The sequence below is a fragment of the Daphnia carinata genome, chromosome 7, assembly GCF_022539665.2.
Source record: "Daphnia carinata strain CSIRO-1 chromosome 7, CSIRO_AGI_Dcar_HiC_V3, whole genome shotgun sequence".
Taxonomy (NCBI): Eukaryota; Metazoa; Arthropoda; class Branchiopoda; order Diplostraca; family Daphniidae; genus Daphnia; species Daphnia carinata.
The window spans coordinates 11,075,358-11,144,903 of record NC_081337.1 but is presented as its reverse complement, the minus strand read 5'-3'; the positions used below and the strand labels follow the sequence as shown (position 1 = coordinate 11,144,903).

Sequence of the window (69,546 nt, the reverse complement as noted above, 5' to 3'; positions counted from 1 at the left end):
CCTCCGTTTGTTCCATGGCTGGATGCTCTGCTGGAGTCTCCATACTTGGATCATCCGTTTGTGGGGGATCCACGGAGGTCGTAAGTTCCGCTTGCTTGCGTTTCTTACGCGATATTGGGTGTTTGTAATACAAAGGCCCTGCGAAATCCCCACCCGTGATTTCGAAGGCTTTCGCTTGTTTCAAGCGATTCAATGGTAGAGGTGCAGCTACTTCTGTAAATGGCGGTGAAGTTAGCCGTTGGCACTTGACGCAGGCATGCCAAACTGACTTAGTCTTCTGGCGCCCTTTAATAATCCAAAAACGTTCCCTTAAATCGGAGAGGGTAGTTTTCACTCCGGCGTGTTTCAGTGAGACATGTCTGTCGGCAATGAGCAATTTCACAACTGGATGGTGAGTGGGCAGCAGTATGGCAGGTTCAATGTCCCTGTCTCTTAGTGCCAACTCGACCCTTCCGGTCACTCTGATCACCTTGTCTCTTTCATCCCACACTGGTCGGAGTTTGGCAATTTTCTCCTTGTGGTGTGGTTGCCTTCCCTCTTGTAGGTCTTGAAACATCTTTGGAAATGCTTCTTTTTGGAGCTGCCTGTAGATAAGTAGCTCCGCCCTCGTCAGTTCCTCTACTGTTAGATGGTCTACCAGTATTTCTTTTTCGTCTCCTATCTTAATTGGCGTTTGGATTTGCGTTCTGTTGATGGGGCGATTCTTGGAGATGAACCTAAGCATCCAGGCGGTTCGTCGAAGTAGTCGATTCCATGATGGAATTCGTTCCAGATGCCATTCCATTGGGGTAGCTGGTTCCACGGTAGCCACCGACATGATGACGGTTTTTCCTTTGGCTTCCGCTTCGATCTTTTCGTAGATGCTCGTCTCTCCTGCATCGGGTGTTGAATCCGGCCATTCTGTTTCTTCCTTTAGCCATGGTAGACCATTCCACCATAGCTCCGAGTGTACCAGCGCTGACGCTGGCGCTCCCCGCGAGGCAAGATCCGCAGGATTGTGTATGCCCGGGCAGTGCCGCCACCAACTTACTTCAGACAGCTTTCTGATAGCTTCAACTTGGTTCCTAAAAAATGGTTTCCATCTGTTAAGATCTCCTCTGATCCACCCAGGTGCTACCAAAGAGTCCGCCCAGAATATGGTTCGCCATGACTCTATGTGGAGAAAATTTTTCAATTTTTCTCCTAACCGTGCGGCTAAAAGTGAGCTCAATAACTCCAGTCGTGGTAGGGTAACTTTTTTCTTTGGGAGAGGTGCCACTTTCGTTTTACTGGCTAGAAAGTGAATGCTGGTTTCGTTGTTTTTTGTTTGGAGCCTTGCGTAAGCAACGGCTCCGTACGCCGCCTCAGATGCCTCACCGAAAACGTGAATTTCTGCTGATTTTATGACCCTTTTCGAGTAGCCTATCCAGCGAGGGATTTTCAATTTGGCAAACTCGTTCAACCCAGTCATTGCAGCTATCCATGTTTGGGCGGCGGCGCTTCGACGTCCCAGTCAATTTCTGCTTCCCAAAGCTTCTGGTAGATGATTTTTAGCAGGAGTGTAGTGGGTGCTAAGAACCCAATGGGATCAAACACTCTTGCAGATATCCGTAGGATATTTCTTTTGGTGACAAGGTCCTCCAATTCTGTAGCGGCTTCAATGATAGGGGCGGGGTCGAATTGGAATGTGTCGGATTCGGTGTCCCACCGAATGCCTAGGATCTTTGGTTGGCCCTCTTCCAGTTTCTGAGTGAAGATCTTAACAATGGGGTTGATAAGCCCCTTCTCACTGAGAAATTTGCGAAGTGTTTTGTCGTTTGTCACCCAGCTTCGCATGTTGAGTTTGGCCTCCTGGAAGATTGCCTTTGTTTCCTGAATCCTGTTTTTTGCTGTGGGGATGCTGTCGGCGCCACCTAGGTAGTCGTCGACGTAAATTTGTTCTTTTAGTTGTTTAACTGTAGTGGAGTACAGCGGCTCCATTCCATCCAAATGCTTGTTGAGGGTAACTCTAAGCAAGAATGGGCTGGAACTGAGTCCAAATGGAACTCGTTTCCATTTGTAAGCAACTAAAGGAGAGCCAGGTGTATCTGGCCTTCAGGATGCAGGGCGATGTTTAAAAAAGCTTTTTCGATATCTGCTATCCATGCGATCCGATTTAATCGGAATCGCATTAGAACGGCTAGCAGGTCAGGATTCAGGTTTGGACCGGTTTCTAGGACGTCGTTGAGACTTGGTCCAAATTTGGACTGAGCCGCTCCGTCAAAGACCGGTCGGATCTTTGTGGTTGTTTTATCCTGTCGAATGACAGGATGATGTGGCAGATAAGTGTGGAGTCCATCGTAGTTTAGGTCTGCCTTTTCTACGAAGTTTTGGACTCTTAGTTGGTCGACCTCTTGATTGTAAGCTGTTAGAAGCGCTGGCGTTCTTTTGAGTCTGTTTAAAAGACTCTCCAGTCTTCCTTTAGCCATCAGGAAATTCTTTTCCAGCCTCCACTTATCCGTTTTCCAGGGGATTGGGGTGCAGTATCGCCCATCTTCTTGACGGGTGATTTTGTCTCCAAAGGAGCCTAGAGGATCGTCTGGCTCCACTGCATCGCAATCGTCTAAGATGGCAAAGTGTTCTAGCTTCCAAAACAAGGATAGGTCAAAGTCCGTCTGCCGTTTTAATTCTTCTTTTACAATCTTCTTTTTTTCTTTTTTAATGTTGGAGTTCTCTATGGGAATTTCTTCCATAGAGGTCGGGTGGGGAGATGAAGATTCCTTTTTCTCCTTTACATCCGGCGTTTTCACCTTTTCTTCTGGAAGGTTTGTAAAAGTGTGATTTGAATTAAGGCAGCCGGCTGCATATGAAGCTACTGTTTGGGCTGAGAAGCTACTGCATTGCAGCATTTGCTGGATCAGTGCTTTGCCTTTTTTCGAATTTTTTTCCTTTGAAGGTCCAACTATCATCCGCCCAAGCTTTGTGTTGTAGGCCCTTAGGCCACACGGGCTTTGGAAATCTGCTTCATTGGGGATGATTTCAAACATCTGGTCGACTCCTATTAAAATCCCGACATCTTTTTCCTGGCTGTTTGTCTCGAACCTGTCGTCAGCCATTCTTTCGTTGTCCAGCCACCATTTTCGTGCGAATGTTGTGTGGGCATATGGACCAGTGTCTCCAATGTAGTCCGTTTCTAGTGCTGTAATTTTGACGAGTGGGGCACCCTGCCAAGTGCCCCTAAATGTCAGCTCGACTGAATTGGTCTTCTCCACTGGATTTGGTTTTCGTTGTTTGAAAACTCTGGTGCCAATGTTTTCCACTGCTACCACTTTGAGATCCAGCAATTTTGAAATAGATCTGGTGACCCAAGATCTATGGCTGCCGTCGTCTATAAATAAAATGGCTCTTGTTTGTTTGCCATTTGGGCCTACTACATTTACTGTAGCTGTCTTCACCACGAGATCGCCTGGGGTGTTTGCGCTTGCAGCAGACGCCGTAACATTTGTGATGGCGCTGTTGCCATTAACTGTTTGATGCGCAAAACGTGTCTGCTTTTTGTCGCAGAGAGCCGTGTGATGGATAGCTTGGCAATGTTTGCAAGTGTAGTTTGTGGTGCAGTTCAGAGTTTCGTAATTTCCACTGAAGCATCTGACGCACCTTTTCAGCTTAGCGATGATGGCCTTTTTTTCTCTTAGGTTCACTGTACAAACCGTGGGGTAGTGAACCTCCCCGCAAAAAATGCATGGTCTTGTGCATTCTCGCATGATAAAATTGCCCTGTCTCCTAAAAGATGTGTTTGACGGTGGCACAAATTGTCTGGAGTTTTTGCTGGTGTGTGGAGCTGGTTGTGATCTGGCTCCAATCGCCAGCTGTGATGCTGTGGCAACGTGTAGTGGTTTCGCTGGACTTGGCGGTGTTGACTGCTGTGGCGTTTTCGTGGTTTCCGATTTCCATCGGCTGTACCTTTCTGCTGCGTCAACTTCATCCCTGATGAAATCCAGTAGGGATGAGATGTCTGTAATGTCGTTTTCTTCAGAGCTCGACCACTCTTTCTGCAATTCTGCAGGAAGCAATTTCATTAATTTTGTGCCAAGGAGTCCTCCAAATGATTCTTTTCGAACCCCGAGGGTTTCCAAGGCGTTAATATGCGACTGGACTGTGAGCTGCAATTTTCTTAGCGCCGATACATCTGCCATTGTTTTGACAGGAGCTAAGTTGTCAAACTTGCATAAATGAGTTTGGATGAGAGCCTTTGGCTTTGCGTACACTCTTTTTAGCTCTGCTATGGCAATGTTGTAGTTCGCTGCAGTGAGTTCCAGGTTTTCGACGCACAAGTACCCTTCCCCTTTTAAATATTCTTTTAAGTAGTCGAATTTTTGGACATCCGACATTGTAGACGGGTGAATGGAGGCATTAAAGCTCTCCCAGAATGATGTCCACTCAAGAATATCTCCTTTAAAATGCTTGATTTGTCTTTGGGGAAGACGTGTTGCTTGTTGAGCTGGAGCTACTGCTGCTACTTGAACTGGTGCCTGGTTTTGTGCCATGAGTTGTTGAATCTGTGCGGCGTAGGCTTGTTGTTGTTGGAGGATTTGGGTTGCGAAGAGTTGCTGCTGTTGAGTAAGCAGGTCTTGAAGCAATCGGTTTCTGTCCTCCTCAATTTGGCGCTGTTCTTTTCTTTGCAGCTCTTGAAATTCCAAGTCTTGTCGTCTTTTATACTCGTATCGTTTGTTTTTAACGAAGGCGAGTATACTGCTCATTTCTTCTTCCACTTCGGCTACTTTGGAGTAATCCTGCTCGATTTGCTCATCGGTAGCGTTCGTAGTTTGCAAGGCCCAGCGTACTTGGTCACTTGCTTTAATAAATTTCTGGTAACGTTGCTTCAGGAGTTCTGTGTCCGTGGCAATGTCGTTATCCAGTTCCGCTGTCATCGTGAGATCCTTGTATCCCTTGATCTTCTCCATTGTCCTCGTAAGGTGGCCTTTCAGGCCCGCTCGTGTTGCTGCAACTGATCGTGACATTCTTTGTTTTGCTGGAATTGGAAAGTTGATTCTTTGCAATACTCAGTGGGGTTCACTCCTGGATTTCCCTTGAAGGAGTGAAAAAAAAGAAAAAAGGAAAACTTGGAAAAAAAAGTTTTACTTTTAGTGCTTCCACTAAATTGTGCGTGAATGGAAAGGGAAACCTGTTGTCAGTAAAAATAATAAAAATGTCAAGATTTGATTAGTTGCTAGCACGATGCTCAATGGGTAGGAATGGGAAATGACTATTTTCCGATGAGTTGGAAAATAAATTTGCTTATTTGGCTGTTAGGCTGCATAAGCTTTCAGTTTTAGAAGAAATGAGAAAAAATAGAAAAAGTTTTACCATCCTTTTGGTTTTTGACCGCCAGATGGTGTTTGTGTTCAGTTTCTGAACAAAAATCGAAAGAAAATTAAAATAATAGAGAAGTCTGTTTTTCTGACCGCTAGATGGAGCGGGCCTCCAGTTTCTGAACGAAAAACAAGAAAATTGAAAGCAACAGAAAAGTCTCTTAATTTGACCGCTAGATGGCGCAGGCCTTTAGTTTTTGAGAAAAAAGAAAAAGAATTTTGAATTTTGATAGAGAAGTTTTTAATTTGACCGCTAGATGGCTCAAGCGTTCAGTTTTTTAGAAAAAAGAAAAGAACTTTGGAATTTTTGAACTTTTAGTTTGCTTACGACCGCTAGATGGCGTAGCTTGCAGTTCTGAAAAGAAATAAGTTTTTGAAAAAATAGAAAGTTTGAAATTTTGAGCGCTAGATGGCGCTAGTGTTCTGAAGGAAAGAAAAGAAAATAATTAGTGGGAGTTTAGGTCTAGAGCCAAACTCCAAAAAAATGTAAGAAAGTTTTTTCTTTTGGCGGAGTACGGTTAAGCCGTTTTCTCCTGCTTAAAGTAAGTGAAAAGGGTTAGTGATCAATTATTTTATTGTAACATGGGAAATATTACAACTTCTTATAAAGATCAATAAGATCCCCTGGATCGGCATCAATTTGCAGGATGTCTTCGTCTGCTTCGGCTTCGCGCTCCGCTACTCTGATTGGTGCCAACACCGGGGTAGGGTCTTCTATTTGAGTATCCAGAGGGTGTCCCTTGCTCTGGCTAGTAGATGTTGTAAGGACTTCAGATAAACTTAAAGTTAAAAAATAAATTTAGTTAAGTGTTTTGCATACTTGTCATGTTGTTTTCACCCTCATCGACCTCCTTTGACTCGAGTTTCCCCTTTTATTGCCTTTTTCCGCTTGACCGAGGTGTCAACGACTCCAACCTTATCAGTTGACCTCGCTTCCCCTTGACATACTTTTCTAATTTTCTTTACCCACGCTAAAGTTTAGCGTCCCCACGCTAACCTTAGCGTCCCCACGCCAACGTTAGCATCACCAAGCCAAAGCGTGGTATAAAACCCACGCTTGGGCTCTGCGTTTTTTTTAGTCTTCTTCTAACCTCCGCCGTGTAGTTCCTATAGTTTTGGGTAGCGTCTTAGACGTATTTTGTTAAAGTGTAGTTGCTCGTGTGAAAATACATTTGTGAGTTAGTTGAGTGTCGTGTAAGCCTGATTTGGAAAAGTGAATACACTTGAGTTGTGCACCACGCCACTGTATTCGCTAAAACCCCTTAAATCAACAACCGAGACGCCGCTCTACCCGCGGTCGTGTTCAGACGCCACCGCCGCCGTACCTCCGACGCTGCCGCTGCCGTGCGTCCGACGCTGCCCGCTGCCGTGCTTCCGACGCTGCCCCGCCCGAAGCCGCGTCGTAACATCTCCACCTCCATACGCACCATGGCTCCCCTGTAAGTACTTCCCGCACCCTATCCTTCCTAGCTTTTCTAACCGTAGATCATTTCATATCCGTGCAGCCGACGTGACTGGCTGGCGGATCTTAACCAAACACCATTTGTGTACCACGCACCAAAAACGCTGACCAGAATATTAAGTTAATAAACTAACCTGACCGTTGTCAGTATTGTAATTGTGTGTGCCTTAATCCCCCAGTTGCGTCAGACGTGACTGGGTTCCGATTATTGCATCTGGTGGCAGCGAAGTCGAACCGTGACCTCGCCGCTAAAACCGCCGTGCCGCTACCAACGATCTGCCCTTCTGGAACGTGCCGCGAACGATACGCATTGCACGCGACTCTTAAGACGAAACGTGCGGTGGGTATTGAACGCCAAGCGTGACTGAACGCGCGGGTCGTCCAAATTGAAACCCCCCACCCCCACCTACGCCCCATCGCCCATGCACCCCGCAACGCATCACGAAGACCTCACGCTGACTCCCGAAGAAGAGTCACGCCGACTCACGCCGAATCCCGATAGTCACGCCGACTCACGCTGACTCCCGAGAAAAAAATCACGCCGACTCCCGATAGTCACGCCGACTCACGCTGACTCCCGAGAAGAAAAATCACGCCGACTCCCGATAGTCACGCCGACTCCCGATAGTCACGCCGACTCACGCTGACTCCCGAGAAGAAAAAAATCACGCCGACTCCCGATAGTCACACCGACTCCCGATAGTCACGCCGACTCCCGCTAACTCCCGGAAGCCCCCGCAGACTCACGAAATTTCGCCTACCCCCCGTAGGGACATTCCGTCGAAAGCCAGGAGAACCCTCAACTGCCGAACGACTCCCCTACAACACCCGAAGATATGTCAAAAGGAGAGTCGAGCTTCGAGAAAAGGATTCCACTCTTTAAACGCTGGGGAAAATCCTTTCGCCAAACCTTCCCCTCGTTTAGGAGAACTACAGACCGGAATCAAACCACTACGGACGAACGATACATTGAAGACCAACTTAACGATTTCGTCGCGAGCTGCAAGACTGACACGCCCTCCGAAACAGACTACTTCACATCGCAAGAGATACAAGAGCACGCCAACAACGCTGCGTGGGAACGTTTAGGTGCCCGACCCAAGACCCCACACCCACTGCCGTCTGCGCCCACCCAACAGCAGGACATCCCCGAAGACCGCACCGGGGAAGAGACCTTAAACATTTTAAGACAAAACAGGCTTTTGGACATCGCCCGGCCTCTACTGAAAGACGCGTCGGACACCGAAGAAGAGCGGAGGGAATTGCTACGTCAGGCAATCACTCTCTTACAAGAGGAAGACCCTTCACTACTACCAGGCGACGCCCCGAAGAATTCGTTCCACAGTCGATATTGGAAGACTCCCATAGAAAACATCCCGGAGGAAGAACTTATCTTCGAGCTCCAACACCACTTGGAAGCCAACCATCGGAGACAGTTGGACCCTAAACAGACAAGAGCCGCATTAATAGCCCTACTCGAGCTCCATCCATACCTAGCTACCCCCGCCGAAGTGTTCGATTTTTTAGACCTGCGGACGGGGTATACACCAATTCGACCGGGATCGTACGACAGCAACAGCCTCTCAACAGACTCGGGAAACGAAGCCCCCCCACCCCCTATCAGGACAAGCCCACAACAACCCCCCAACATAGCCGAAGGGAAACTTGTCGACATTTCGGAAGCCGACTCCCCCGGCACCGACCTCCGAGGAACGTTGTACAACAACATCGAACCACTGGCGCGCGGACAAACGAGCCACGTAACGAAACCAACCACCGCCAACCTCGTAGGAGAAAACACCGTCCCCCCAACGTCCACAAGCACCCCTATTTTATCCCCCACTATGCAACACCACCACGCCCTACACCCGACCCCTGTTAACGCCCTGTCCGACCCTTCATCAGTCAAGACACCGTCCAACCGGAAGGTATCATTTACGCCGATATTACCGACATACAGCCCTACAATGGACTCACGTCCGACGGGATGCCTGGAAAGTTTCGTGGACACGTGTGAAAAGGAATTGACCCGACTCCTAGAAGCAGGCGTCGAGATCCACACTGCGGTCAATACCGCTTTATCTCGGACCAGAATGACACAGAGTGATTGCTCCGCACCAGGGAAATTAACATCGAACGAGCAACTGAATTCGCCCGGAGCCACACCACTACCGGTAACACAGACGGGACCCAGTGCCAACTACGCTCGAGTCACGACGGCACACATGACGTCGGCGCTACCCCCCCGAATATGCCACCCCCAGGGCATCGTAACATCAACTCCCCTGAACGCCCAATCGTCGACAGACGGGCCACCTCAACCACACTGGAGAGGCGGTCAAGAATCAACGTACGCACCCCACTCCCACTCGCCCATCGCGCCCAGTATAACCATCGAAGACAAAATCAGGTTAGCTCAGCAAGAACAGGCCATGCAGGCGTTCAGCTCGGTAGCCATCTTTTGCGACAGGCAACGATCCGGTCGGTTCGATGATTGGGTGGCTCACCTCGAGGCCACCCTCGACTTGGGGAATTTCGAAGAGGCGAGGAAACTCCGCCTCATGCGGTCCAAACTCTACGGAGAAGCCGCTGAGGAATTTGACAATTTCAAATTGGACAATCCCATCCGCTCTCAGGATTACGCAGCCGTCAAAGAAAGGCTCTTTAAACTCTTTCACTCCACGGAGACAAGGTCACAGAGGAGTGTAGAGTTTCACAATATGAGGCGAGAACCCGAGGAAAACATGCGACGTTACGCTAATCGCATAAGGAAGGCGTTCTACAAGGCGTACCCTATGGAAGGTATCCTCGATGCTGCCACTGCAGAATCAAGAGAACAAATGATGATGGACAGGTTCATAGAAGGCCTCCAATACGACCTTCAACCTAGACTAAAACACAAGGAGTTCCACTCATTCGAAACACTCATCGACAAAGCCGAGTTGGCAGCAATGGCTATTGAAGAAGGCCAGGCGAGGGTGCGCATTCAGGCTGCGTATGCGTCCCCTAACATCCCAAGCAACCGCAACGCCGAGTTGGCAGGGGTACTGGAGGCTTTAGAAAAGCTCAATACGAAAATCGAAAGAAACGCTTCTGACCAGACCCTAGAGCTTCAACACCGTCTTACCGATCTGCAGCGCCAGCTAACCCACCAAGCACCTAAATCACAAGACCCCATCGCATCGCAGCCCGAAGCGTTCAGGAGGACAGCGGTGTTGTGTGAATTCCACAACACGTACGGAGGTCACACAACGGAGAATTGCATCGCCAGATACCTTCAGCGAAACGACAAATGCAGCCGCTGCAACGAAATGGGGCATCGCCACAGTTTCTGCCCCACGATCAAAAATCCCCCACCCCCACCACCATCGCATACGGCAGGATCGCCCTCAGCTCGACCGGGCATTCTGCGGTCAAAGGCGGAAAACTAGTCGCCACCGATCAGCACGTTGGGCCCCTCGGTGGATACCCTAAGCCCCAACAATTCGTCAAGGCCGTATCCGACACCCCAGCCACCCCAAGACTTAACCTATACGCAGGACACTGCTCATTCCGAGCACTAGTGGATAGCGGAGCAGGAAAGAGTCTCGTCAGCAGTACACTTTTCGACAAACTCCAGAAGCGAGGAACCAATATGGAGCATTCAAAGGAGGTAGCCGTCGACCTCTTTGACATTAACAACAGGCCCCTGATCTGCCAGGGAACAGTAATATTAACCCTTCTCGTCGAGGACGAGAGGCCCCGTGAACCCTTCCAGCAAGAGTTCATCGTCGTTCAAGGGATTATGGAAGATTGCGTTCTAGGTTTAGACGCTCTTTATAAACATAAGTTCGTGATCGACGGTCGTGAAAGGCGCGTCTACCGTGTGAAGGAGTCTGATCAGCTCCAGACCGAAGACCAGCCGACCATGATGGCGGCCCATCGAATTAAAGTACCTCCATCATCCGCATGCGTGGTGGAGAGCGAGAATAGTGACTTCAAGCTATCTCTCGACAATGCCTGTTTCTTCGTCAAAGACTCCCGTCTACCCCCCGGGCTCCGATTGGATCCTTTCGTCTCGACGCCGTTGAAGAATGGATTGTTCCGCATCGTGTTAATCAACGAGACCAACTGCACCATCAACCTGCCTCGCTACACCAACCTAGGGCACGTGACTGTCAAACCACGTACCTACGTGGCATCCTGCTCCACCGAATCCCCTATTTTTCACCCTGCCGTTCTCGAATCTGCCCTGCCAGATGTCGCCGAAGACGTCAAGAACAGTTTGCGCAACCTGCTCTTGGCGAATCAGCACATCTTCGCCTTCAAAACCAGTGATTTAGGAAACACAGGGTTAGTGAAACACGTGATTGACACGCAAGGCCAGGGACCCATCCGCCAGAGGCCTTACCGGGCATCACCCCGTCAAAAAGAAGTTTCGAAGAAGATCATCGAAGAGCTACTGGAGAACGACATTATACGGCCGTCACTCTCTCCTTGGGCCGCTCCCATTGTACTTGTAAAAAAGAAGACAGGGGATGACCGACTATGCATAGACTACCGAAAACTGAATGCGGTTACGAAGAAAGACTCCTTCCCCTTACCTAGAATCGACGACGTACTAGACTTGCTACACGGCCAGAAATGCTTTTCCACCCTGGATTTAGCCTCCGGCTACTGGCAGATAGAGATGGAAGAAACGTCGAAGGAGAAGACCGCCTTCATCGTGGAGAACAACCTGTACGAGTGGAACCGCCTCGCGTTCGGCCTTACCAACGCCCCAGGGACATTCCAAAGGCTAATGAACTTCGTTCTGCAGGAAGAAATCGGGAAGACCTGCCTTGTTTATCTAGACGACATCATCGTGTTTTCGAAATCCCACGAAGAACACATGGAGAACTTAAGCAAGATCTTCGCACTACTGGAAAAAGCCAACCTCAGGGTAAAACTGTCCAAGTGCAAATTCCTGGCCAAGTCAGTACAATACTTGGGCCACGTCATTTCAGCGAACGGGGTAGCACCAGATCCAGCCAAAGTAGAAGCACTAGCTACCTACCGTAGACCCCAAACCGTAAAGGAATTGCAGTCCTTCTTAGGGCTGGCCTCCTACTACCGCCGGTTCATCAAAGGATTCTCCACTATAGCCCACCCACTACTATCGCAGACAAAAGCGAGACCGCAAGACAAGATAGTGTGGGGTACAGAAGAAGAGAAGGCCTTCGAGTTCCTCAAGAACTGTCTGACGTCAGAGCCAATCCTGGCTTACCCCGATTTTACGAAGGAGTTCCTTATATACACCGATGCCAGCGACTACGGGCTAGGTGCCGTCCTGTCCCAACTACATGAAGGGAAGGATCAACCAATCGCTTATGCAAGTCGGCACCTGAACAAGGCCGAAGTAAACTACTCAACCATCGAAAAGGAAGCTGCGGCAGTAATTTTTGGGATAAAACGCTTCCGTCACTATCTTCAAGATGAGCCGTTCGTCATCATCAGCGATCACCGACCATTACAATGGTTACAAACCTTCAAAGACGAAACCGGCCGGCTCGGAAGATGGGCCATAATGTTAGCCAACCTTAAGTACTCTATCAAGTATCGCCCTGGTAGAGTACACGAAAACGCTGACTTTCTATCGCGGATCCCCGTAAATGCAGTTCAAACTTTCCCGAAAACTGACGATGCCATGCTGATCGAGCAACAGCAAGACGCTCTCTGCAACGACATCAAGAAATACCTAGAAGATGGAGTCCTCAGTGAAGAGAACAACACGCAGATCTGGGTGAAAGAGATCGACCTATACTCGATCTCTGGCGGCGTGCTGTTTCGTCGGAACGAACCAACATCCAAAAAGAGACGGCCCTTCGCCCAACAACAAGTGGTAGTCCCCTTTAACTTAAGAAAACCTCTGCTTCAAGAGTACCACGACTCCCCAATCTCCGGCCACCTAGCCTACCAAAGGACCGTCCTACGGCTGCGAGATAAGTATTACTGGCCGACGATGCTCTCCGACGTCAAAGAGTATTGCCTAGCCTGCGCTTCCTGCGCCCTCCAACGACGATCCAGCCTACGAGCCTTTCTGAATCCGCTAGACCTTGCATCGAGACCATTCGAGGTACTGGGAATGGACTTCCTAGGGCCCATCCAGCCCCACTCTCTGCAAGGGAATAACCACATCCTCGTCATCACCGACTATTTTACAAAATGGGTGGAAGTCATCCCTCTACAAGACCAAACCGCCCTGACAACGAGTAAGGCCCTGATGGACAAAATCATTCCGTATCACGGTCCGCCAAGAGTGATTATCACCGACCGCGGGTCAAATTTCACCTCCGAACTCTTCAAGACGCTATGCGACAAACTACAAATCAAGCATCTGAAAACAACTGCCTACCACCCCCAGACTAACGGCCTCACGGAGAGGTTTAATAAAACGGTCGTAGAAATGTTAAGGAAATACATGGACCGCGGATTCGCGAAGTGGGAAGAGATGTTAGGACCAGTAGCATTCGCCTACAGAAATTCCGTACATTCCTCCACCTTAGAGACACCGTACTTTCTCAATCACGGCCGAGACCCTACGATGCCCATCGACCAATTCCTATTGGCCCCAGCAACCAACATCATCACACCCTCTGACTACAAAAGTCAAATCATGCAACGTCTGCACGAAGCCTTCCTCCTGGTTAAGGACAATCTAGCCCAAGCCAGAGAGCAACAACGAGCACAGTACGATAAACGTGCCAAAGAGTTTGACTTCAAAGTCGGAGATAAAGTCCTCATCGATGTTAGGACTCCAATGGCTGGTACCAGTAAGAAGCTTATCCCACGATTCGCAGGACCATACCGGGTAATCAAGGTACACAGTAACCAGACTGTGGAAATCCAAGAATGCCCAGGTAAACAAACACAACGAGTCCACGTGAACCGCATCAAGCCACTGTACGAGTCCATGATCTGGAAGGAAGAGCCAACCGTCGAATATGCAGACCCTCGTGGACAAGCCCCAACCACTAACCTCACGGGAGAGCTAGAACTTCCAGTCCCAGCTAACGAAGAGCACAACGACCTCGACGAGACAGACCTCATTGACTTCCACGGATGGTCCCAGCCAATAGAAGGAGCAAGAGAAGAAATCTCAGCCCACGAGATAGGGCCAGCGTCGACAACCCTCAACCTTCCCACCCCACTCACTCCCGCCATACCCCCCTTACCCGAACGCCACCCCGGTCTCCGACCCCGAAACGTCCTCAGACCCCCACCTAACTTTGAATAATCGAAATTACGGTAGCATTAGAGTAGTAAACGTAGCATTTTCAATTTCGCGTGTACCTTCGTATAAATCCCAATGTGTTACCATCATTTCATTACCCCTCTGATTAATTAGTGTAGGAATTCTTTTATGTTGTGTTCTCAAACCCTGTCATGTCTTGTACCCCTAGATTTTTTGTGATGACTTTACTCGCCCTTTCGTCCCCTGTCCCCGCGGCTGCTTTCAACGTCACCATATGCAACTGCGACAACGCGGTGAATCTAGGGTTCCTCAAAATGGAAGAGGAGGGATGTGCGTACGAAGTAGCACCCGAGCCACCAACACCAGTGGCGTACGCGGTTTACTCCGCGCTCCCAGAAGTCAAACGGTTCGCTGGACACACATGCAGCATGTGGGAAGTGACCACAACGGTTTACAAAGACTTCTTGCAGTGGAACCAAGTGTCACACAGCCGCAAACCCATCGATGTAGACGCAGCAACGTGCCGACGGATGAGAGATTCGCGACAGTGCCGGGGAAAGGCCATGGACATCGTCGGTCCAAACGCTTTTGCCCTGGAAGGTTACCCGTTCGTAGAAACGAGTTGGCTACAGACCACCACGGAACGGATGACTAACTGCCGTCTCGAAGAAGTAACCCTACAAGCGGAGTGCCCAAACTGCACCATTACTTCCCCGCTCGGAGACGTCCCTGGAGCACTCAGCGGCTCCCTCCAGCACAACCTGGTGACCCTCGTATGGGAAGACTCCTGGAAAGAATCAAAACCATGCGAACTAAGGTTGATAGAGCACGGTTTCGGCGTTAGGTACACAACGGATAACAACACCATTTTTCGAGTACGTGACCCAGCAAAACAACTAGACTTCGTCTACAAGTTGGAAAACCGCTCAGCCTGTGATGATCAAACCTCGGCTATGCTTCACCCAGTCCTGGGCATGGACAAAGTCGTCATCTCGGTACGGGAGAATATTAAAATAGAAGAAAAAGTCGAACCAACAACCAATCAAACGAGTGAAGCGGGAGGCCGCGCGCTCTCATCATTAACGCGGGCGGAAATCGAGTACGCCAGCCACACTCAGTACATCAGGGACTTCGCAATGGAAATCTCCAATCGTTTAGCCCGGGAGATACACAACCTTCAGTGCGAGAGCCGCAGAGCAGCCTACCACGCCGCCACCACCACAGCGCAATATGATGGTTGGTTAGCTGCGACCCACCTGGACCTCCCCCTATGCACCAAGCTGATAACAATAGGCGACTCCGTGTCTGTATTGCAATGCTCACCGCAAAATGTCACCTTCGAAACCGTTTTCACACCTTGCGGTGCGCAACCTAAGGCCGAGGATAGTACAATCAGCGTGGACGGTTGGGAACTCACGAAGTTCTCCGAGTGTTACTGGCACGCGAACTTCGTCAACTTTAACGGCAAAGCACACACCTTTCGAAACAACACTTGGACACCAGTGAACCCCAGCTTGGCCACACACGGACGTCGTCTAATTGACGCAACCCCACTGGAAGCAGACAACTCCTTAGGCATGATAGTGCAACTACACCCCACCATAGCTTCACACCCCCTGGGCGCCTCCAAGATCATGGCCGACATCTTGGCATACATCCAAATGGGTTACGTCACTGAGATGTCGGGAGAACGACACACGGATACCATCCTCATCCACCCAAGTCAAGCAAGGGACATCTCCTTTATGGCAAGGCTCGGGTCCTGGCTCCGGAGTTTCGGGATCCTGTCAGGAGTCGGAGTAGCAATCGCCTTGGCCTTCCGGTTCTGCGGATTGGGTACACTCCTTGGACTCTACATTCCATGCTGCAGGTACTTCAACCCCTGTAGCTGGTTAACACCACCACAATCCATTCGCCAAGACGTCGAGATGGGACCCACATCAGTCGCAAGACCAACACCGAGCGCCCCAGTGACCATCGTCACCATACCGACTCCATCAGCAACGGTGCCAAACGGCACGACGAGACCCTCCCTAAACCAACAGCACTTGGGGCAATCGACCGCCTACCCTCTCCGCTTGTCACAACGACGAGAAGCAGCCGCCCTCCTTTCAAATCACTAACTAAAACCTACCCCCCTCTAGCACTGTAGACCCTTAGGGTAACCCGGAATAGTATTAAGAAACCGTGAATTGTTATGCATGTAATGTCCCCCTTCCCATACCCCAATGCATACCACACCCCACGACCACCCCTAACTCCAGCATATCCTTAATCCTACCTGAATCTACCCTAGGACCCCAACCTCGTCGATCGAATCCGCCGGCCACAGCGACATGCAGTACGCCTCCGACGACGAAGATATCTTGTATTGCGCGGACTACCCCTCCAACGACAGCGACATGCAGTACATCTCCGACGGCGAAGATATCTTGTATTGCGCGGACTACCCCTCCAACGACAGCGACGTGCAGGACATGACCGACGACGAAATGTTATGTTGTGCGGATTACCCTCGCGACAGCGAAGTCTCGTACGGATCCGACGTCACGGACGACACGGACGAGTCTTCCCTGCTTGTCGAAGACGTGTCTTGGGAGGACGACTCGTTCTCCTCAGGTACGTCGACCGTGGTCTTATACCCGGCGGAGGGTGCGGTCGCCTACCCCCAGGGATCGCCATACTGTCTGACGCCAGACAGCGATATCCAGCAAAACGGGCTGGACGTCGCGGCGTTAAACGACAGCATCGCCAGGATGCAAGGAAAAAACACCACGTCAGCGTCGTGAGCAGCCACTACTCCTTGGACTCCGACGAAGAAGATTTCGCCGCAGCACGGTACGTCGAACGTCAGTACCGGATCCCCTCCCAAAGGAAGAACGAGGACGACTGGGAAACCGACAGTTGGAAGGACATAGTAGCCGACCTGTGGAGTGACAAGGAGGAACCGGGACCACGATCTTCCACGCCGATGCACGACGACAAAAAACAGGACCGATCCTAGGCGACTAGTGCCCGGCGAACGGAACCGATTGCGGGACGCAATCTTCCGAGGAGGGGAGTCATGTAAGGACTTCAGATAAACTTAAAGTTAAAAAATAAATTTAGTTAAGTGTTTTGCATACTTGTCATGTTGTTTTCACCCTCATCGACCTCCTTTGACTCGAGTTTCCCCTTTTATTGCCTTTTTCCGCTTGACCGAGGTGTCAACGACTCCAACCTTATCAGTTGACCTCGCTTCCCCTTGACATACTTTTCTAATTTTCTTTACCCACGCTAAAGTTTAGCGTCCCCACGCTAACCTTAGCGTCCCCACGCCAACGTTAGCATCACCAAGCCAAAGCGTGGTATAAAACCCACGCTTGGGCTCTGCGTTTTTTTTAGTCTTCTTCTAACCTCCGCCGTGTAGTTCCTATAGTTTTGGGTAGCGTCTTAGACGTATTTTGTTAAAGTGTAGTTGCTCGTGTGAAAATACATTTGTGAGTTAGTTGAGTGTCGTGTAAGCCTGATTTGGAAAAGTGAATACACTTGAGTTGTGCACCACGCCACTGTATTCGCTAAAACCCCTTAAATCAACAACCGAGACGCCGCTCTACCCGCGGTCGTGTTCAGACGCCACCGCCGCCGTACCTCCGACGCTGCCGCTGCCGTGCGTCCGACGCTGCCCGCTGCCGTGCTTCCGACGCTGCCCCGCCCGAAGCCGCGTCGTAACATCTCCACCTCCATACGCACCATGGCTCCCCTGTAAGTACTTCCCGCACCCTATCCTTCCTAGCTTTTCTAACCGTAGATCATTTCATATCCGTGCAGCCGACGTGACTGGCTGGCGGATCTTAACCAAACACCATTTGTGTACCACGCACCAAAAACGCTGACCAGAATATTAAGTTAATAAACTAACCTGACCGTTGTCAGTATTGTAATTGTGTGTGCCTTAATCCCCCAGTTGCGTCAGACGTGACTGGGTTCCGATTATTGCAATGTGGAGAGGAGACGCCAACCACGTCCGCGTGCTCGCCGTGCTGCAATCTGGGGCACTTCCCACTGGCTGTCAGTCGGAGAGATTTGCAGATTACCTCCTGACGCTCCTGCTCCGACCTGGGGCTCCTCACTCTGGCTAGAAAATGTGGGGAATCGCCGACTACGACCACGTGCTGTAATTTGGGGCACTTCCCTCTGGACAAAAATTATTGGGAATCGCTGACCACGCCCACGTGAAAATTCTGGCTTCGATGTTGTTGTTGGGGGGTTACTCAACCCACTTGGAGTTGGTTAAGTGATGGCTCTCTCCTCTTCTCTTTCCACCACCTGGTTGACCGGGCGGTACCTGATGTCTCCGCAGTATTTCGGTTCGAGAGCTTCTTTGATGGCTGCTAAGGGCATGTGACGGATGGCAATCGGAAGTAAAGAGTTGAGTGGTGAAGGGGTTAGATCGGCTTCAGGTGTGGCTGCTGCAAGACGGTTGAAGAGACTTATTTGCCGCCTCCCTTCTGGGGTGTTCCTAAATTGCCTTGGCTGTTGTGGACCCGTCCACGGCCTCTCCAATCCCTCGGCCCTCCTCTTGGCCCTTTTTATCTTCTCGGCGTCACGAATTCTTGAAGTGGTGTTGGAGACCTTACAGGTGCTCCGCTAAAGCGGAGAAGAAAAGAGTAGTAGTGGAGGATATAAATATCCTCCAAAAAGAGGGTATTCCAAAAAAAAGTAAAAAAGAAGAAAATTGGCCCCCTAAATGTAAAGCAACGAAGATGGCCGCTACACGCAGCAAGGCGAAGCAGTGTATTTGAAAAGAAGAAAATTGAGAAGAAAAAAAAAGAGAAAAAAAATATTTAGGGGTGGAGTTATCAATGGCCGCCGACCACGCGACCGAAATTGCAAAAGGGAAAAAAAAAGAAAAAAAAATTTCCACCCTACTCAACCCTAACCTTACTCGAAGTAAATGGAAAGGGAGATGAACAAGAAAAAAAACGTTTCTCAAAGGGAGAAAGAAAAAAAAATTTTACCAAAAAAATTCAAAATTTGAAAAAAGGACGACCAAATTAATGGCCACCGACCACGTGTTTGCCCTAACAGTTGAAAGGCAAAAGGAAAAAAAAAGATTCTTAGGTGCCTACACACTCCACACGTGGTGAAAGAAAAAAAAATTTCACACGGTAACTCAACGAGTGGTGAAAGGCGAAAAAGAAAAAAATTCACAAGCTTAACTAATCGCGTGGTGAAACAGCAAAAAGAGTTTCACACGCTTAAGCTAACACGTGTTCAAAAAAGGAAAATTCCCACGCGGTGTCTAGGGACTAAAAAGGGGTGAGCCCAGAAAAACTCCCCGCAGACACAACAAGTAAATACTTAAAGTAAGAAACTAACTTAAATTAAGAAAGAAATAGTTCGAAGGACCATGAAGGGAATAGTCAGCCCGTGCTCTGACTTTACCTTTAACAAATTGAAGTTGAAGAAGTTTTAGAGATGAAGCACGGGAACACTGGTTGGAACTAGTTGTGAACCGTAGGAGATGTATTTCGTTACTGACTGCCCCTTGCCCTCTCTTGCGAGACGGCTAATAGGCCTAGGGCGGGGCTTACATACAAGAAAAATGTACAATGGTGGCCCTCTATCGAGGGCCACCCAATTCAAATGCGTTAAAACGGCTGGGCAGCATCGTGCGGCGTCCAGACCACGTCGTCTGCTGTTGGGAAGGCAATATATTCCCAACATGTATTGCGGAATACAATGACTTGCCTCTACTGCCCCGTTCTGCTGACCCCTTGGAATTTTGGAACGATAAAAGAAACCGCGGTGAGCTGCTTTCTCATTCCAAAGTGGCAATCAAATTTAAATCAATTCCTGCTACATCTGTCCCATTCGAACAATTGTTCTCTAGTACTTCGGAATTGTTTTAATTATTTTTGTTCCTTTGTTAATGTGTTGGGTATTGAAGTAAATACAACTGCTGCCATGATCTTCTAATACCTTGTGTTTTATGGCAATTAAAAGCTATATATAAAATCTTTGTACTGTCAAATAAGTATTTTCTCAGAACTGTAAGGTAACCAAAAAAAAATCTGCTGGGATCGAACACCGTTCCAATTTATTGTGTGCTATATCTTAAACCACTGTGCTACTTCGGCACAATGTATTGTGCAAATGTAAAACAATCAATAGTTATCGGGTAGTATCGATACAAATTACAGACGAAAATCTAACATTGCCGTAGGATACAACGATTCAGATTTAAGGTTTGTTTACTATTGATATTAGGGTTGCCACCGCAATTAATAGTATTCTTACACAGCAAATTAACTAACTTACACGTCACAATATTATACATAGGACTATTATGCAAAATATTTTGGAATTCCCGTTAAAAACCGTCTAAAACACATTTTTCCAACAAATAAAAACAGTGAAACACTATGTCTCTGTTAAGAGTTGAATTCAGTAACCTTATGTTCTGAGTAACATCTTCTCCCACTTAGACATGAGTTTCTTCAATATACGTAACCAGCAAGATGGTATTTGTTGTGGGATAGTATCGATACAAATTGCAGACGAATATCTAATTTTGTCATCGTCTGGTCAATTTTACGAAGCTGCGCAGTGAACTTCTCATTATTCAGGGGTGTTGCCATCAAATTTATCAGTTTTTCGTAATACAATTTTCGTAATATATTATTGAAAAATTTAAAAAAAAGGACAAATGCTACCGCTTTGTAAAGTTTCAAACCTCGTGTATTTTCAGTGAGTTGCCGAAACAACTCCAAATTACAAGTTACATACATGCGGTATTTACAATACTACAGAACACAAATATCAAGGTAAAGTAGGAGGGGATACGTTCACTTTCACTTGTTAAACCCTTGAGGGATGTAAAAGGTGTGGCTTCCTTTGGTTAGCCTTTGGAATCGTTACAGCTTCTAAAACACTCTTTTGTAAAAACATTTATGCAATTTTTCGCACACAACCAAAAATTGTGGAAAAATATTGGGCTTGAACCCAAAGACTATGTGTTATTGTAAAGGAGGACACGACGTTGTCATGTTGCCTCTAATACGGAGAAAGAAAACTAAACGCGGCGCTGTTACTCACAATGTCGCTTATAGGTAAGCACAAGACAATACGTGTTTGATACAATAAACGTGAATTAAAATACCACAAGTAATCAATCGAATGAACAGGTAAGAGGCGAAGGCCTACAATTACGTAACAATTACTTGGGCGTACACTACTAAGGGACTACTAAGACAAGTAGCGAAATTTACTAAGAAAGGGACTTACGCTTCAGCTTGTGAGGACGAGGTAGCGGCTCGGAAGGATGCGGAGGTACACACAAGATAACTCTCTCAACTGACGACTAACTACTGCGAGTTGCTGATGGCTTTTTATATGTTAGCCATCGACTGTGAGAGCCATACGGCACAGTGTTAAAGGATAGGCGGCAATATCGGGCGGTATCGGGCGATTTTGGGCGCAATGGAGAGGTATAGGCGGGCAAATTCGGGCGGAATCGAACGAATTTGGACGACAGTTAAAAATCGGCTGGACGGTTATAGGCCATGTCGGGCAATCTCAGACCAACCGAAATAAATCTATTTTTAGCCGACGTGCCGGGACATGTCTTCATTATTTATTATATTTTTAAGGGAGTTTTTAAACTAGGTTAGTAAATGAAGGCTTTAAGTAAAAAGGGCTACAGGTATAAAATTCTAGTCTATTTGAAAAAGGAAGTAAGAAGGGGCTTTGCTAGACGATTTGTTACATCGCTCCCCGTCATACCAGTTTGCGTCCCGCAATCCAAAAGAAATTTAGGACTCTCTTGGGCGGTTATTCTGCGGTCGGTAAACTGCTGTAGGGGGGGGGGGGGCGCGGGAGTTCACAACAACATTCCCATATTAAACCACAAAATCCGAGGGCATAGCAGCCGCGGGCGAGTAAAAGAAAGGCAGCGATAAGTAGAATGATAAACGAGTAGACTTCAAAATTCTCGAACCAATTGGTAAAAGTGCCCAGACCGGCTTTTTCGGCTGCCGAAATGACGATTGCAGATGCTCCTGTGTTTAGATTTGGTCCAGTCGCGGAATGTTCGTTCATGGCTGCTGTGATGTCGGTCATCACATCCATTGGAGTAACCAGGGTATATGTATATGCGGGATTGGTTTGATGCTGGTACTCGAAGAAATCGATGTCTTAGTAACGGAAAGCGTCGGCCAGATCACGCTGCGGAACGACGACGGATGCTTCGACCAGTTGCCACGTGTTATTGCGGTAGGCATACGGTTTATCGTTGAAATTAACGATTCCACTAGCCCAGTAGCACGGCGTGAACTCTGTGAGTTCCCAACCGGAACGGCCGATAGTAGAATTTTTGAACCGCGGCTGCGGCCCACAAATGGTGATGTCTGACGTGAAGTTAACCGTTGTGGGAGTGCATTGAATGGCTGAGACGATGTTTCCGGTTGCGGTCAGTTTCACGCACTGACGGAGGCCCAGTTGTGTGGCTGCCAGCCATCCATTGTATTGAGCAGTTGAAACAGCTTGTGCGTGTTTGGCGCGTCGTTGGTCGCATTGTATGCTCTGGATGATTCGGACGAGCTCGTTTTCGTGGCGGATGGCAGCATCTTCTAGAAATTGGATCCTAGCGTTTTGCCGGATGTTGATGTCTAGGGAGTCGCTCCCGTTAGGTGTAACATTTTTGATGATTGAAGGCACGGTGACTGCGGTTGGGCCCAACGGGTATGTGATGACGAATAAATGATTGTCACCAACCACGGTCCAACTGTCTATCTTTTTGTCGCATTTCACGGTCTGGCAACGTGACATCAGTCGTACGTGGAAGTCTATTTGTTTGGAGTCATCTTGGAGAATCCAAGTTCCGTTTGTTGATGATTCATACCAGTATCCCACCCCTTTTTCTAATTGTCTGAAGAAAATGTCGGTTGCTTTTTCGTATGTGTCGATCCAGAATAAGGTGAGGTAATTGTGAGATAGGGAACCATGCGAAACGTTGGCCTTCCCAAGGGTGTATTGATTATATCTCCTTCGTCGATTCGGGAGAGGACGACTTCTTCCAACATGCAGTTGATGGTGACCACGGTAGTGGTCCTTAGCCAATATCCTACGTCGTCTGGCTCTTGGTTGAATACCCATTTGTTTTCTGATATGGTCATTGGGCTCTCGTTCCATCTTTTTGACTGCCTCATGATATCGCACTTTACGGCTGTTGTTTCCATGGCGATGCGTTCCGGGACGATTATGGCTTGTCCCACGAAATTGATCGTGATGTGTTTGATTGATTTCCATCTGCCGTAGATATATCCGGGGAAGTTAAAGGCTGGCTTTTTGGTGGTCATTACTCGGTAGTCCACTTTAGTGTGTGAAGCGCCCGTGGCAGGCTCGCACAGACCGTCGGAAAATTGGAGAAGTCCAACTCCAGTCGGGTTATTACAGTTGCATGTCGTGGTTTGGTATGCTCCTGCCGATGAGAGCAGTAGCGTCAGCGTGATAAGGCGTGTTTATTAGAGATGGCTAGTGGAGAGTTGGTTTAAGTAATAGGGGTGTTTGATTTTATCCGTTTGTATCCGGAGCATCGTACGGGGTAGCGGGAGAGGGGGTGGTCTGCGTGATCGTCGTGGTATGCGTGTAAAAGTTGGAGCATGGGGTTACCATGGTACGTGGGGTGTCGGCGGTATGGCGTGCTATTTATATCGCTATATAGGGAAGGCGAGGAAAATATAGAAGGCGCACCATATTGTTGCCCGCGGCGTATCCCCGGGATAGGAAAAAAAGAAGTCCGGAAAGAGATGGTAGTGTGAAACAAGGAATCGATACATAGCGAACGTGTTTTCGTATGTGTATCTTCTATGTAGTTGTTGTTGTTGTTATTATTATTATTATTTTTTTATACAGTAAGTTTCCTTCTTTTTTGTTTGTTTGTTTATTTCTTGTTTGTTTTCGTTTTTTGTTTTTTGTTTTTGTATTATTATTTTACTTATTTTTTTTTTTTTTTTGAACCTTTTTTTTGTTTGTTGGGGTTTCATTTATTTTATTTTTTTTTTTTTTTTATTTTGATAAAAGAAGTTAAGAGGTTTTTTTTTGTTTGTTTTTTTGTTTCTTATTGCCATCATCTTGTACATTACATGTTTAGAAGAAATGCAATGACAATTATGAAAATGGCTACTATCAGTGTCTCCCTGGCCGCGGCTAGCCATCCTTGGCTGGTTGCCGGTGGGTTGCTCTATTGAGCCTCCAACGCCTTTCTTGCCTTGAAGATGAATTCAGTTGGCGGCCATTCCATTGTAGGAATGCCGTACGGCGGTCATTCCCTCTTGCTGGTGCCGTTTTTCAGACGAGTCTTGTAGCGATCCAGAGCAAGGAACTTCCCCCAGTCTGTGTTGCCGGCTATCTTCTCCGGCGGGGAGCGGTCGTCGAGGAGACTGGCTGTCTCGTCGGTGTCTTCCGAGCCGTCCAGATTGATGGTGCTGTTTAGAGGGGTCCCCTGCGCCCAGATGTTATCGATGAAGCTCCAGTCTTCATCGGTGAGTGGCTCCCATTGAATGGACATTTTGCTTTTGGATCTGGAGGTGAAGTGGATGCTTGTTCGTCGTTTCTGGGTTGCTTAAATACTCCTTTTCGTCCCACTTCCAATGTGGCATAGAGTTCATGAACTTGTTAGGGCGTTTCGCCATGGTTGTAAACGGTCGCGACGGTCCCACTTGAGTGTCCTGTAGCACTTAACCAGACTTGCCGTCCGATTATTTCTTGAGCGATTATCGGTAGCCGTCGATAATCGCAAAAAAAATGATCGACGATCATTCGTCTGTTGAAAAATTTTGATCGGCGATTAAATTTCTTAGCGATTGTTTTTCCGATTATTTTTGAGCGCCATCTAGCAGTAAGAAAATAGCTTGCCACTGTTTAAATTGAAAAAAAATGAAAAAGTGAACATTTAAAAAAAGCGTCTGATACAAAAATGACAAAGCTATGAGTAGACTTTCATATAGTCTCATCTACCGTTCATAGATGTCGCTAAATAATCGAAAAATAATCGCGATTAAAAATTAATTTTTTTCCACTTTAATCGCCGATTGCGATTATTTTAAAATAATTTGATCGCCGATTAAAATTTTTATCGAAATCGCAATCGCGATTAATTTTCAATCGCGATTACGGCAGCTCTGTACTTAACCTTTCTTATTGTTTTATTGATTTTGAACATTTTTTTCCTAAGGTCAAAATGTTTATAAGCCCACCACTATTCCAAACTGCTGTTCGTATTTTAGTTAAAATTTCCGCTATAAGACGTGTCCTTGGCCTGATCGTTGACCTGGCACGCAACCGTGGGAGGTTTTCATTCGGGATTTCAGTAGGATTATTGCACATGTGTTCGGGGACCACGTCGTCTGGGGTTGACACGGTTGCACTCGTTGGTTCTGATGTAAGCGCACTCTGAGACGCACTATTTTCTAGCTCGATATCGTCCATGCCATCACTTCGTTCCGTTATAGTCTGGTCGGAATCGTTTTCACTATCCGATTGTTCTTCCACATGAGTCTGAGTAGCAATGTGTTTCCGAAATCGGTCGTTTGGTTCAATCGAAGGCTCGACATCTGGCATGGGTTTGTCCGGCCATAACATAGTCTCGTACAGAGGTTTAAGCCGGTTACTGTGCACTAGTTGGCAGTTGTACGAATTGTCTGCTATGTCCACTGTGTGATTTGAGTACGATGCGATAAGGGCCTCGAAATTTCGATGTTGACTTCCTATTGTCTCCTTTTTGCACAATCCGGACATCTAACAAGACTCTATCTCCCGGTTTGTAATCGAATATTTTTGCCCTTTTGTTGTATTGTTCTTTTTGGCGTTCTCTGGCTTTCTCATTTTCTTCCCGTGCCCGCTGGAAACTGTATCGTAGTCTTTCTAACAGCGTGTCGACGTAGCCACCAGATGAGGGTACGGCTTCGGGAACTGCTCCCAGAATCTTGTTTATGGGCATGTTACAATCCCGGCCGTGCATCATGTAGTAAGGGGACTCGTTGGTGGACGAATGAACGGATGCTCGGTACGCAAAACAGATTTCTCCCAATACATCTTCCCAATTATGATGTTGCCCGTCTACGAGTTCTTTTCTTAACACAGTCGTGAGGGTCCGGTTAAATCTTTCCGTTCCCCTGGCTGGAGTTAGTATTTGCGATGCAAATTTCACAAGCAGAGCAGTATTCTTTTATATCTTTTCTCATCGTGGGCCAATAGTAATTATTTTTAACTTTTAGGTAGGTTCTAAGGAAGGCAAGGTGACCTGATATAGGTTCGTCATGCATTTGTTTTAACACTACCCGCCGTAAGGTAAGGGGCAGAATAACTTGGGGATTTAAAAAATATTTCTCTTGCGTCGGTATTTCTATTCTGTACAGCACACCACTTGTAACTTAAAAAAGTAAAAGTTGGGTAAAAGCTAATTTCTTTTGCCCAAATTGGCATATTTTTTTCGTTCTCTTCTGAAAGGATTCCGTCGTCTAGATATTTCTTTATTGCTTGACATAATGGATCCTCTGCTTGGCTAGCTACGATATCTATTTCTACGTTATCCTCATGGATGTGGGCGACGCGAAGGCGTGACAGACAATCGGCGTTTTGGTGCACACGGCCTGGCCGGTACTTAATTTTGTAATTGGTTCCGGCTAATAAGATAGCCCAACGACCTAATCTGTCGTTGTTGTCTTTCTGTTCCTCTAACCACTGAATGGGGCGGTGATCGCTAATCACCGTAAATGTTTTACCTAGTAAGTAAGTGTCGGAAATGTTTAATAGAGAATACAACGGCTAATGCCTCTTTTTCTACTGTGGCGTATTTCTGTTCAGCCGGTTTTAGTTGCCGACTTGCGTATGCTATGGGTTTCTCTACACCGTTCTGTATCTGTGAAAGGACCGAGCCGATGCCGTAATCGCAGGCATCGGTGAAGAATAAAAAATCGAGATCAAAGTTAGTGTAGGCTAATAGCGGGGGAGTGATGAAACATGTGTGTAGTTTTTCGAAATCTGTTTGGTCGTCATCCGTCCAAACGAAGGGCTTGTTTAATGCATTTTTATGGGTTTTTGCGGTCAATGGTTGGGCAATTGCCCCGAAATTTTAAATGAAACGTCTGTAATATCCTGCTAGGCCTAAAAACGATCGCACTTCTTCTGCTGAATTTGGAATTTTGTAGTTGGCGATTTTGTCTACTTTATCTGGGTCACGACCGATGCCGTCGGTAGAAATAATATGCCCAAGGTAATTTACTGATTGCTTCATAAATTGACATTTCTTGAGTTTTAATTTTAGTCCCGTGTTTTTAATTAAAGAAAAGACTTCTTCTCCGAATGTCGCTCAGATGACTTTCGAAGGAGTCGGAAAAAATAATTACGTCATCTAAATAAACTAGAGCTTTTTGTCCTGCTACATCTCTAAGTATATGGTTCATTAATCGTTGGAAGGTAGCCGGCGCATTACGCAAACCAAAAGGCATTTTAATGAATTCATAGAGATTATTTTCTACGATAAAGGCAGTTTTTTCTTTAGATGATTCTTCTAGCTCGATCTGCCAATAGCCTGAAGCCAAATCCAAAGTTGTAAAGAATTTCTTTCCGTATAGTCGGTCTAGAGTGCTATCAATTCTCGGAAGTGGATAAGAGTCTTTTTTTGTTAAATTATTTAGTTTCCTATAGTCGATGCAAAAACGCATTTCTCCTGTTTTCCTAACTACCAAAATTACTGGTGCTGCCCATGGGGACGTGGAATGCCGTATTACGTTTGCTTGCAACATTTCTTTTATCTGTTTCTTTAATTCCTCTTTTTGGCCTTGGCCTGTACGGTAAGGTCGAAGTCAAATAGGTCCTTTTCCCTCTGTGTCGATGAAATGTGTGATTAAACTTGTACTTCCTAGCCCGGAGTCTTTTGTCGCGAATAAGCCGGTAAATTCGTTGAGAAGTGCCGCCAAAGGTTTTTTATATTGGGGGTCTACATCTGGTTCGGGTACGCACTCCTTGTCCGGAAGATTCGCCTGAGAAGTAGACTCTTGACCTGACGATACTTTGCCTATCAGTTGACAAGAAAATTCTACCTCTCCTCGGGAACTATCCCTCGGCAGAGTATGTGCCCTATTAGATTTATTTTCTACGACGATCTGATATTTCCCGTTATCTTTTCTAGCATTTCTAAAATTGCCTATAAATATTCCCTCAGGTAAATCCATACTCTGGGAAAACAAAAAGAGAGAGTTGGTGTCCATGTTATCACCATTTTCCTTAAATGTGGCCTCTACAACTTGAGCAGATCTGGGGGCAATTAAAACCCTTTTAACTAAGGTCATTGCTATTGTAACTGTCGGCTCTTGGCTTTTCGGCAATAAAACTTCCTGCTTGATTTCTTGATTACTTCCTGGTCCGTCGCGGGCAAGAAATCTAGTTTTAGAGCGGCCATCAAAAATAAACTCGTGTTTGTCTGCGGCGTCCAAACCCAATATACATGCTTCAGATATACCGTTCGTGACGATAAATTCTTGGTCTAGTATATTCGCGCTGGACATGGCCTGGATATCGCGCCGTAAACCATAGGTAGGGAAACTATCCCTAACGTAAACCATTTCTTATTGTGCACATCGTATAACTCTACGTCGGACTCAGAGCAACTTAGTTGATGTTCCGACGCTATTTGATTAAAAATATCTATATGTAATAGGCTTCTGGCCGCGCCAGTATCGAACAATACTTTGAACGGAATATCATGGGGCTGTGATTTACTGAATGCTGTAATTTTTGCGACTGATGGTAACATTTCGGGGCTTACTGACCTATTCTCCGTCGACCCCACTTTATGGCCGGCCTTTATTCGTTTCCCTGGTTCATAGAGTCGTTAGTTTCGTTGGGCCTTATTAAGTTTCTTTTATTGGGACAAAACTTTGCTATATGGCCCAACTGTTGGCAAACGTAACAGGTAGGTGGCGTGCCTGGTGCTGTCTGTCGTTTTAAATATCGAAAGCAAGATTCGATGCTATGGTTAGTGAGACCACAGTTGGAGCACCCTACGGCGTTTTGCATTGACCTGTTTTGTTGGGGAGGTTGCTGACCTAAGATATTTTCGTCGCCTTGGCCGAAGGCGTTTGTGAATGGCTGACGGAATCCACTTGTTTGGCCTTCGCGAGTGAAAGTGTTGCGCGGGATGGGGTTTGAGAAATTGACTTGCTTTGATTGGTTTGGGGAACAATTGGAGTTGCTTCTTATTGGTTGGCGGATTTCATTCTGTTGGCGGAAGTTTGTTCGCATTAGGTTGCCGAGATTTGTAATGACATCCGTTAGGCGATCGATTTTGTTGTTTACATCAGGACATGTGTTTGTTTCTTGTCGAGTGGGCTCCGTGGTGGCTATCTTCAGGGTGGAGGCGATTGAGTTAATGTGGTCACTTTGCTTTTCGATTGCTTGTAATATCGCTGTATCGTTTTGTGTATTAGTCACTGCATTGACAAATATTCGTTTGTCCTTTTCTATTGTGTCCGACTGGACGCGCTTGGCGTATTTCTCTGTGATGGACACCAATTCTTTGAAGCTAGACACCATTTTGTGTCTTACGATGTTTTGCAGTTCAGGTTCGAGTCCTTGCAGAAATTTTTGCCGAAGTAGTCTTAATTGAGTTGTTTGTTCTTCTGGCGTTTCTTGATAATAAAAGGGATAAGCTCGTTTATAGAGAGTTTTTAATCTATAGGCGTAATTTAAAATATTTTCTTTTGGTTTCAGTTGAATTTCGTCGAACTGACTTTGGTAAAAGTCGATGTCTTCGGAACCGTGGTAATTTTCTTGGAAGAGTTTTTTTATGTCTTCGTACTCGTAAGTATCGCTGGATTCCAAGATATTCTGTAATAAGTCGTAAGTTTCGCCTGACATTTTAGTTGACAGCATGCTAATTATTTCGGATTTGTCCCAGTTGGACATATCTACGACGTTGTCGAAAGGTTTGATCCAACGATCGAAGCGAACGGTGGGACTTTCCGAAAAATTTTGGAGTTGATTCAGCTTGGTGATAGCTTCCCTGCCTTTTCGTTGTTTGGTTTTACGGTAAGCATTTGATGGCGATGCCATTTCTTGATTGTTCTGGGTAATGTGATTGTGGGCCCTTTTTTTCCGTGAATAACTGCTCTTGGTCTGTGATCTTCTTGGTGGGTGAGTGGTCACCGTGGTATCCCCAGGCGTTTGTTTTTCCTTCGGATTGTCTGATAGTCCGCTCCCTTTGGGTACGATGTGTGTGTGTCGTTTTTTGTTAGAGGCTGAGCTCTGTTAGTATCAATCCCGATAGTGTAAGGGTTTTGTATTTCCTGTGGAGGGTAATAAGCTGGACGGTTTGTATTTGGATTCCGAGAAATTGAACTTTGGCCCTCACTGACGGCGGGAGAACTGTAACGTGGCTGAGGTTTAACATGGGTTTGATCAATTGTCTGATTCTGGTACAGAATAGCGTGATTGCTATCTGATGCTTTGTGTTCAGGGTCGTTGCAAGGGTTTCGAGTGGCTGTATAAGAGAGTGAGTTCCCTTGCGTGTCGCGTGCTTGGGGTTGGCTTGCTTCCGGAGCACTTTTGTGTATGTCTGCGCTGTTTGCACGAATTGACCCGTTACTTTGATGAATTCGATGATTGATTTGACCTCGATTAAGGCAGCGATCACAAATCCACACAAAAGGGCTATCAGATCGTTCGCTTGCTGTTGCGTGGCTTTTTGGGCTTCCGCAAATTTCGTCCTTCCTACGAGTTTGGTTAATTTGCGCAATAGGTCGGAAAAGTGAGGTGGAAGTGGGAAATGGGAGTGTTGGTTGCAAATCTCCAGGTATGCACGCTGAATGGCCTGTCGAAGAGAGTGGATTTCTTGTTCGGACGGTTCTTTCTCTAGTGTCATTATTATATAGGCGATTATTACACTGGCTTGCGGGTATGCCGGCCGTATACGTTGTAATTCCTGCCGAAGTATATGGGCGTATTGATTGTGTAATGTCATGATGCTTGTGGTGATTATCCACTTTTCCATGCGTTGGTTCGGCTTTGGAGAGGAAATTCGATGATGTCGGTGCTCTCTTTCTCTAGGCCAATAGCGTTGCTGTGTTGGCTTAGCGCTGCAAGGATGCCGTCGATACCGACGTAAGGTACAAAAGGTATAGTATTGTTAATGACTTCTACAGTGGAGTTGAACGTGCGTGATGGAATATTTGCCGGTGGTGTGTTGGTATTTGGTGGTGCAATGTGGCGGTGACCTGAGAGGCGATCGACCAACTCGAAGAAGGAATCGGGAGTGGTAGGAGAAGAGTGTGGAGTTTCAGGTATTTTGTTTTTTGTTAGGTTTTCACTAATAGTTCCGTCCGTTTTTTTTTTTGTGGTGTGATTGTCGACTAAATCGTGGTGGGGTATGATGGTTTCGTTATGTTCTATGCTGATCTTATTGACCGGTTCGGTCGAGATGTTAAGTTGTGTTTGGTCTTCTTCGCCAATTACTAGACGGATTTGGGGGGTTTCGCTTATGCTAAGTGATTCAGGAATAAGGGCGGTCTGTGTTGCCGGAACAAAAGGGCTTAGTTCGGTAGCTATGGTCTCTATCTTAGTATACTCTACGTGTGGAATTTTGCAGCTTATTGTTAAATTAGACTGGTTTGTCGATTTCTTTGGTGAAAAGAAATTAGCAATTTTATCTACAAGGGATAGGTTTGTTCTATCGGTTTCTTGGACACGTATCCGCTTGGATCGCATAATAGTTTCGGGGTTATCTACTTGACTCAGGGGTACGTAATTGAGTGTAGAACGGGTAGATCTCTTTCGAAAGGGTAAGGGGTTGAAGGTCATATAAGTCTCAGACTGAGTTAATTCAGTTGCGGAATTTGGATTGTCAAAAACGTTTGTGGAGATGTTATCAGATTTGCTAGCTTTTTGGAAAAAGGTACGTTTTGTCTGAAGCTTAGCACCTGTATACAATGACATTGTAAGTGAGTTCAAAAACCACTGCCACCAGATGTAGAGGAGGACACGACGTTGTCATGTTGCCTCCAATACGGAGAAAGAAAACTAAACGCGACGCTGTTATTCACAATGTCGCGTATAGGTAAGCACAAGACAATACGTGTTTGATAGAATAAACGTGTATTAAAATACCACAAGTAATCAATCGAATGAACAGGTAAGAGGCGAAGGCCTACAATTACGTAACAATTACTTGGGCGTACACTACTAAGGGACTACTAAGACAAGTAGCGAAATTTACTAAGAAGGGGACTTACGCTTCAGCTTGTGAGGACGAGGTAGCGGCTCGGAAGGATGCAGAGGTGCACACAAGATAACTCTCTCAACTGACGACTAACTACTGCGAGTTGCTGATGGCTTTTTATATGTTAGCCATCGACTGTGAGACCATGCGGCACAGTGTTAAAGGATAGGCGGCAATATCGGGCGGTATCGGGCGATTTTGGGCGCAATGGAGAGGTAGGCTATAGGCGGACAAATTCGGGCGGAATCGAATGAATTTGGACGACAGTTAAAAATCGGCTGGACGGTTTTAGGCCATGTCGGGCAATCTCAGACCAACCGAAATAAATCTATTTTTAGCCGACGTGCCGGGACATGTCTTCATTATTTATTATATTTTTAAGGGAGTTTTTAAACTAGGTTAGTAAATGAAGGCTTTAAGTAAAAAGGGCTACAGGTAGAAAATTCTAGTCTATTTGAAAAAGGAAGTAAGAAGGGGCTTTGCTAGACGATTCGTTACATTATGAACATCGCATTAGAGCTCTGCGCCAGCGCCCTTGTTAAAGTTTAAATAAAAATCCAAATACATTGCTGTTGAATAGTATCGATACAAATCGACAATGGAAATCTAAAATTTAAGTTGTCTTCTTGCATTTCGAAGTGTAACACACATTTTTTCCGTCACACAAAAGTCGAGAAAAAACATGCATCCGTACCTAGTATTGAACACGCAACTATTTCGCCCCAAGCGCTTTCCTTCAACCACAGCACTATGACATATGTTAATAAAGACGATGCTTGCCGGCAAATGGTTATTGTTTATAATTATCGATACAAACCCGACTAACTAACCACAATCATTTGCACATTGCTATTTTTGGCCAGTAGATGGGGTTTCTTATATATTTTATCGATAATCGTATCGTTATCTAAATATGGGCGTAGATAATTTGTATCTAGCAGAACTAGATAATCGCCAACACTTATTTTAATATTAACAATGTTTAGGGCTAGGCCTCGGGCTATTCGACACCCGGATTGCTCCCGCTAGATACTGGCGTGACACCCGTCGAAGTGTTTTCATTCCAATTTTTGATAAATTTTTCCAACTGTTGCACCAGCAACTTCTGGTAGTTAGCCGTCTCCTGTGATAATTTATGGGAAAAGTGTTTTGTTTTTTAATTCATTCAGGATCAATGGAACTTTATTTATTATAACAAATTTGCAATTTTCAAGGAGACTTGGTTAAATTTTATATTTTTTCATTATTCTTTGAGCTTTAATTTCAAAATTTCAAATTTTCGTAGCGACGTTTAATATTTTCCCTCAATATTTTAAGTTTTTACCAATTTTTTACGCAAATTCTTTAAATGACGTTTTTAAGTTTTTTAAGGCTTTTCGAATCTTTTACGAAAAAGAGGTGAATTCAAAAGTGGCAACAATCTTTCGCAGCCGATGGCTCTGGCACGATTCTATTACTATCTTGGCTGGTTCTGAAACACTTTTCTGAGCATTCTGACTAGTTGTATTGTATGTAAAATGTCATCTATAGAACTTCTGGACGGCTTAGATGGCCTTAAAAGCTTTTTAGCTCTTCATTACGCACAGTAAACTTCTGAATTTTTATATTTATTCAATAATTAAACTATTGAATATTTGAAGGTTAAAGGCTTCGGGAATTCCTGAAATTTATTGGGCGACGTTACACAGCAAACTTACGCATTGTGTATGGTTTACGTTTAATATTTTATTTCCTGTAATTTAGTTTTAGTAACAATTTATTCTAAAACAAGACCTTTGATGCTGGAGATAGCTTCAGTATAGCTGAAATTAACGATGATGTAACCCTCACGGACAATACCTTTAACAGGTGGAAAGTTATGGTTACACATCCAGGAGGTGTAAGTATGGCAGATCCAGAACAGTAAGATTGTTTGTTTGGTATTGAGCAAGAATAGATTGACATAAGTTAATTATTTAGTATATATCTCATCGACCATGCTTGGACATTTCGCCCTGATCAAATAAAGTCCCAGTTGTACAACATCCCAGGACTTCTTGCTAGAATGTGCAACCTTATGGGTGTTACTTACCATGAAGGTATTGATAATGAAGCAGCCATAAAGGAAGTCATGACTGGTATGTGGAAGTACAGTCAAAGCTACAGCATAGGTAGTTTCAGACAATCCCCCTTTTTAGTATGATTTTGTAAACATGCATAATTGAACCAGGTAATCAAAATCTTGAAGCTGAAGAACGTCTTCCCATCTGGTACATCATGGATGAATTTGGGTATTCTGTTTTCATAAGACTTTTATTTAATTTTTTTTTAAATCTAATCTTCTTTATGTGCTTCAAGCTATCTAGATTGAGCATGGTAGTTTAATGCTAGTTTGTTATAAATCGAAGTGTGTCGTCTTAATCATATGTTTTTTATATCCGCAATTCCTGTAGATCTCGCATTCAACATGCTGATTGCGCTACCGTTCGCGTTGTCCCGTTCTTTTACATGACTGAGCAAGCTACTTACTCCATTATGTTCCCAATAACGCATCTCAATGTAAACGACGAAGTTACTCGGGATTTTGTTGAAGGCTCGGGATCTGACGAAATTACGCGATCAGCTTTATTGGCTCCCTGGTCGTCGGAGTTTTCTGAAAAATTCCTCGATTCCGTAAGCCTTGAACAAGTCGAACCGTCATCGGACTACTTTTCGGTTAGCGTAAAATCAGATCAATTACGTTATACTTCGTTGAGGATTTTTTTTTCCTTTCTTGCCAAGGCTAGTCGAATGTCTGAAACACTTCCAATTACCGATGTTGAGATACCAGATCTCCCAAAAGATCAACCCATTCGAACTTATGTCGAATACGCTTTCATTCGGGATTACTTAAAACATCCTAGATTCCAGCTTGTTGATAATCCCGATGAAGCAGAAATTCTTTGGTTGTCATCACATTTTAAAGACTTCAGGTAATTCTAATAGTTTATCAGAAAACATTTTCGTGATAAAAACATCTATATTTGGTACTTTTAGAATGCTAAGTGAAAACATCCCATTCAAACGGATCAACCAGTTTCCTTGTGAACATTTGCTAACGGTATTGAAATCTAGCTGTATAACTCTGCTTTTGTCAAAGTACTTTTTTTTCTCCTCATAAGGTAAAAGATCTGCTATGCATTATTGCCCGAAGAGCAAATAAAAGTCCTATGGCATCTAACGAAGTCTTGAAAAATGAACCTTGTTGGCTACCTACGACATTCAACCTGAAAACAGAGCTTCCAAAACTAGTGGCTTATTATATGGCGCAAAAGAAATTGTACGGTAGTACCACTTTCAGAAAATTTAATTAGTCCTCTGATGTGAAATGTTAATTATATAATATCCTTTTTTTTTTCGTGCTTTTCTCTCTTTCTTTCTTTCGTTCTCTCTCTTTTCTCTTCCTTTAGAGGAATGCCTAACTTATGGATTATCAAGCCATGGAATTTGGCCCGTAGCATGGACACACACATCACGGATAATCTTGATATGATTCTACGTCTGGCTGTTAGCGGACCAAAGATATGCCAGAAATATATTGATCGTCCAGTTCTCTTTTACAGAGAAGATATTAGCGCCAAAGTAAAATTTGACCTGCGTTACATAATTCTCCTTAGTTCTGTCGACCCTCTGAAGGCTTTTGTGTATCGACGTTTTTGGATTCGGTTCGCGAATAGGCCGTTTGAACTCGATCATTTTGATGAATATGAACGCCATTTTACTGTTATGAATTATTCGGCTTCCAATCTCCATCAGGTAGAAACGAAGTATAATTTGCTGTCGTCTAACTTATTATTTATAAATTTTTGTGGAAACAGATGTTCTGTCATGACTTCGTCAAATATTTTGAAGAGCAGAATCCTGGACAAGAATGGCACAAGATCGAAAAACGGATATTTTCGATGCTTTCCGCTTTGTTAAAAGCCAGCACAGAAAAGACGGCAGATACCATGTCATCTCTGACTTCTGCGCCACAGTCACGCGCAATGTATGCAGTTGACTTAATGTTAGCGTGGACAGATAACGTATTAGGTACGTTTTGAAGTTGCTTTTATTCTTCTCAACGAAAGGAGAAAGTTCTTTTTCCTATATTAATTTTTGCAATGGAAAGCGGTATTACCGTTAGACTGAAAGCTAATATTAGTAAGCATATATTCTTGCTTCTCTGGTAGATGGCGATGACCCAGGGCCATTCATACAGCCGATGTTATTGGAAGTAAATTGGGCGCCGGATTGTAAACGTGCTTGCGTTTATTACAAGGAATTCTTTGATGACGTATTTTCTGTCTTGTTTCTTGATGAAACGGAAGGGAGACATGTCCAATTGTTGGAATAAAAATTACGGTGGTTATTAAATTTGCTGGTCGAAAAAAAAATGCTGGAAAATTGGGTTTTATCCACGTATTCGTGTAAGTTTGTCAGTTTCCACTTGATTGTGCAAACTAATAAATGGAAAGCGCAAAACACCTTATAGATTTTATCGTTGCTTTGTTTATCGGCCGTATAGATTTCATTCTTATGAGGGTGGAAGGTGATCGTAAAGATCGCGAAAACGGTTAATGAAGTTCTTCGCAAAGAAGTGGTGGTTGATGAGGAATGTATGGGTTCCTTCACAAGGCTTTGTCGTCAGTTTGCATAACCTTCGGCCAAGTTTATTAAATAATGGTGTCCTGCCATCTAGTGGTTTTCTATGAAACCAAACGAAAAAATTGCTAATTTCAAGAAACATACGAGAAAAAAAGAAATCGGTTGTAGAATGTGTACGCTGCCGGTTGCGCAATGGAATGACAAAATAAAAAATTTTCCGCCTGTTGCTGCCTTATTTTTAAGGCAAAGATATGACAAATTATAACAAATAATATTTGGCAAAGTTCCTAAGATTTAGGACGCCTGAATTCGTTTGGGTACAGGACCATCGTTGTTAACACGAGAGAAATCGCATTGCAGGGAACACGTTGTACATTATTCATCACTCATTTTCTCGATAATTATAATGACTGATTTCACTAACGGTTAGATGTACGACAGATAATTGATATCGGTGCGACAAAATTTTTCTTGCTTCTCTTTTTTTGAATGGCATAGGATAAACTCATACAACGGATTGTGATCATAGTAATCGAGGGGACGAATTGTTACCGCAAACAATTTTGCATTTGCAGACAAAAGTCCTTGCATTCTCATTTTATTAGTATTTCACTCTTCTACGTTCACCAAAAATTGCTGTTTTTCTAGATTTGCATAGTTATTGACGAGTGTCACTTTTAAAATTTTAAAAATTTCGAAAGACCCACTCGTTTGGTTCACAGTTGCCTATCACTATTTTTGTTATACTTGACTCCCTGTGGAGTAAACCTTACTTGTTATTTCTTCATAAAAAGGATGTTGTAAAAAGAAAATTTCAGATTACACACGCCATCAAAACAAACAGAAATTCTAACACAGACGTCATTCGTTGAATTTTTAAATAAAATACGCCGAGAATGTGTATTATATTGAATGTGCTTGCCAACTGACTAGGACTAAAAGTTGACAGAGTATCAAGCCAAATGTGAGCAGTCCTGCTAGTCATAAAATTGACATTGATTGACTTCAGATTCTAGGGTGAAACTGCAATATGGCTAGTCCTGCGAAAGTCAAAAGGTACCCTTCACATACAAGTCAGTCCACATGCGTGTCACCATGAAGATCTTTTTGAATTCGTGAATCTCGGATTACCCAACGAAGGAAAATAGGATCCGTAGTGATGGGGAATAAAATAAACTTTGAGTACCAAAAAAATGCACCATTTCATGCAGATGCAGCATTGACATTCGACACCATACAATAATCACGTACTGACAATATAATCTAAAATTACAAGCAAAACAACCACACTTTTTTTTTTGTTTCTTTTTTGTTTTTGTTGTTCGTTTTTTTTTTACTTCAAGATGGAGGGAAATCGAGAAAAAGAAAGTGAAGAGGCCATCGCGCACCTAGCGCTATTTGATCATGTTGAAAAGTGCCATAGAAAATATCATTCCCATTAGCTGCATTTATAAACGGAGAATGAGTTAGTCCAATTTCAATATAAAAATTAAGTCGTATATACCGTAACAAAGGCAATGCCTATTCCTACTCCACCGAGAATCGCTGCTTGATCTTTGACGGCTTCAAGACCTTTATCGTAGCAACCAGTCAAGTAAGCGGTATTACTATTTGGAGATCCTTGACACGGCATGTAGGACTAAAAATTAAAAAAATAAAATGAATGCTGTATTATACAGCGCAAGAGTAAAAAATAAAATAACAAAGGAAAAACTTGTAATTACTTGACCGGCCATGTCCATTTGACCGGTATTTATAAATCCACTATTGATTCCGGTGTTTCCAATTTGGCCACTGGTCCATATTTTCTGGCAACAAGACAGAGGTACCTGCAAATTGCTGTTAAAGTTTCGGTTTTCCGTCCTCCAGATTCTGAAGCCATCGAAGCCTTCGACTCCGCAACAGCGCAGCTGTTAAAGCACAAAACAAGAATTTCAGATGTAGCCCATTGCCCAAAGCATCACAGCTTTTCAATGATTGTCAATATTTGGCGCAATGCAGCGAAATTATGTTGAACAGTTTTCTCTAAATTTAACGTGGTTCTTTTCTATTCTTACTTTTTTTCACATAGTAAAATCATTCATACTAACCTTGGATTGCGTGAAATCCCAGGCATCAGTTACAACTCTAGTAACGCCGTACTCGCCGAGGGAAGAGTACATTCGCGTCCTCATTGAAACAGCAACGTTGGCGCGGAATGCATAGCCCAAAATACCGCCAACCAGCATAGTCACAAAGATGCCGAACATTACTATGAAATACTGTGTAAAACAACAAGTTTCAATAGTTAAGTCGTCCACTGGCTGTGTCGCTACAGCAACTGCTCCATCTTGGCTGAATTGCGTAACCCGAAAGAACTTACGGTGAGAAGCATGCATTTGATCTCTTTCACGGCACCGAGGCATCCCAAAAAAGAGATGAGGATGACCACAACGCCAGTCGCGATAAGAATGTAGGCAGCACTCATATACAAATTAGTGCCAAGCAATTGTTCCATGTAGGCGTGGTCTACACATGTCCAAATACCAACTGCCATCACCACGATACCGCCAACCTGTCGGGTGACAAAAAGTAAAATAAAGAAAGAAATTTTGGTTTCTAAAAAAACAAAAACAAAAACCATCGTAAAGGTTGGTTGCCTACACCGCCATGTATTACTGGATTCTGGGCGCTTAATCTACGGCTCGGTTAACAGAGGGAAGGGGGTGCGAATGATTCGAAAGTTTCGCCATTTGTAAAAAAAAAATGTGTATCCGCACACCCGAATAATAGATTAAAAAACATCTTGTGTAAACACAAATGAAGCTCTAAATTGCCTTTCATTTTTTCTTGCCAAGCCTTTTAGACATCCTAGCGCCCAAAGGCATATGGAAAGCCACGAAAACCCAAAGTTACAACATCCACCGTCTCAGTCAGTCCTCGAAAAGAAAAGAGGTCAGCCCTGGCCCCGAATGGCCAAGGAAAAAGGGAAAGTGCACTACTCTTCGTAGATTATGACATAGAACGGAGCTCGATCGGCCTAGTTTTTTATAATTTCACCCGGTAAACTAGATACGGTTTTAGGATGCATGGCGTCGAAATTAGTAGTACGATAAATAGCTCTTAATTGGAAACTCACCAGTGATAACAAATTAAAGGTGAACATGAGATATTTGAGACACTTGCCGCAACCGTTCATTTCCGCACCGTGTCCCATGGCGCCTACACCGTGGATGGAATTGAGCTGCATGGTAGAAGACGAATAGTAAAATAGAATTAAGTATATATAGTTGGACGGTTAATGGCGCACAGGCGCAATGAAGACGCAGAGCGACATTCTATGCAAATTGCAAGTGAAATTTGTTCATTTAATCTCTACTACAGTAACGAAACAACGTAGTTTTCAGTAGAATGGAAACTTTGACTAGAATTCACAGAAATCCTTCGGCAATGGCTTCGGTACGTTCAACTGACTGAGTGCGTATGGCTGAATGTGATTAGGGTATCTCGTGCTATTATTAATGCAGAGATGCCTCGACGTTGTCTATGGCGACCAATGTCAACAATCGACTCTTTTCGGCCAACACCATAGAGCACCGTTCCTTTTTTGTACCACACACCACCACGCATGCACATGAATACTTCCTGCGCGTCATTTTCCACTGCAAAAGGCTCACGTTCAATACGTGTACAAATGAAAATCATTATAATCAATCGCTTCTGAGAAGATTAAGGCTCAATAGTCCAAGGTTGGCTGACTTTATTCCTGGAAATGGCTGGTGGGAAGGGTAAACAAATGGTTGATCCTCACTGAGCACTACGGCAATGTTGGTTTGTTATGCCGTCCACATACAGATAGCATGCACGTCAAACTGAAGTCGAATACTATGCAAATTTATCAGGAATTACAGATACACAACTAACCGTGAATGGAAGATAATGTTTCAAACAGCTCGATCTTTTCCTCTGTTTTAAAAGTGTTTGTCTAAAGCACTCAGTTGACCAGACTAAAGTCTGCAACGAAAGAGAAAGTTACTGTTATTCTGGACACGCGGTTTTCAGGTGCTTGGCAGTCGAAACTCAGCCGAAGAATGAGAAGAGAGTGAACAGCTCTCCCTAAGTTCCTACACCCTGCCACAAAGCCAGCTAGCGGCTACCTGCATTCTGTTTAGCACCCCCTTCCCCACTTTTTCTTTCTTTCCCTTTTTTTTCTTTTTTTCTTTGTTTTCGTTTTAGTTTCTTTTTTCTTTTTTGTTTATCCCTCCTTCACTTTCAAGAACAGCGGAGAATAAAAAGGGGGAAAAAACGTGAAGCGTACTTTTTAATGCACTGGTTTTCTTGCCTATTCTTCCGGAAAAACAAGCATTGCATCCAAGGGTTGTCAAATACCAAATATCTTTTTTTAAGCAACTCGGAATGCATTTGAAATTAAATTTTCATCACCACAACCTAGCTGGTAGACTTAACGAAACAAAAAGCGAAATGGTAACTACACGTCCTTGATATTTGGCTTTAATAGAATCGGGGGGAAAATCCCATTGTTCCCATTTCTATTCAATTTAATTACAACATGTATAATGATGTCTTTTATGTGTCACCGAGCAAGAGAAAATTTGACATGTAATTCTAACCAATGGAAACGTCACAAAGCGTAGAGGTCGCCAGCCAAGAATAATAATGATAATAATCTGGAGTATTTTATTCAAACCCACAAACAAGAAATTCTTTTTTGTTCTGTCATTACACGTTTCGAATTCGTTTTTGTTTTTCAACTGATATTATTGTTTTTTTATTAATGGAAATATTTTGGCGAGTTCCAAATATTCCTGAAACTATCACGAATGATGTCAGAAATCGTGTTACACTTGGTAGAAATTGGGTTTCATGGCAAAACCAAGAAGAGAACAAAAAAGTTTATAAACGATGACCAAGTTTTAACCGGCTGTTCTCTGCAGCTGTGCTAGGCATTCAAGCAGCGTGATCAACGGCCGGCACAATGATTAAGTGCCTCATCACAAAACTAGGTCACGAACGTAGCCAACGCTCTGTGCCAGCGTGCGCATGGGCTTGAGGAAATATCGTGATCTGGAAAGTAAATACCTTTTACAGGTACCGGTGGCAGCCAGCTAACTGGAGGCTAAATATTATTCTACTCACGACAAACCTCCTGTCCTTGAATCGGTGGCGTGGCTGAACCACCACCTGCTGGAACTACAAATCACCGTTGCATTAAGCCCGATCAAACAAAAATAGATGAAAGGAGAAAGGTCAGCTAATTGGCAAGGGGATATTTAGCTCGTTCAAACTTGACCAACTAGCAGCTCGTTTTAGCACGGTAGACGTCCTTTTTCTTTGTCATTAGTTTTCCGTAATGCTTTTAGTCACACGTAATATTTCCTCTCGCCACCGATTGAATAACTCGCATGATACATCCCCTCCCATTAATACACATTCATCGTACACACTGCATTTCATAAACACAATGATCGCTGTAAACAACGGCTACTTCAGCATGCTGCATAAACCCAAATAAATAGGAATCGTACTCATGGGTTGAAAAACGGTGTCATGGAGGTTGTACGGCGGCCATGAATTGAGGAAAACACCCAATTTTCACTTTTTCGTTTAGTGCGGAATTGGAGCATGTAAGTGACATGTGGGAACCACTTTAAGATGGTTCTTTTTTTCATGGCCTCCGTAAAAACAAATTTGAACAGCTTTTCTGATTTCATCTTCATAATATGACATTGATTCCGTTACGTTTGGTAAAAGAAAAACTTTTAAATGTTTTATAGCAAAAAGAAATATATGTAAACATCGGAACAAAAAAAAACGAACGTTTGGTAATCATTTTACAACAAACGATTACTGTGAAATTTGGCCTTTAAAAAATGTTATATAGAGCCACGACAAAAGATGTCCTGCGATCAGTATAACTTACCAAAAATGATTCATTTATCATTTTCTGTGTCGAGTCAGATACTCGTGGATGCCACTAATTTTCACTAAACGTTTTTTAACAGTTTTTTTTGCCATGTCTTGCCTATTTGTATTCTTTGACCCTTTTGTTTGTTGGCGCAAAAAAAAAAATCTCTCCCTTCCCCATACTTGGCAAAGCAGGTTAAAATAAGCCGAAAAGAACAGTGAAAAAAGAAAAAAGCAAAGAATACCTACACGGTGACTTAATATCAGTGTAAAAGTGGTATAATTTGAACTGACAAGATCGTAGAAAAGGTTGAATTGGGGATAAGACGAGTAGCCATTTTAATACCCGATCCAAAGATAATTGTCACCCATTCTGTGAACGCAGATGTTCCAACATCTGTTTAATATTGCGGTTTGGTTGCATAAACACGATACAGCAGTCAAATGCAGTCAAAACTTGCTATTTATTTGAGTTTTATTCAATGTCATTTCAGTATGCTCCTGTTTCTCAAACGCCTCTACAGTGCGTCCTGCAATTTTACACCTTTATCATACTCCTCACTTTACCAGGTATTTAGTGCTCTACGTTAGTTATTAGAATAGAAGCCTTTTGCCACTTTTTACGAATTACTGGGTCCATTGGTAACAACACAGTGGCAAAACTCCATGGTAATAAAAAAACTTCCACCAATTCTACGACTGTAATCGTTATACACAAAGTTTTGTTTGATTAAATGAAGTCAATGGAGCTAAACTTTTTATGTTCCGTGGTAGATTTGGCTGTAAACTTTGTTCTGCCTTGTTGATTGCGCAAGTTTCTCGTCTGCTTTTCACTGAGGTCCTTTTTGTACTAGAATCCATACACACATCGTGCATGGTTTGTTATTCTTCGAACGATACACATATTCGATCCTCTTGGATCTGACTCACTGAACCACTGAATAACAAACATAGTTCTAAGCAACTTGGCGCAATGAGGTAGCGTGTGTCCAGAAATAGGGCAGACTGTAAACAATGTCCCCGACCGACTTCCCGAGCATCTTCGATACTACGAAATGCCGGAAAATCGTTTGTTTTACACACCATCGGTTTAGCATCTCCTGGAGAATACGTTTCTTTTGTGGGAACCTCGTGCAAATTTGATGGTACGGCCATAAAATTGCTCAAAACAAATTTTTGTTCGAAAAGTACAATACGGTCGTTGTCTGCAGTGGCTACCGAGTTTCTTTTCCTTTCTTGCTTCGTAACGAGACTTACAATGGTCTGTCAAGGTAGAACTCAATTTTTCATGTGGAGAAGGAGAAGTTCTTTGAGACGTCCAATGCTGGTTGCTCAAGCTTTGGTAGTTTACATTGCCGGATATAAGCTGTGAAAAGCACATGCTAACGCAAACTGACAACGAAAACAACTTGAATCCATGCAGTGCAACATTGGCCAAGCTATGCGGTACGTTGACTGAAGCTTCTAACAAGTCCGATACGATTACATAAGAAGGATATTGAATTGAAAAATACTTCGAAATGAGGTACGAGTTGAAATAATATTTCTACATGGTTTCAATGGACTCAGCCACTTTGCATCTTGGACAGTAAAAAATTTTTGTTTATGTAAAACGGAATGAACGCCTAAAAGCCCAAGGAAAGCTTTGATTTCTGTACTGATCTAAATAATCATTCACCTTAAAAGGAAGGACATTCGTGAATCTACAAAAAGCTGTTTAAAGCTCAACAGTGCTTGATGAAAGTTTGCGCATACTTTCCTCCAATTGTGCAGATTTTCTTCTGCTTCAAATCTTTTTCTGGGCTATATCTGCTTAGATGAACGTGGGCTATGTCAATGACAACTGTAGATTAAGTTTCGCATGTCCGATATTCTTCCCCTATTTTGCTTCCATTTGATTTCAGCGAGACCGTCTTTAATACACATCATTTATACTACTAATAGTGTATTAGGTTTGGATGCACGCCGACGATACGATTTTATTGCCAAAAGTATCAGCAATGAATTACCTTTTTGTTGGCTAACGTTTCACTAAGTAAAACATGTAAGCACATGCACGAAGTAGAGCACTGAACTTCTTCATACGTTACCGTTATTTGTTAAAGTTGTTACATAAGATATTGACTACCTACCACGGTTTTTCGCAATTTTTTCCCTATTACTATGCTGCCGTATATGGCGGTCAGTCAAATAAATGACGGCGTTGGGCTCGGAACTTCGGCGGCTCACATAAGACATCGAAGTCTTTTGTTTGCACTTTATGGTATTATAGTTTAGGAGCAATAATTTCCGCCATGATAGATGTTCATTTAAAATTTGAATGCAAATTTGAAAGAGAGAGTTCTTTATTATGGGACAGTGCATAAGACGGTGGAAGACATTTATTTGTGATTGCTACCCATCAGACTGTACTAAGATCATCGTTGTAACCTACATGAAAGCTCTATGTTCATGATCTGTTAGCAGTGTTTTGCAACTTCTTTGATCCCTCGCCATTAAGCAGTTTAATAATACCGAATTCCTACTCTGTTTCTAATAACTTAGTCCCGCCTCGGGCATATCAGCGAAGGAAACTGTGCTTAAATACAAAAACAAAATCCATTAGCGAAACTCCTACATTATTGGCGGTTTCTGTTACATTTGACTAGATTGTAGGCAAGACAGAGTTCTACCTTTGGTGGAGCGGCAAAAAACAAAAACGAAATGGCACCTTTTATAAGTTAAATTAAAAAATCCAAAAACTACCGCTTTCCACACACTTTGAATTGCTGAATTCTAGCGCAAATTGTCATTTCTCAAATATGTCATTTTTTGCGAAAAATAACATATTGTAAATCGTTTTTCAGTCTACTTGTATTCTGTCCAGGTTTTACCGCTTCCAAAACGAATTTAAAAATTTGCTGTAAAAGAATCGCCCCATATGCCATTTCATGTTATTATTGTTTCAGTTTACGGGTGAGTATCTTGATTTACACTATGGATAGGAGCTTTATCAGCAAGACACGTCCGTCATCGTGATGCAAGCGTAGGTGCTGCAAGATAGCACTTAGATATACATTCGATGTCACGTCAAATTTGAGCTTATAATCTTACTGTGTTACCCTAGGTTCTTTTTGATCGGAAATTTTAAGTACCAACTACAACTTTCTAACCGAAATGGCTACCTCTCTAGCAATCCTACTGCCAATTTTATTCTTTGTTCTGGTACCCAGCGTGATTCAAGGTTAGTCAAAATGTTAATTTTTTATATATTTAGTGTAGCACGTAGATGAAAAACAAAATCGATTTAGGACAAAGCGATCACACACTTCAATTGTACGATGGGCCACTAAATAGCCCCGGATCATGGACAAGTATCAATAATTACGTCGGAAATCTTCAAACCTACGGTTTCAATGACCTGGCGTCCTCTATGTGTGTTATTCGGGGCATGTAAGTAAACGCGTGGAGCGACACTAATGTTTAACACCACCTTAACTAATGCAAAGCATTCTCTCTATCGTCTTAGCGGTATCAATCTATATGCTATTTTAATCGATCCAGCTTTTACTGGAGTGTTTTTTTCTTCAACAAGGAACCAAATTTCTATACTGTTTTCTATACTGTTTATTATTGTTCCTATTTTTTAGTTGGGAGGGATATTTAAATAAGCACATTAGACTAAAAGCTCCGCGATGTTAGTTATATGTACTGTTTAACCAAGAATGAAAGGCTTACAACTATTTGGCCATTTTGGTTTACTTGTCAATAGCTAGCCTAAGGAAATGGTGTAATATCTCTGCAAATAAAAAGTTGTTTTTTTCTGTGGGAACACCTTCCTCGTCATATTAAAAGAATGCCTTTACCGCTTCCAAATTTAGTCATTCATTTAATGTTAACGTACAATACTTCACCTAGATCTAGATGCCGATGTGGTATTTTAAAAGTGTGAGAAATAAAAGAGCTTTCATAAACAACCAGGTGCCTTTCAATAGGGTGTTTGTGACTCTCCGCCCTGATACAAAAGTGCATGCTTGATTTGTCTTTTGTTGCCATTTCTTTCAGATGGCTCTTTTATGAAAACCCAAGTTACAACACAGCTTTTTTGGGATTATCGGCATTTTATTGGGGAGAAAACTTCTGCGAGGATCTACCGACTGGTTTGAATAATCAGGTAACAAATTATTTTAGTAAACTTTTGCATATCCGGATGTTTACCGTCCGTTCGATAAATGCCGTTCAATGGGCATAGTTATTGATCTAACTCGCTCTGTCGCTGTGTTATCAATTATGTCTTTCAGAATGGCAGTTCGCAAATGTGAGCTTGTTTATGCTGTAATTTATGATTAGCTCCCTTCCGGGAGCTATTTTAAGCCGGATTTTAAATTTTTTCCATTTGCCAATCATAAAGCCCTTGGTGAGCCATTTGTCAATGCCAAACTCGTTTACTTATTGCTTTATGTTTATTTTTTTTCGTCCCTTCTTGTTATTGCAACCTACAAATTGATACTGTCATCGCTTTCTTCCTTAGTAAATGCACTTCATTGTTTGCAGTAACATTTAAGCTATTCGATTAGGTCTGATATCTTACGGCGTGAGCGGGCTTCACTCTCTATTGTACTAGTAGCGCCATATGGGTATGAAACGGCACATCAACTCGCGTAAGATTAACGGAGGTAGACGCGCGCAATCGCAAAAACCATGATGTAATTGCGTATTTTAAGAAAATAATCGGTGCTGCCCCTAGTGATTGCAGTCGGGCAGAACTGAACCCGTTTCTTAGTACTATTTATTAAGCGAGGCTTCGAACTAACTGATGTAATTTCAATTGCCTATAGCATTCATTGTTACTTTTATCCAGTGAAGCAACGAGAAAGTAATATTTCCCGTATAAATTACAAAGAATGATACCAAGGGAGCATGCTTTCGGAATTTAAAAGAATTTCGTTTTATATTTTTATATTTAAGAAACGAAACAAATATCTAAAACAGCTTTTCCTCATCAGGTATCATCGGTTCGCTACGGGGGATCACCTTACGGCTTCCAAGACGATTATGTAAACATCTATCAAGTTGAATGGTTTCAATCCTATGAATCATTTACCGCCACTGATTCACTGGACTTAAGTCCATATTACGGTGCGTCAAATTTAAGCTCATATAACATTGTTCTGGATATCTAAACTTACAAGGCTGATCTGGCTAATTGATTTAGGTGGTTCCCTGATCGTTACGGGGAGAAGCTATTGGACCCTTTACGAGTGAGTCATTTCAGTTTATTTCTAACTACTAATTTTGATCAGATTGGTACGCTGAAAATTTAAAATTTTTCTATATCTAATTCGCAAAAGAAACCTATGTCTCAGTTTGTACTTTATTCAGTATGGGTTGATGAGACACAAATTTTCTTGAATAACAAACGATATAATGAGACATTTAGTCAGTTAGCGGGCTTCAAAGCAAAATTCAATTTTGATTTTATCGGTTTTTCTACGATGACGGAGTTCTTGCATTTACCAATTCTAAAATCATCTACCGTTTAGTTCTCCAAACTACCAAGGCTACAGCGTCTGCGTTTCACCAGCCGATATTACTTATGCTTACCCTGGATTTTACACGCAGCCTGCTGAATTTGGTTTCAGTGGTAGAGGTTAGTGTTGAATATAAAGAGGTTGTATACATGCATACATTCAAATCCATAATGAAACTATTTCCGCCACAGTGATTCGCAGTGCACGCAGAGGCTGTTGGACCGAAAAGATTTTCCGACCAACGTTTTCTGCTAAGCCTGGGCAATTATATCGTCGAAATTGAAAAATCGCGTTTCCGTTAACCTCGTTTCGACTGCTTTTGAAACTCCCAGAATGGATGGTTATTTAGAAAAAATTTTCGACATTGACCATTCGTTCGTCTTATGCATCTATGGTAATGGTAATAGAAGTATTCGCAAGAAATTAATCCACTAGAAACGTCTTGTGTCCAGATGGTGTTACTAATTTGAAACCACATCTTGCACTTGCTAATAAACTCGTTCACTTGCACCAAATCGGGCCAAACTGAAGCTTTTGAGGTTCATGAGGGCTTATATTTGCCATAATTACAGAACGCATGTGCACATCAAGTTTTCGTTAGCAGTCAGAAAGGTGAACAACAATCTACAGAAACAATGAGCATTTCTCTGCCAAAAAGGCACGCACGACTGTATGTGCAAAAATTCACAAGTTGACGTCACCACAAAAGTCAGAATAGGCCAGAGCCAACCCATAGCACACAGCAAAATAACACAACTATCTTGTCATCTTGGTGTTCTCATTCTGTAAAGAATTTTCCGGTCCTCGCAAAGCGCAATTCATTTAAACAACACCTTTGTTATTCCTCTTGTTCGTTACGAGATAATCATCTAGATTTCTTGTCCAGCGTTAGTAAGAGTATCTAAAACCATTTTCAAAGCGCTGAGCTTCGATTCTTCCATCCCAACTTGTTGGAAATGCTCTAAATTTAATAGTCCAAGATCCGATTTCAGTGTGGTGGAAGCGGCAAGAAGGGAATTGCCAACGTTACGCGCAAACGCAAACCATTGACTTTTTGTATGGCCGTCTAAGCACTTAGGCACAAGTTCTGTTCCTCGACACATGATCAAGCTTATGAAGTCGAGACCCATCTGCAAAGGATACATTTACAAAATACATCAACCAACTTCCTGTACGGAATAAAATGCGAAATAAGGATTTTAACAAACACTAACCTTCGTGGATGTAACACTAACATATCCACTGTTCTTTTGGGCAGCATCAATTAACTGAGCCATGCTTACAACTCCTTGTAGATCTTCAATTGCAGCTAGTACATCGTTCACTAATGGCAGGAAACGTACTAAAACATGGTCGAGGTTATCGCGCCGAATCAAAATGAGGCAATTCAGCAAAATGGTGCGGACAATCAATTCTTGAAATTGTGGGATAAACCGATGCCATGCGCGAAGAACCAAAATCTGCCGTTTCGAATAGAACAAAATTGAAACATTTGCACATGCTTTAGTTATTAGTCTTCAGTTCAACATTGGGATTGCATTGAGACTACCACCACTGGTACAAAAAAATATTTCGACTAAATGAAGTAACATAGTACCTTTCCCTTCCGGACGAGCATGACTTGCTGAAGGCGGTCACCGGCCGCCAAAAACGACTGAAGTTTGTGCTGATACTCTATAGTTGCCAGATGATGGGGACCTGGTTCCGCATCTTTCGGTAGCGATTCTACTCGCATTTCAGAATCTTCCAAATCAAGCAACCATACATACATCTTCTCAATGTCCAGCAAAATTTGTTTGAATTTCCTCATGTCTTTGACGGCCACTTGTGGATCCTGATTCATTTCGGGAGAGGTGTGAGAAATGCTTACGTCAATTATGCGGCGTGGTGCCGTGTAGGTTACAACTTGAAGCTTGCCTAAAGAGTTAGCAAACTGCGTCGGTGCATAAGTTCTTGATTCTGTTTTAGCTCGTTCAGGCATAATTAACTTAGGCCCTTCCTTTCCATCGCGACTGGGGTGAAGCTTTCCAAGACATCTTAATCGAAGCACGGTAAAATAATAGTCTTCAACGTATGGATTGTCAGATATTAATTGGTTAATCTGAATGCTCATAAGCCATTGCTTTTCTTTGGTTGACATTAATCCGTTGTAATCGTCATAATTTTCGGCGGCAAACGTTTTTCTTTTCTCATTGCTATGGCTCATAGGTGTAGCACTAAATGGCGGGCTTTGCTGTTCCAAGTGTTCCAGAGGTTTTCGTGTCCACTGCGAAGACTGAGACGGCAATGGCATCTGGCCATTCGACCTTGTCCCTAGTACAGGCAAGGGTATTTGCACAGGGTGCGGCATGGGAGGTCTAGCAGGCGGAGGCAGAGACATCGCCATAGGTGGAGGTAGCCTTAAGTATGATTGTAGATGAGCAGGAGGAGGAGGAGGCGGCATCATCCCAACTTGTCGAGGTGGTTGTGCTCTTGTTAACTCGGCTTCGATTTCTTCAACCGAGCGAATGGATCCTGTATGTAATGGTCGATTACTCAAAAGATTTCGTTCTAGCTCTTCCATTGTTAGCCGTTTAGGTTGATGGAGCAAATGTCGCTCAAGTTCTTCAACGGTCTTAAACAATCCCTCGTGGAGTAAATTGTGATTTCCCATGGATGGAATTGGGTTGCCATTTGGAATCACAGGGATGGCTTTTGGACTTTCCTCTGAGGATTTTCTTATATCTGAGGGTAATGTAGACCATATAGATGTTGTTGACGGGGATCCAACAATGTCAGTGTCAAATATGGATGACTGTGGAGACATTTGTCCAAACAACTAAATAAAACAAGAATTTAATTTTAAGTGCCTCACAAGTTAAAAACTGTTACATGTGAAAATTGCTTCTGGGCTAAGGTACCTTAGTCTCCATTGATCTAGAATAATTGATAGGCCGAGAAATAATGGTGTCAATGTCATCGTCATCCAGTAAGATTTGAGAAACACTTGCTGCAACATTAGCTGCATCCTCATTGTCAGCTTCAAAATAAACATTGTCAGTTTTATCAACTCTTTTGTTTCTCACATGACCAGGCTGTGGTCCAGGATAAGCACATTCTTCGAAATCTTCCTCATTATATCCTACACCAGTCTTAGCATATTCTTGTCTTGGAATTTCTCCTAAATACTCTGCCAATTTTTCATGCTCCTCTTCCCAATCATCATCTAACAAAAATTAATCAGAACTGGCAAGTAATTACACTGCTGTAATTAGATCAATTGTGTCCCCAAACCTGCATTTATCACACCAAAGGTTTCATCATTCAAGGCATCATAAGTATCTTCAAGTTCAACATCACCAATCTCTTGTTTGGGGCCTTTTCTGACAGACTACATTTATTTCAATATAAGAATATAAAACTTACAAGAACTTTTAACAGTTTCAAGAATTGTGATGTTACCGGCAAAGAAGTGTCAAAACCAAAAAATCCATCGTCTTCCATTCTATTGAAAATGTACTAAGCAGCATGAGTTCCTTAGCAGGACAAATAATATATGAGGAATCGTATGGTGTACCTAAATGTTAGCCCAAATATTAATTTCCAAAACCAGAATGGAACGGTGGTTGTCAATCGAAAACCTTGTGATAGAATTTCGTCTCTCCATGGAATCGCCATCTGGTGGAGATTTCTTCGAAGGACCAATGGGAATAATAAATTCAGGCCTACCCACAATTTTTACTAAACAAAATACAATACAATTTTTGTATACAAATATATTGCGAAAAAATGCTAAATTTGGTTTTCTAGAATAAACGCTGCAAAAACAAGAGTTCGTTTTTTCTAATATTTTCTACAGAGGCTATTTAACTTAGATATTATTTAGATTAAGCTAAGAAAAATCAATATATATCGAGGTATCCTAGTTGCCTTTTGTTGGTGGCCTGTCTTAGTGAGTGAGAAAGTCGCGTTCAATTCCAGACGCCATCGTGTTCTTACAATTTAAGAGTTAAGGGGGCTATTCCCAGTTCGCCGTGTTAGTTCGAAATATTCAACGAAGATTTTGGAAAATGACAAATGAAAATGGCAGGGTAAAATATACCATGTCAGATATCCTGACTTTTCATATCTTATAAGAGAATATAGAAGCATGCATTTTATGGGTTTCCCATATTTTCCACTTTTTTATTGATTTTATTCATTTATCTGAATTTTCTATCCTAATACAGAATTCTACCCCACCGCCGGGAGTCGATGGAGAGGAAGAACCAGTTTTAAAATACCCTAGGCTGGATCTTGCAAGTGGTATGAAATACTATTGATAATTTGTAATTTTGTTTTTATGTTACACGATAATTTAAAATGTAAATAATGCAACATTATTGTGTTTTTTACTTTGCATGAGGGTACAGTAAGTAAATTAAAGCTGCCTTTCAGACTTATTCTGTGGCCTCATCAAATGAAACATTTCAATCTGTTTACGGGCTGACAGGGAGATAAAACCAATTTTTTTGTGGGATCTAATCAAGTATAAGATAAAATTATGTTGGCAATCTGTAATATATTCCACTTGAGGAAGAATTTTATTTGACGTTTGTGATATAAGTTGTGTTCTGATAAAGTTTGAAACCAAGATATAGGAACTCGTCTGAAGATAATGCTTTTTATTCTTTTTTGTCTCTTTTTTCTCTTTTTGGATCCTTTGATTCTCCTGCCCTCCCCTTTTTCATGTTTTTTTACTCCCTTCCTGTGACAAATTTTTTGCTTCCATCGTGCCCGTGGGTTAAAGTGTACCGCCGATCATCGTCAACCAAATGACCGTCCCCTGCACTCTCACACTATAGCCGCAGTGCCCACATCAAGGGGCGCGGGGTAAAAAAATAAATAAAAGGCCTAAACCATTCGCCTAGTCCGTTTCAAGGGACATTTCGATTACTGTATTTATACACCTAACCATACTGTTTATTTCCCATTTATGGTACTGTTATCGACCTTTTCAGTTTTTTACGTCTTGTCGCTGTACGTTCGCAATTTGTTGCGGCGAGCATATTGTCAGACGGAAAAAGTATGGTTGCATTGCATTTCTTTAAAATTGAGTTAAAAAATTAATATAAAGCGAAAGCACTGACAATATGCAATTCCGTACAGTGGCAAACACATCCTAATCATATTTCTTTTTCTTCTTTAAGAGGAACGTGATTAAGCAAAACCCGTTACGTTGACATTCTAAACATTTATCTTTTACAGATGGAGGACTGAGTGACTATCTTCCTGGACCAGTAAAAGATTTGGACCAAACAGGACCCTTAACAGCTGGTATGTAGAAAAATTCCTTCTTCGCAAAGCAACACAGTTGAATAAAATTTTAATAATTATTTTGCGGAAGCAGGATCGGGCGCCCGGCGAGATATGTATGGTTCCACTCCTCCCCAGTTAACTGGCGAACAAGCAGAAGCTGTCAGCCGAGCAAAACGGTATGCCATGGAACAAAGTATCAAAATGGTCTTAATGAAACAGACGTTGGCACACCAACAACAGGTGAAAATAACATTTAACATATTTTTTGTAATTATCTAATTTGATAATTTTACGAATAGCAAGCAAAATCCTTACAACGCCACCAAGCTTTAGTTCTGATGTGCAGGTATGCAGCCATCCTAATTCTGAAAGGTTAATGCAATCATGTCAATTTTGTTTATGCAGAGTTTACGTTGGAAGCATAAGTTTCGAACTACGCGAAGACACTGTTCGACAGTCTTTCCATCCATTTGGGCCGATCAAATCGATCACCATGTCGTGGGATCCCATAACGCAGAAGCACAAAGGGTTCGCTTTCGTTGAGTATGAACTTCCGGAGGCTGCACAATTAGCCTTGGAACAGATGAATGGCGTGGTAATTGGGGGACGAAATATTAAGGTGAATTCCTCTTACTTTTTAAAAAACTATAGCCAATTCATCGATGTTAACAATCAAAGCGTTGATGAATGTAATTTCATTCCATGTTATAAAAGTTTTCGCTAACGGTACAAGTTTTGTTTCATAGGTGGGTCGGCCGAGTAATATGCCTCAGGCACAACCAGTCATTGACGAAATTATGGAGGAATCTCGTCACTACAATCGTATATTTATAGCCTCTGTACATCCAGATTTGACTGAAGAAGATATCAAAAGGTAATTGTAATTAAGAACTAGTTCTTCTCATTTGAAAGCGAGCGTTGAATTTTTTCTTGCTTTATTTCTCGTTTTTTTTTCTTTCCTTTTTTTTACGTGTTTTCAAATTTAGTGTTTTCGAGGCTTTCGGAAAAATTAAAATGTGTCAACTAGCCCAAGGGCCAGCTCCCGGAAAACACCGAGGTTATGGATTCATTGAATACGAAACAACTCAGTCAGCTCATGATGCCATAGCTTCTATGAACATGTTTGATTTGGGCGGTCAACACCTACGGGTAGGCCGAGCAATTACTCCTCCAAATTCCTCAGTGGTAGTGAATCTAATTGTGGCAATTACGCAATTTAGTACAAAATTTCCATCTATTCAGAATCCGAACGCACCTCCTCCATCTGGACAACTTCCTACTCAAGCAGCTTTAGCAGCTGCCGCTGCTACAGCACGAATTCAAGCTATGGATGCTGTCGCAGGGGCTTTGTCAGGAACTGGGGGGCTTCCTGGATTAGGTATTTATCTTCTGTTTGCATATTAGATTTTGTTTAACAAGCACAATCTATGTTTCGTGCATGTTTCGACTGAAGCTGGCCTATCTGCCCTTCTCAATCCAACGTTGGCAACGGCTGCAGCAACACTAACTACCGCTCTAGGTTTAACATCACCTGCCCTTGCCGCAGCTGCTGCTGCGGCGTCCAATTTAGCAATACCTCCACCAGGGTTGGCCATCCCACAACTTGGTGCGCCAGCCTTACCTTTGCGACCCTCTGTGGTCTCGCCAGCTGGGTTAACAAGTACGTAAGATGGTTCTAGAGATCAATAGCTGACAGATAAAAGAAGCATGGAGAATTCAAGAAAGTGATTACATGCAGGTCAGCACGTAGTTGCTATACCACCGCCTACCGTGGTGACTCCAGTTTTAGCTGGTGGTGGTTTGGGCAATACGACCCCTGTTCAACAAATCCAGGCTCAGCAAACGTCAATTACTAATTCCCATGAAATTCTCCGTAAAGCCCAAGAAGAAGCAAAAGTATAAAACTTTTTCGTGTAAAACGATTAAAGTCTGCACATAATGGGTCTTCTTTACTAGGTTAAGCAGCAGCAGGAGGAAATTAAGCAAAAATTGTTAGATGAAGTTGAACCGCAAACACTGCAACAGCAAGAAAATATTTCGATCAAGGGACAATCTGCACGTCACTTGGTCATGCAAAAGTTGATGCGCAAAGCAGACGTAAGTTGCCTAAATATTGCAGTTTTTTGTTTCTTTTAATTGCGTTGGAGTTCAATGCGTTTGTTTTGGGTTTTCAATCAGTCACGAGTCATCATCCTTCGTAATATGGTTGGTCCGGAAGATGTTGATGAAACTCTACAAGAAGAAATCACTGATGAATGTTCAAAGTAAGTTTATTGAAGTACTTGAAAACCATTAACCATATTTTTCGAACTTTTATCGCTGGCAGGTTTGGAAATGTTGAGCGGGTGATTATTTATCAAGAAAAACAATCAGAAGATGATGATGCAGAAATAATCGTTAAGATTTTCGTTGAATTCACAGCTGGAAGTGGTAATGCAAGAGATTGTCTGTTTGATTTTAGCAGCTTCTAAATAATATTTGTTTGTTGTAGGGGCTGAAACAGCACGGGATTCCTTGAATGGCCGTTTTTTCGCCGGTCGCATGGTTCGGTGCGATATTTACGACCAAGCTCTTTATGAGTGTAACGATCTTTCCGGATGAATCCCCTCGGTCTACGTATCATCTTCCGACCGCCTCATTATTTTATGGCTTCTAATCTGACTTTTTTTTGCTGCACTAACTCTTCCTATTTTCTGTTGTTTCTGTGTGTAATTATGACTGCCTCTTGGTTCTGCGAAAGAATTTCCCGATAGGGATTCTATAAAAAAAACTATGCTCTTGTTTTCCGATAGGGATTCTGTCTAGATAACTGATATAGTACGCCGCCGACACCTTTTTTATGATACTGGTTTCAATAGACTGCGTTAGCGGTATAGGTATTTTACACAAGTTCCGAGGATGTTCATAAATGTTTTATACGTTTTGTCGGTTGTCATATAGGCGCTCCCAAACTGGTGTTGTGGTGGAGTGCAACGTCACTTTGTTCAGTTTTCAGGTGTCTAAATAAAGCAGGACGAAGCGCTGAGACCAAATGAAGTTTGCCGAGCGTTTGTAGCCGTCGATAGATGGCGTTTAGCGCGAAAACTAGGAATCTTCGCTTCTCGAAATAATGAGCCCAGATAAAATGCACAATACCACAAAATTCAACTCTTAATGGATTTTAACTAACACTAAGTTTTTTTTGTTTCTTACTGTACGTTGCAGGGAAATTAGCAATTTTTTGTTTTCATTAAATTGAATTTTATTTCCGCTCTCTGTTCGTGGTAACAGTTTCCGAGCAAAAGATAGGAGCTGTGTGTGGCTGTGCACACTGCCTCGGTCTATTTTCATATCCTAAGGAATTCTGATTTCACACGATTTGCGGGCAAAATTACTTTCGAAACTGAGGATGTCATGTGTGATTATTACAGACATTTTTCTCTTTAACCTGGGTGGTCGACGGTCAAATTATCTTGATTTTTTTTGCAATTTTACCAATACCAAAAAATGAAGTATTTAAATTTCGATCAGTTAAGAACATAGTCCTCAAAATAAAAACTTATTTAAAGGATAAAATCTTAACAAAAATACAGTATACACTATTTTTTCAGACATTTTTCGGATCACTTGGGGCATTAGAAAAAGGTGTCTTGTAAACTACCCAACCCAACTTAAAGTGGTTTGCACCAAACCTATCCTACTTCTCTTTAAAAAGCAAACAAATATATTTTCCCACAGATGGCTTTTCCAGAATAAATCGGTGTTCTCCTTGTTGTGCAGGATAATGTACAGTATCCTGCATAAAAAGCCGCGCCGATCAATTTTATTTTTAAAAGCCATCTCCGATCAAAATATATTAATTATTGATCCGATTTTTTAAATGGGAAAGATCGGATCGGCGAAAAACGCTATAAGTTGGGAATCATTTTTAGCAGATCATTTTTAATGCCTCATCTAACGGTAAAAATGTCTGGAAAAAGTGTTTCGCGAAAATAGCTTTTTTTGTGTCACAACCCCCATGCCCCAGGCTAAGATGACAAATATCTAATGAAATAAATATTATCCTCAGTCACCCACTTTGTTCAACAGCGCCTTAACAGCGCGGGCAATATTTCGTCTCACATCGAGTTAGAACCACTGCAATCCGTATCTGGATCCGATCCTATGCCACTAACCTATTACTTTTTCTCGTTGCTGTCTATACTTTTGCTTATAAAAGGATGTGGAAGATGAATACAAAAATGGCAGTGCTATACGCTGCCGATCTAGTTAGTCATTATGGTGCGTAAGCGGTAAGTTTCGGTTTGCGATGCGGGAGATCGGTGTTCAAGACTTCATACAGAAAATCACTTTTATACATCATGTCGTTCTGAAGCATCGTTTGTAAATAATATAACTTACAAATAGTAAAAAATTTTCCCCTTCAACCTCCATGAAATAAACGATTATATAGGTATTTATAAGACAATGTTTTAAGAAATTGTAGCTCAGTGGTAGAGGTTCGTATTCAGACACGGATAGCAGTGGTTCCAGACTTGATATCGATATGAGACGAAATTTTTCCGCGCTGTAAAAAGTCGCCGTTGAACAAAATGGGTGACTAGTGTATTAAATATTTATCATTAGATATTTGTCATCTTAGGCCTGGGGCATTAGAAGACAAACAAAAAAAGAACTGGAGACTCTCTTTTTCCAGACATTTAAACATTTAACAATGAGGCATTAGTTTATAGGTTTGTTAAAAGTTAAAAATCAATTATTTTTTTTGACGTTGAAGCTCTAACCCTATTTAGAAAAAAAGGTCAATAATTAATATATTTTTGACAGAGTTTTTAAAAATAAAATCTTAATCGTCTTTTTTTATGCTGGATGCTGTTTTTTATCCTGAGAGACTCTTCCTCGATGTCTATTTCTGTTGTTGATTGTGGGAAAATATATTAGTTTCTTTTTAAAGAGGAGGATCGTTTTCCTCTGCAAACTGAGTTTTCTTGATTAAGAATGGGCAGGCCAGTTTCAACACGGGGAAGACTTTTTCTAATGCTTCTTCGAAAAATGTCTTGAAAAAATAGTGTAATATTTTTGTTACATTTTAAACATCAAACTTTTTAAAATTATATCCTTCAAACGTTTCTCGACAGGCAGAGTTGCTGCGACATCTTCTTTCTGCGTCCGCTTAGCCACTGCTCTGAACGCTACCACCTTAGGATTTGCAGGTGTGTGTGAAAAAACAGAAGCTTTACTTTTAGCCAAATTATTATCGTTAGTTAGTCTTTGCTCGGCATCAGCCAAAAGTGCTTGCTGTGCTCGTTTCCTCTTATACTCCAAACGTTTCTCTCTACTTGTGCGGCACTCTTCTTGCATGTTAGAGGGGCACAGATTTAGAGATGAAAAATGAAAGTATGATTTGGATGAAAATGTAACGATGATTATTGAATATCTCAGCTTTAATATATCTAAGGAGCTGGAAATGATATCTGAGAAACGGGAACATATAAAATTGATATGATTTTGATATTACATGACTTTACTGTCAAATACTGAACTGAACTGTGGACGACTGAACCGATAACTATGACGCAATACTGACATAAAATACGCCACAATAAGGACAGGCAGGCCCAATAAGCCTACTACAACTCTGTCTATGAGGGCAGCATCGTAGGTGATAGCGGGTCCAACTGTTTACAGGTTTAACAAAAACCGAAAGAAACAAAAACTGTATTGAAAGCAAAATGAACGAGAAAACTTCCTATGGATCTTATAAGTAGACCTTAGTGTTTGGTTGGGAGCACCTCTTTGTAGACCTAACCAACAAGGAGTAGGTGATGCTCGGGTGAAGGGACGGTGAGTTTCGTGTGGCCAGCGTCATATAACCACCAGCGGCAAGAAACAGCCAAAAAACCTATGCTGCAAAAACAAAATTTACAGGCGGTCTTGAGTTTTCAGCAGCATAAAATCGTCGCAGTCCGCGATGCGCCTATTGCATGACGTCACGCCTTCGACATGAGCTTTGGAAAAGCAAAAAATGAAGGAGACGTGATTAGGCACCACGTACTTGAATCCATTTGGTTGCGCGACTGACATGGGAACCTGGGATTCTGTTGCCATTTCCCGGCTAAGAGACCCAATGTACCCACGCATTAAGCTCTCGGTCCCGGCTATCAAGTGAACGTGAACGTTGACGAGGTCTCGAGAAATTTTTTCGATCTCCTCGTTGAGGCGAAGCGTGACCCGTTAGAAGGTATACACCTGTCCAATAGCCGTCTTTCTGGCCCTTCGAGCTTGAGCTAAAGTTTCCCCCGAGGTTAGACGTGCACTGCTCTTCACTTTCACGATTGTTTTTTTAACGTTTCTTTTACGAATGCGGTGGATGGGGGTGGATCTTTGCCATTTGATAAACATTAACGTAGGGCAGGTCACTTTAACGTGTGTATGATTCATGAGTTAGTTCAACCGAGTGACGTCTGCTGACCTTGGAGGCTAAACGGTTTCCCTCAATTTGCAATGTTATGTAGTACTAAACAGGAAACGACCTAACTTTGGCCTTTGCCCTATGTTTGAAATCCAATATAGGTGGGATTGAAGTTAGTCAACACTCCGTTTTATCCTTACACATTTCGCACTATTTAATTTTACATTTTGATTTTTACATTCTAATGATGGTTCAAGGTGAAACATTTGTACAGTTACATGTTGCAAGTTACCGATACCGGAGATTTACGCTCCCAAAAGCCCATTTTGCTCCTTATTGCAATAATCGGAATCCTGTCCCATGGAATAATAATTGTAGCCATACATGGAATAGTCTAACTAACATATTTAACTTTAAAGTTTATCGGGAGTCCTTATATTATTCACGTAGACTTTTTATTCACGTACTTCTTAACTAGAGATTTGTCACCGGACGAATATATGGTCATTTTAACGCTTATACATATGTTTACAGTATATGTTTACATGAAAACTAGTCCACTATTATTAAGTATACGATACATTACAATCTTTAGCTAAATTTCCTTTGACCCATTGATAATAAAATAGACAATTACAATTCAATGTTGATTGAAATATCACATTTATTTGTTTATCACATTTATATCTTTGTTTTTAATGGATACAACTTCGGAGAGCTTGTTATGGTGAAGAATACCAACATTCAATTTTGAAAAATGAAAATTTTGGTAGCGGGTTGCTTCAATATGAAACCAAATTTGTACATACTCCATTATGAGGTAATGAAGTGTGCCTGGGTGATTTGCACAGGAAATAAGGATTAAATTCAGTTCCTGAATCTGCGACGATACTTTTTCGTAACTATCACGATCGAAGATGTCGTCAGCAGAGGTAAAATGAGAGTCAATCACGTTTTCAACTTCACGAATTGTTTTAAAAATTGCAAATGTTGCGCACTTCAATGCACCATATCTCCTCTGGCAAGTTTGTTGTGCTGGTAGGAAGTCCTTGATATTAGATTCTTCTGTTGTCATCATATGATTGCAATCTTTGCAGGTATCACAGACTTCTTGGCATATGCAAATAATGTATCCGTAGAGCTCGTACACTAGCTGGTCTCCAGTTTTATCTGACTTCCTGTCAGGAATATCGCTCGTTTAACGGGAAATCAATTCCTTTTGTAAGCTGTCTGTCAGGTCCTTCTTCATCAATTTTGCTTACTTACCACACTCATGAAACTTATGGATGAGGCAGTGCTTGTAGGCGCCCAAAATTTTCCCAGCGTCCTTTCCATTAACATTCGTATTTCGTATTGCAACCTTCGTAGGGTTGTAGAGGGAAGGTATACGATAAATATGGAGCCAAGAATGTGCGGTTGGATGGTTATCAATTGACTGCACGATGCCGAACAAATTCTAAAAAAATAATTATTTGATTGTCTTCTGATTCCAGTAAGATGTTATTTATAAATTAACCTCAATCGGATCTTGATTGAACCGCCCAGTCAGCACAAAGTTATATTCTGCTGCAAATAATTCGTCAATCAAGCCAATGGAACTGTGGATGACTAATCGCCAAACCACCAAACTAGTATCGAACATAAATTTGATAACCGACAGTTCATCATGCTCTGCATCATTAGAAATTTGCTCCGTGACGTCTATGATGTATAACATTTTTTGCAGCTTTTCTTTCTTCATTATCTACGATGATTTGATGATACCATCTTTGGGAAACGTTGAGAATATCAAAGCAATCTTTTAAGAGAAGGGTCATTCTCTCAGCGGTGGCAGTACTAAATCTTTTAAATTTATTTATTAAGAAGAAATTATTGTTTATTCTGTGTTTTACATTTAAAATCTATTCCAGTTTCTGGTTTTTCGCGGTAATGCTTGAAGGCCATGGCAACGTGTCGGGAAAATAAATTTGCCGCTTTACTCATAGTCATCTTTTGCCAGTTTGGCTTAAGTTGTCCTTCTGTTAGCCGGAAGAAAGTCCACAGGCCGTTATGCTTTTCCAGGTTGGGAGTTGTTCGTAATGTTGGAAATCCACTATTTTTGACGCATACCAAAGGAAGGAATTTATTTTTATATATTTGAATATATGCTTTCATAATTTGAATTGCTTATTACATACCTGACAACGGTGGTGAGTTAACCGGTGAATTCAAACGCACTTTAACAAATGTGGTACGTCGAAAAAGTACCAAATCTTGATACTCGGATCCATCGCATGAAGAAAATACGGTTTCACGTAATTAGTAAATTCCTTGACAGAGGCGTTGAATAGTTGTATAGCTCCCTTATTAGATTGGTGTCCATCATAAACAACGTTCTTCACGATTGCCGCTTTTAGGTACAATGACGTGATTGTTTTCATCGCAATCCGATATAAAATGGCGCAGCTCCATTAGTTGCAAAAGAGGCGATGGGCTTTATCCATGATGGTTTGTATTGATGAAAAACAAGAACAAGGGCATGTTCCACGACGGCATTGTCAGGCAAATCAACAAACTCCGATCCGTAATTAACAACTCCATCTCAAATGCGGCGTCGGGGATCAAATTTTACACCCTTCACTAAGTATACTTCGTCCCACATTAAACAACCGTACCTAGATACATCTTCTTTTAAAAAAACTTTAAGGGCACTCTCTATGTTGTCAAATGCCAATTCATTAAAACCAAACCACAATTAGATGAACTTCTTAGTTTTCTCATCGTAGATGGAGAAGGCAATGGAAGGATCTTGCTGTTCTGGAGCTGCTTAAATGCGGCATTGCTCTTCATCTTAAGCTTCTAGTAGAAATACGGCCTCATAGCGCATTCCTTTACCGTACTGTTCCTTCTTCAGCGCTTTCGTTTGATGAAAGAATGTTCTTATGACAGATTGTTGCTGCAAACAAAAATTAACAATAAAAACGTTGATTTCAGTTTCCAGCATAATTCTATCAGAATATGTATTTTTCAAACAATACAAATTTGCATTATTCAAGAATTTTAGGAGAGTTTCTTACGGAAATTCAAAATGTAAATTAATAATAATTCAACTATGAATGAAATGAAACTAATAACTTTCCCTTATTGTCATATATGGAATGAATAGTCAATAACCAGTCAGTGTATCACTAGGGTAATGATAAAGTGATTCCAAAAGTTGATAAAATGATCCCAAAAGTTGATAAAGTTAAATAATTATTCTGCTAGAAAGGATGAAAGGTAATATTTAATAAAACACCTGGTGGGGTAGTTTTTTCATCTTTTCTGATAGTTGATTTTGGGATTTTGATTTTGTACAGCAAAACTTCACCGTAGATTGTTTATATTCAGTTTAACATTCTATTGAAAATCTAAAAATTATCTTAAATTCAAAGATATCTAATGCCTTATGGTACCTGTGGAGTAACCCACTGTCGGAGACTGCCAACTCAGATATGATAATTGTTGAGGGTGGCCTAGTTCTGCTATAGTACCAGCCTATGTCTGCCGTACGGTACGGGAGAGTTATCTTGGGTAGACCGGTACCGTTATGGGGGTCACAACCACCTTTACGTGTGGACGGACTTATGATCGCGGACACACGAGGAGGTAAGGGCGTTCACTGAAATTAGTGTAGAAATCGAAAACAATTGTATACTTAAACAAACGGAGTCCGGAGGTTCGGGTAGAACGGTAGGGCTGGCTGGACCTGACAGGGACGGTCGACGGAAGTAGTAGTCCGGCGATAAGCACGGCGAGTAGACGGGCACAGCGGGCAGACGGCGCGAAAGGTAGGCGGGCACAGGTAGACAGCGGAACAACCGGACGAAGGAAATAGTACCTAGAACAAATACAGGCTACCAAAATGAAGGAACGACTCCCGGCTTCGGTGTAAAGTTGTGTGTGTATTACTTAGGCCTAACCTGCCCTAATATACGCATACAGGAAAAACCATCTTTGACAATTTTACATAATGGACAGCACATAATTTTAAACGCTGGTTCAGAGGTCACCGCTAGTTTTCTTTATTTCGGCCGGGGGATGATCGTTTTCCTCCTACAATTCCAACCTTGCTTGACGGATGCTCGAAGGAATTTTCCCCCAGCTATATCTTCTTTTTCACCCGTTAGTTTCTAACACTCGGTTCGGTCTCCGAGCGCTAGAGACCGTTCTACATATATGTAAAAAAGTCAGCAAATTACAAACACATTCCCCGGCCTACGAGCTTTCCTTTTTGCTGGTCATGTGGCTTGAACACATCATTCCCCGCTAACGCTTAAGATCACGTCGTAAGGCGACCTGTCTGCCTTCCATGGCCGGGTCTACCATGATTTTCCCTTCTGGGGTTTCTGTATCCCCGTTACCGGCCTACCTATTTTATGGGACGCTGCTTTTGATGCTCCTCCGGCCACTCTTCTTTCCTCTCCGTCTACCAGCCTCGTTTGCTTATCTGTCGTGCCGTTTTCTCCCCTCTCAGACTCCCGGTCTGGTTCGGACGTGGGAATGTCCGTCAGTATTTTTCCGTACACAACGAATCGCTGAATTCCCCTGTCATTGGCTCTTAGCCTCTTGTTAAGAGAAATTAACTTGTGAGACTGAGACTCCTTCATACGTTTCAGTTTCCTTTCCTCTACTCGGCAGTTAGAGCACTGTTTGTCGTCTCTGTTACATACAGATTTGCATTTGTAGGACCACAATCCGATTTTTGATATGAACTCCTTTCCCGATAGAATCGTGGTGTAACAGCTGTTGTTGACAAGATCCCAACGCCAGTTGCTAGGAAGTAGAACAACGCCTGGTAACGAATCAATGAGCAACCTTGTAGCGTTTGTTCCTGAAAATAAAATGGTTGTTAGAATGTTATTCCAGGGTAAGGCAGGAAATTACTCACCATTCAGAAAAAAAAGGCTCGTTTCCACTTGAATAAGAGGATCAACACAAACATACTGATGCTCGGCAACATTTGATTTTGGCTCTGGATCCACCGAACAGCAATTAGAATAAGTTGCTTCTGATTCGGTTGTTTAAGTTTAATTAACTTGATGGTCAGTGATATAATTAAGTCCACGTACTGGCACACTGTCCTTATCCGACATTACTATGAAAGAAGAAAAAAAAATTCTGGTGGGTTACTCATTGGTAAAATTTTAATATTTACCTTCTTGTCCTTGCAAATCCATGTTATAAAAACTTGAATTAGTTGCTTCTGATTCGGTTACTGAACTTGCATAGGTTGGTTGATCAGTGGCATAATCCAGTCCACATACTAGCACACTGTCCTCGAGTCAGACTACTATGAAAAGAAGAAAAACAGTATTGCAGCAGGGTTAATTATTGGTAAACATTTTAAATATTCATCTTCTTGTTATTGAAAATCCATATTCTGAAAACTTGAATCAGTTGCTTCTGATTCAGTTGCTGAACTTGCATAGGTTGATTAATCAGTGGCATAATCAAGTCCAAGTACTGACACACTGTCCTGAGGTGAGACTACTATGAAAAGAAGAAAAACAATATTGCAGCAGCGTTAATAATTGGAAAAAATGTTAAATATTCACCTTCTTGTGCTTGTAAGTCCATCTTATGACTAGTTGAATCAGCTGCTTCTGATTCGCTTGGTAAAGTAGAAGAGTTGCTTGTTTGATATATTTACAATATATTTAACATGCTCGCTACGTGAACTGCCTCCAGGGATCTGTAGCGATTCTCACACCAAGTTGTTAGTCAGAACTGGAGTTCGAGAACCCCCGCAATGATTAATATAGGCTACAGTTGTCGAATTGTCCAAGAATATTCGAATTGAGATATTCTTAGACAGAGTACCGAAAGCCTGTACCTCAAACAACTCTGCTAATAGTTCGAGCTCGTTAATATGCTTTTTTTATCCGCTAGCATCCATGACCCTTTAGTTTTGATGTTATCACAGCATGGAGCCCACCCTGATAGCAAAGGATCAGAATAAATCTCGAGGTCCGGTGTGGAGAAAGGAAACTTTATCTTGTGTTGTGCATAGATTAATCACTCTCCAGCCCAGATCCTCCCGCGACTACGCTGAGTGAGCAGCTACTCAGTCAAATAGAAATTGGCCGTCTGCACCCGTTTGATGTCGAATCGTTCAATCTGCGGTAATGCGCTTGAGCGTATGGAATCGCGCCTGTCGCCCAAGTAAAGTTGCCCATGATAGACGCGAATTTTCTCAAGGAAGTTGATTCCGCCGCAAGCGCCGCCTCAAGCATGTCCTTAACTTCTTTCGCTTTAAAGTACGGTAGGTCGACGAAAACCCCCTCAAGAAACCCATAACAACATTAAAAGTTTCAGTAAAAATCCTTGGCGCGAAGGTACGCCAAAGGCCAGACAGGCGAATTGGAATAAACGCTCCGTCCACTGGAAACGCAAAAACTTTTGGTGGGCTGTACAACAAACAAGTACCGTCAGGTAGGCAATCTTTATATCTAGCTTCATCATCCAATCCCCTTTCCTTAAAAGATAACGAGCCGATTCTAGTTTTTTCATCTTGAATGTTTCGTATCGAACAAGTTGCCTTAAGGGCTTCAGAGTAATGATAGGCCTAAACCCACCCGATTTTTTTTGGAATTACAAAAGATAACAGATGCGTCGATCTCTCTGAGTTTTTTCATCTCTGTCACACATGTTTGACAACGTATCGAATCAAGTTTAACGTTCATGCGCTAGGCTATCCATGATCCATTGATCGCCCGTTACCTCCCTCCAACGACCCACAAAAGCTAACAAACTAGTACCCACTTGTTTTTCCGCCAGGTGTTTAGGACACGTAACAGAGGGGGATGAAAATCGTATCTTTGGCCTCCTCGTAACCAGGAACTGGCCCCAGTCAGTCGACCTCCTCTCGTTTTTTTCTGGAATTACAAATAATGAACAATAAAGAACCCCTGCAAACGATCTTGATCGTCGCGGTCTTCTACCTCATTGCCTTCTCTGTCGGGCAACGTGATGATAGGCTAGAGACCACTGCTGTAATGCAACCTTTACAAAAAGAAAGAGTGCGGGTATAAAAGTCTACAAGTGGTGGGCCAATATCCATGTTGTTAAGCTGTTTCATGATCAGCGACTTTTCCGCCGCATTGACTGCTTTTAACTACATACAGCAGCTCCGGTTACCTTTTGTGGCACTTTCAATGGTAAAGCTTCGTAGGGGGCTCTGGAATCTGATCTTATGATGAACCCGGCCTTAATGGGCTCGATGGGGCTGACTACCTGGCCGTAGACTGCCCTGCCAAACTCTGTGACCTTCGATTGTTTGTGTGCCATAGCCAATTAAAGAACCCCTGCAAACGATCTTGATCGTCGCGGTCTTCTACCTCACCCTCTTCTGGCGGTGGCCTATACTACCCTTACTACTCTGCAGGTTCTCTGTTTATTTCCTGGATCTAAACTCTGACGGTGTGGCTCGTGCTCGCTGACTTTATCCGTCTACTTTCTATCCTCTACGTCATCTTATTCTTCACGAAAACTGTTACGACGGTAATTGTAATTCGCTATACCACTCCAAAGACCTCAACCGGCACCACGGGCAAGAAAATCCCGTTCATCAAAACCGTTACTCGGCCTGATTCTGCCATAATCTTGACGGAACGACCGTAGGTTGGGTCGAGGTATGTCGGAAATTCCGACGCCCGACCCACGCCCAGGGTCTGAAAAATAGAGAGAGAAGACAACACGACAAAGAAACAAGTGGGACCAATAGACGGAGATAAAAGAGCATTGGCCAGAGGAACATTGGAAACGGCGGCACACAGAATAGGTGAACCGTGAAACGGAGATACAGGAGCCCTAGGAGAAAGAATCTAACCAAGCTCGGAGATAGGACAGACAAGTCACAGGACGACATGAGCATCAACGTCGACGGAAAAAGATGGATTTTAATCGCATTGCCGAAAGAAGAAAGGCCGGTAGCCCGGGATATGCGATTGTAATTTGTTAACTGTTTCTAGGGAGAGCGCGGGAAGAAAAGAAGATAGAGCCGAACGGAAAACCATTCAAGCACCGGGGAGGCAAGTTGGAGTCATCGGAGGAAGGGGAACAGCCCGCGCAACGACTACCAGGTTGAAAACAGACTCTTAACCATAGAGGTTGAGATAGGGAAAATAAGAAATCTACTGGGGTCTCATGCCACGACTTCGCTGCAGATAAGCGGAAGCTAGATAAACTAGAAAAAGAACCACGGAAGAATGCGTAAAAGAGCATTTAGAAATAGTCACAGACCGAGTCACGGATTTAGAGACCAAAATAACAGGCTACAATAACATAGAGCAGATGCTATCTTCGATGACGGACATGACAAAAGAAATCGATAAACGTAGCAACGGCGACCTAAATTCGGCAGCAGAGCTGATTGAGCAGGCAAGACAGGGTTTACCATGGGAAGGTCACATCCCGACGATAGTAGAGAACGTAAGGGGAGAAATAAAAGCAATTAAAGACAAGGTTAGAGAAGACGCAAGGGAATTACGAGAAGGCAGCATGCCCGGCCAAGAAAGCAACCCCATAAGACGGTATTGTTAGAAGATGGAGGTGATGATGGCAATAAATGAAAACTAGCGCTGGTGTCAACAGCGGTAGAGAAAGTACAAGACAAAAGAATAAGAAATAGAGGAGGTCTACAAAGAAAAGATGAAAACGTTACGAGAAAAGAACAAAAAAAATGACATACAGTCATCAGTGGTAAGAACGGCCCTACCACTGCCAACGTTCAACGGGGAGATCACGTCATGGAAATCCTGGAGAGCGATGTTGGCAGCCTACGACCTAGACACAAAGTTAACGGAAGTAGAGAAATTCTAGTGCCTGCATATCAGTCTAAAAGAAAAGGCCGCCGAACTCATCGCACACCTGCACTTTGACGACGACGACATGAGCTTAGCAGCATTGTGGCAGTAAGGTTAAACGACGCACCAACGACTGACCAGCTGCAGAATATATACGACGGCTTCACAAATACAAAACTAGCGCTAACAAGCCAACACTGGATATGATTCTCAATGAGTTGGACAAAGCACTCCGGCTCAGGGAAATGGAAGAGAGTACAACAAGAAGACCTCAGGTGGTATAAAACACAAGAAAAGAAACGACGTTCAGCCTTGCACCGTTCAGTTTCTGCCAGCAAAATCAAATTCATCACAGATGTACGGCGAATACACCGCAGCCTAGAAGAACGATATATGAGAGAGCGATGCATGAAATGCCTCGGGAAATCACATCGGACAGAACACTGTATAGCGAGAGGGCCATGCAGGAACTCCAATAGCCTGGATTACAGCCCAGTGCAGTTCCTAGCCCGACAGAGACCGCATAATGGAACAAACAGAACACAGTCCTCACAAGGGTCCATCAGCAGATCAGTAACAATAGACACCAACACGAACCTCGCACAGACAACAGGTGGGCTACCGACATTTACAGCATTACTTCAAAAAAGAAACAAGAAAAGAATACGAGTACTGGGGATAATTGACTCAGGGAGTCAAAGATCCTTCATAAAACAGAGCCTTATTAGAGAAATAGAGGCAGAGAATGAGGAGATCGAGGAACTAATAAT

General features: G+C 42.9%; 6 protein-coding genes across 8 annotated transcripts in view; 3 read left to right on the top strand and 3 right to left on the bottom strand.

Moving 5' to 3' along the window:
- LOC130686614 (uncharacterized) overlaps positions 1 to 1,450 on the bottom strand; it is a 2,800-nt gene extending 1,350 nt beyond the window's left edge. The window contains exon 1 of the mRNA XM_059496336.1: positions 1 to 1,450. This exon is cut by the window's left edge and continues 1,041 nt beyond it. Coding sequence (XP_059352319.1) covers positions 1 to 1,450 — 1,450 coding nt within the window.
- A 32,240-nt stretch (positions 1,451 to 33,690) lies between these two features.
- LOC130687307 (tubulin--tyrosine ligase-like protein 12) lies at positions 33,691 to 36,626 on the top strand. 2 transcript variants are annotated; one of them, XM_057510464.2, is made up of 12 exons: positions 33,691 to 33,849; positions 33,905 to 33,968; positions 34,036 to 34,166; positions 34,224 to 34,414; positions 34,474 to 34,534; positions 34,697 to 34,958; positions 35,025 to 35,215; positions 35,280 to 35,343; positions 35,405 to 35,562; positions 35,693 to 36,038; positions 36,101 to 36,314; positions 36,455 to 36,626. In XM_057510464.2, the coding sequence occupies exons 1-12, from the start codon at positions 33,782 to 33,784 to the stop codon at positions 36,616 to 36,618; spliced, it is 1,914 nt and encodes a 637-aa protein (XP_057366447.1). In that variant the 5' UTR covers positions 33,691 to 33,781; the 3' UTR covers positions 36,619 to 36,626. The 2 variants fall into 2 exon arrangements, with proteins under 2 accessions (XP_057366447.1, XP_059352286.1); XM_059496303.1 differs by lacking the exons at positions 33,691 to 33,849; positions 33,905 to 33,968 and having other exon boundaries at positions 34,060 to 34,143.
- Positions 36,627 to 37,739: 1,113 nt separating this feature from the next.
- Positions 37,740 to 40,957, bottom strand: LOC130687328 (tetraspanin-9-like). Its single transcript, XM_057510474.2, has 7 exons — positions 40,773 to 40,957; positions 39,988 to 40,092; positions 39,232 to 39,423; positions 38,960 to 39,130; positions 38,594 to 38,779; positions 38,374 to 38,508; positions 37,740 to 38,311 (listed from the first exon to the last, which is right to left on the bottom strand). The coding sequence occupies exons 2-7, from the start codon at positions 40,063 to 40,065 to the stop codon at positions 38,264 to 38,266; spliced, it is 810 nt and encodes a 269-aa protein (XP_057366457.1). The 5' UTR covers positions 40,066 to 40,092; positions 40,773 to 40,957; the 3' UTR covers positions 37,740 to 38,263.
- A 4,879-nt stretch (positions 40,958 to 45,836) lies between these two features.
- Positions 45,837 to 48,798, top strand: LOC130687335 (uncharacterized). The gene is made up of 7 exons (XM_057510486.2): positions 45,837 to 45,996; positions 46,064 to 46,205; positions 46,818 to 46,926; positions 47,759 to 47,891; positions 47,968 to 48,013; positions 48,296 to 48,402; positions 48,475 to 48,798. Exons 1-7 carry the CDS (start codon positions 45,930 to 45,932, stop codon positions 48,564 to 48,566), a joined length of 696 nt encoding a protein of 231 aa, XP_057366469.1. The 5' UTR covers positions 45,837 to 45,929; the 3' UTR covers positions 48,567 to 48,798.
- Positions 48,799 to 49,052: 254 nt separating this feature from the next.
- LOC130687347 (protein PAT1 homolog 1-like) lies at positions 49,053 to 51,949 on the bottom strand. The gene is made up of 6 exons (XM_057510496.2): positions 51,725 to 51,949; positions 51,557 to 51,653; positions 51,184 to 51,488; positions 49,881 to 51,101; positions 49,498 to 49,743; positions 49,053 to 49,413 (listed from the first exon to the last, which is right to left on the bottom strand). Exons 1-6 carry the CDS (start codon positions 51,764 to 51,766, stop codon positions 49,153 to 49,155), a joined length of 2,172 nt encoding a protein of 723 aa, XP_057366479.1. The 5' UTR covers positions 51,767 to 51,949; the 3' UTR covers positions 49,053 to 49,152.
- A 236-nt stretch (positions 51,950 to 52,185) lies between these two features.
- Positions 52,186 to 56,483, top strand: LOC130687357 (poly(U)-binding-splicing factor PUF60-like). 2 transcript variants are annotated; one of them, XM_057510508.1, is made up of 15 exons: positions 52,186 to 52,353; positions 52,492 to 52,567; positions 53,510 to 53,578; positions 53,652 to 53,800; positions 53,860 to 53,906; positions 53,966 to 54,179; positions 54,307 to 54,434; positions 54,547 to 54,745; positions 54,803 to 54,938; positions 55,014 to 55,220; positions 55,299 to 55,456; positions 55,517 to 55,657; positions 55,739 to 55,824; positions 55,887 to 55,990; positions 56,052 to 56,483. In XM_057510508.1, exons 1-15 carry the CDS (start codon positions 52,333 to 52,335, stop codon positions 56,159 to 56,161), a joined length of 1,845 nt encoding a protein of 614 aa, XP_057366491.1. In that variant the 5' UTR covers positions 52,186 to 52,332; the 3' UTR covers positions 56,162 to 56,483. The 2 variants fall into 2 exon arrangements, with proteins under 2 accessions (XP_057366491.1, XP_059352287.1); XM_059496304.1 differs by having other exon boundaries at positions 53,649 to 53,800.
- Positions 56,484 to 69,546: the final 13,063 nt, after the last annotated feature.

Bases quoted from the DNA above. Each gene is read 5' to 3' on its own strand.
- LOC130687307 (XM_057510464.2), top strand. From the start codon at position 33,782: ATGTCATCTATAGAACTTCTGGACGGCTTAGATGGCCTTAAAAGCTTT. The intron at 34,167-34,223 runs GTAAGATTGTTT...TTAATTATTTAG, and splicing joins AGTATGGCAGATCCAGAACA to TATATATCTCATCGACCATG. The intron at 34,415-34,473 runs GTAGTTTCAGAC...TAATTGAACCAG, and splicing joins CAGTCAAAGCTACAGCATAG to GTAATCAAAATCTTGAAGCT.
- LOC130687328 (XM_057510474.2), bottom strand. From the start codon at position 40,065: ATGGGACACGGTGCGGAAATGAACGGTTGCGGCAAGTGTCTCAAATAT. The intron at 38,780-38,959 runs GTTAGTATGAAT...GTGCTTTAACAG, and splicing joins GGGATTTCACGCAATCCAAG to CTGCGCTGTTGCGGAGTCGA. The intron at 38,312-38,373 runs GTATATACGACT...TTATAAATGCAG, and splicing joins TAGGCATTGCCTTTGTTACG to CTAATGGGAATGATATTTTC.
- LOC130687335 (XM_057510486.2), top strand. From the start codon at position 45,930: ATGGCTACCTCTCTAGCAATCCTACTGCCAATTTTATTCTTTGTTCTG. The intron at 46,206-46,817 runs GTAAGTAAACGC...CATTTCTTTCAG, and splicing joins ATGTGTGTTATTCGGGGCAT to ATGGCTCTTTTATGAAAACC. The intron at 48,403-48,474 runs GTTAGTGTTGAA...TTTCCGCCACAG, and splicing joins ATTTGGTTTCAGTGGTAGAG to TGATTCGCAGTGCACGCAGA.
- LOC130687347 (XM_057510496.2), bottom strand. From the start codon at position 51,766: ATGGAAGACGATGGATTTTTTGGTTTTGACACTTCTTTGCCG. The intron at 51,102-51,183 runs GTACCTTAGCCC...TGTTTTATTTAG, and splicing joins CTAGATCAATGGAGACTAAG to TTGTTTGGACAAATGTCTCC. The intron at 49,414-49,497 runs GTTAGTGTTTGT...TATCCTTTGCAG, and splicing joins TTAGTGTTACATCCACGAAG to ATGGGTCTCGACTTCATAAG.
- LOC130687357 (XM_059496304.1), top strand. From the start codon at position 52,333: ATGACAAATGAAAATGGCAGG. The intron at 54,746-54,802 runs GTAGTGAATCTA...CCATCTATTCAG, and splicing joins CTCCTCCAAATTCCTCAGTG to AATCCGAACGCACCTCCTCC. The intron at 54,939-55,013 runs GTATTTATCTTC...TTTCGACTGAAG, and splicing joins TGGGGGGCTTCCTGGATTAG to CTGGCCTATCTGCCCTTCTC.